This window comes from Pygocentrus nattereri, chromosome 16 (assembly GCF_015220715.1).
Source record: "Pygocentrus nattereri isolate fPygNat1 chromosome 16, fPygNat1.pri, whole genome shotgun sequence".
Lineage (NCBI taxonomy): Eukaryota > Metazoa > Chordata > Actinopteri > Characiformes > Serrasalmidae > Pygocentrus > Pygocentrus nattereri.
In genome coordinates, this window is record NC_051226.1 from 4,929,910 (window position 1) to 5,001,998 (window position 72,089).

A 72,089-nucleotide genomic window follows, 5' to 3' on the forward strand; every position below is an offset into this window, starting at 1 on the left:
AACTCAGATGGCATGTCTAGGTCACTGGCTGAGTCCTGGTTCCCATCACTACAAATGTGTCTGTTCGTTTCTGTACAATTAGCCATTTCACACCAAGCTACTCTGAATGGGCCTCGTTCACCAACCGTTCTTAAAAAGAAAGTTCTTTTAAAACCCATCCGTGCAGTTTTCATGAAGAGTCTGACTTTCACTGACTTTTTTTATTATTCGTGACTTATTCTTTTGTTGGGGTGACCCGGCCGGGCGGCCAAGGTCCTCTCTGTGTGGAGTTTGCATGTTCTCCCCGTGTCTGTGTGGGTTTCCTCCGGGTTCTCCGGTTTCCTCCCACAGTCCAAAGACATGCAGTCAGACCAATTGGACTGGCGACCTGTCCAGGGTGTATCCTGCCTTCCGCTCGATGACCGCTGGGATAGGCTCCAGCATCCCCCCGCGACCCTGACGGAGAAGCGGCTTAGAAAATGGATGGATGGGTGGATGGATGTTCTTTTGTTTTAACAAACAGATCTGTGGTTTAAGAGCACGTCATGAATCTGACGTAGACTTCTTCTTAGGACCTTTCTCGGGAAAATGTTTATCCTTAAACATTGTGATGTTGGTGAATGAGGCGCAGTAACTTTCCATTCTTAACTACTGAATCAAACAAAGTCAATGGAATTCCCATTTAATAGGTCTCCTGTGAGAAGATTCTCTTTTGGTACTTGTTAGCTACACTGGCCTCGTAGTTCAAGTGTAAACCTAAGCGATCAAACTTCAAACGCCAAACATGTCTTGGCTGATGGACCATATTTGGTGTCAGATGAAATTTAATGTGAATTTGATGTGATTTTCATATCGTATCAATTGCTTTAATGCTACAGTGTTTTTGGGGAAATGTGACCCAAGTCGGTTTAGTACTGTTTGAGGTTTATTTGTAGATGGACGGAGGGCAGTTGAAGAAGTCGATGCCGATGTAGCGTGGGTATCCCTCCAGAGCCCTCACTTCCACCGGGTCAAACTTCCAGTACTGATTCCCTTTCAGGAAGTGGGCAAAGCCTGCAAACCAACCAAACAATAGTGAATGCATGATCCAAAGCTTTTATCTGCATTTCATCTGATGCTCTTCATTTTGTAGAAGCTGGATGCTGATCTTGCCATTTCTGGTAATCATACTATCTAACGAGAAAATCTTCAAACTCCAGTAAGTCACTAAATTGTGTCATTAAGATCCCAACTAAGTGTCCTCAGTGTTTACAGTCTAGATGATCGAGATGAGACAAGTAACTCGCAAGACGCATGCCATAAGGAAACTGACTCAGCACTGAAAGCGAAATAGCACCTCTGCCTTCTCACCATAGCGATCCTGGAAGGCAGCATCAATGTCATTGGGAATCCCCCTCCAGTCGGCCATGCCGCGAGAGTGAGCATAGTCCACGCGGTTCTCCTTTGGGTTGAAACGCCAGTAGCTTCCTCGTTTGAAGAAGTAGACCTTCTGGGCCTTGTCCTCGCCCCACATCAGGGCCGCCTGGATGTGTGAGATGGGAAGGCCCAGTCGCTGCACCGAGTCAGGCCCTGTGATCTGCCTCTCCGCATCAAAAACCCAGTACCTCTCACCTGCAGAACCACAGTAGAGGGACAGACCACATCTACGTTACACATCTGACAGATCAGGGTCAGACTTCTTCAGAGCCGCAGTTCAGCTGTGGGAGTGTGCGCTTGTAGTATAGTAGCCGCCTCTAAATGTGTTCTGACGTTTGGTTACATCACCAGAGATGGATTATATCAACCAATGATGTCACAATTTCAATAACGGTGTATATTTTATCCTCTTGGAGAAGAACGTATTGCCACCAATAAGAAAATCATCCTGTGGTTTTATAAGAACTGCAGCTTACTCTGCTTAAACTAGCAGAGACAGTTTGTTAAAAGTGCAGATTTCTTGAACACAGATGTGTAAGATGAATAGTTCTAAGTTTTAAGCTATTGCTAAAGATGCACACTTACATCGTGTATTATGGCAAAAAGTTGTTACGTACACCAATCAGGCGTAACATCATGACCACCTCCTTGTTTCTACGCTCACTGTCCACTTTATCAGCTCCACTTACTGTATAGCAGCACTTTGTAGTTCTACAGTTACAGACTGTAGTCCATCTGCAGTGACACTGATGTGGTGGTGGTGTGTTAGTGTGTGTTGTGCTGGTCTGAGTGGATCAGACACAGCAGTGCTGCTGGAGTTTTTAAACACCTCAGTGTCTCTGCTGGACTGAGAATAGCCCACCAACCAAAAATTACCAGCCAACAGCGTCCTGTGGGCAGCATCCTGTGACCACTGATGAAGAGGATGACCAACACAAACTGCAGCAGCAGATGAGCTGTCGTCTCTGACTTTACATCTACAAGGTGGACCGACAAGGTAGGAGTGTCTAATAGAGTGGACAGTGAGTGGACACAGTGTTTAAAAACTCCAGCAGCACTGCTGTGTCTGATCCACTTGTACCAGCACAACACACACTAACACACCACCACCACGTCAGTGTTACTCCAGTGCTGAGAATGATCCACCACCCAAATAGTACCTGCTCTGTGAGGGTCCATGGGGGTCCTGACCACTGAAGAACAGGGTAACAGAGTATCAGAGAAACAGATGGACTACAGTCTGTAACTGTAGAACTACAAAGTGCAGCTATACAGTAAGTGGAGCTGATAAAGTGGACAGTGAGTGTAGAAATAAGGAGGTGGTCATCATGTTATGCTATATAGATGATTCTATATAACACTAAAGGGGTTTCTTCTATTGTTACCATGTCAAGCTTGTTACAGCAGAAGAACCCTTTTTGATGCTAGATAGAACCTTTTTCAAAAAGGTTTTCAATAGAACCATCTACAGCACATTCTCCATCGGTCTGAAGAACCCTTTCAGAATGCGAAGGGCCCTCTAATCATGCGATGCAGTGTTCATGGTTCTATACTGAACCATTTTCTTTACTAAAGAACCTTTGAAGACGCATCACTTTTAAGTAAGTCCTCACATTTAAGTGGTGTAAGCAAAACAGCTGGACCTTTTGGGTTAAAAAGAGAAAGTTCAGAATACAGAGCGTAGTAAACAGATTACATCTTGACAAATAACACAACTTTTTATGCTTTTTAGGCTGTAAACATGCGATGTTGTTGCTTATTGTTTATATGGACAGCCAAACAAGGATGACCTCTTGTCCCCACTAGGTATTAAGTCACGCTCCGACGGTCAGTTTATTAGGCGGATTGAGCGATAGATGGGCTAATTAGGCCACCCAGAAACAACACAAGTGGGAGGTTTAGTGGACAAATCAGCTCGTAAACACAACCTAGATATTCAAACCATCCCTCAGCCTGTTATGAGACACTGACATGTTTGTCCACTTGCATATATATCTAACGATGCTGTTCCAATGATCTAATGATCCTTTGCTATACATTTAAATTTCATTGCATAATTGTTTATAATTCAACAATGAACTGTTTAGGCACTTAATGAATTATATTTCTATGGACGAGTTCAAGTTCACTTCCAAATATTTAGTTTCGGTGTGATAAAATGATAGAAGTACATAACATAATGAAATAAAAAGCAATGCAATATGCTTACCATACATTTACTGTCGTTCTCTTCACATATCACTTATGAGTGACCCCCCGATCTAATCTAAACAGCTGCCATTTGGTTGTAGTCCTCTCTCCTTGCACTACCATAGTAAAATTAACTCCAGTCCTATACACTCATGCATATTTATTCATATTACATAACATTTGTACTGAAACTGCGCATACATTTATTAATGCTGGTGTGAGCTGTGATTGAAAGGCCTTTAATGATAATATAAAATTAAGAGACGTCGGGTCGGGATAATGTAAGAGTTTTTCAAATCACATCTTACGTCTTTTATGTATTATTAAGTGCGCTTACATGCCAGAAATCAGGCAAAGAGCTGGATTTGAGCTCGGTAATCAGATTTCTCAGTGCACGTGAACTCTTACTCTGATTTCTTTCGGATTTCTCAGATTGCGCATGTGGGAAAACGGGTGGCGGTACTGGAAATAAGTGAGCGGCATTGCCGTGATTTTGGAGCGATGCTGAAACCAAGCTCATGCTTGATGAAATGAAGGATTGAAATTTTCCTCATCTTCTAGATGAAATATATTCGTATTTTCAGGTAAAGGGACATGATGGTTTTAAAAAAAATGCAAGTTTGAGTTTTAAGTAATGTTTATGTCACGTCTTCCTCTGAGTTTATTGGCTGGTTGCAAAGCAGAAGTCTGATGACTGTCTGGCTCATGTAAACCCAGAGTTTCCCATTATCTCATTACTCAAGTGCATATAAACCCATTGATTGGATTACTGACAAAATCTGATCTTCTGCAGTTATCAGATTATTAAGTGCATGTAAACACAATGTCACACACAAAAAGAAGGTCTGGATCAGTGTTTAGATTTCAAATGCAAAATCAACATTATACTGATGAAGATGTGGTGATAATAGTAGATAATTCATTCACATTCTTGAAGGATGCATCTCTCACCAAGTTTTTTATCTGTGTTCTCTTCGAATACTCTTTTAACAAACTCACAATCATCAGATTTTGGGCATCTAAAGCACAAATGACTACGAAATGTTCTGCCGCATGTTGCATGCAACTACGCGTTTCCACCAGAGAGGTCTCCAAATCCCCAAAACATACATAGTGTAGCTTTAACCAGACATTTAGTATATTTTTTAGTATATTCTCTGTACGTTGTTGTCTTCTACCTGTATATATAGTGTTGTGCAGCTGTGGAGAATATTGTGCATGTGCTAAAAACTAAAAACTTTAACATTGTTTTTGCCTTAAGCTCTTCAAAGTCCCAGCGCTGGCTTTGCACTAAAGTTAATCACTATCTGTAATGCACTGTAACTCACCTTGGAAGAACCAGATGTTTCCAGCCCTGTCCTCAAAGGCAGCGTCGATGTTATCAGGGATTCCCCTCCAGTGTCTAGAGGCTAGAGCAGGATACCCAGCTTGGAGCTTCCCGTTGCGTATCCGCCACACATAGCCCGACTTGAAGAAAAACAGCTCACCGCGGATCATAGACACCGCGTCGAAATCTGTGAGGCAAACGTTAGGCTGAGGGAGAGAGAAGATATTTCATTAGGATCTGAATTTGATTGGAAAGCTACTGTGTGTACAGTCTTGTCTTGTTTTGTGGAAAGAAAAAAAAATCCTTTACATTTTGCCATGTTTTTGTCGTTCTGACATAAAATGCTGGCTTAAAATCTGATGTGTATGTTGTGTTTCGCTGCACAGATGCGTTAAATGCGGAGGTGAAATTTCCCTGTTGTGGGACTAAAAAGGGTCTCATTCGATTTACATCCTGTCAATACAGGAGAGGGGACTAATAAGTTAAGCAAATTAAAATTGAGTTGCTTATTAGTCCCAGAACAGGGAAATCTCACCTCCGCATTTAACCCGTCTGTTCAGTGAAACACTGCACACACTAGTGAGCACACACACACTAGGGGGCAGTGAGCACACTTGCCCGGAGCGGTGGGCAGCCCTATCCGAGGGTTAGATGTCTTGCTCAAGGACACCTCAGTCATGTACTGTCGGCTCTGGGGATCGAACCAGCGGCCTTCTGGTCACAGGGCCGGTTCCCTAACCTCCAGTCCACAACTGCCCCAGTGTGTAACAATAACACTGAGATTGATTTATTAATAACTTTGACAACTTTAGGCTTAAGTGACAGTATCAGAATTGCATGGCTCACCACTGGGGTAAAAATGTCATTGGTCTCTCTCTCTGGCTGTCTCTCTGGCGGTCTCTCTGGCTGTCTCTCTGGGTGTCTCTCTGGGTGTCTCTCTGGATGTCTCTCTGGATGTCTCTCTGGCTGTCTCTCTGGGTGTCTCTCTGGGTGTCTCTCTGGATGTCTCTCTGGATGTCTCTCTGGATGTCTTTCTGGCTGTCTCTCTGGATGTCTCTCTGGATGTCTCTCTGGCGGTCTGTCCGGCTGTCTCTCTGGCTCTTTCTCTGGGTGTCTCTCTGGGTGTCTCTCTGGCTCTTTCTCTGGGTGTCTCTCTGGCTGTCTCTCTGGCTCTCTCTCTGGGTGTCTCTCTGGCTGTCTCTCTGGCTCTCTCTCTGGCTGTCTCTCTGGCTCTCTCTCTGGCTGTCTCTCTGGCTCTCTCTCTGGCTGTCTCTCTGGCTCTCTCTCTGGCTCTCTCTCTGGCTGTCTCTCTGGCGGTCTCTCTGGTTCTCTCTCTGGCTCTCTGTCTGGCTTCAACTCTGGATCCCACTCTGGCTCCCACTCTGTGTCTGTCCCTGGACGCCTGGGACCATACAGGTACTGGATGCCATTCTTATCATCCTCACTGAGCTGCAAGGGGTAGGAGAAGCTGTAGAAGGGGGACATGATCGCCCCGGGCTCCAGAGAGTGCTGAAGGCCCAGAACGTGGCCAAACTCGTGAGCGGCCACCTGGAGCAGGTCTGTGCCTGTGGGAGCCAAACAGGGACATGAAATTGACAAAAGAACAGGTGTGAGTGTCGATTACAGTATGATTACAGTTATTCCAGGAAATGATGAATTAAATCTCAGATTTCACTTCTATTTGATTGTGTCTATATAAATATTTTGGTATGTTATAAGAATTTTATATTTTACAGTAGCCCAAGATTTTTAATTTGCCTTATAAAATTAGCACATACTTTTTACCAATTGTAATCAGTTACTGTTGTCAGGCAGTTCTAATATATGAGATGACACCTAAAAACAAGGGGTAGGGTTAAAAATAAGGATTGTGACTGGGCCCTAATATTACAAAATAGAGGGGGTTGAATCAGAATGGTCAGTCTGCGGCATTTCTACAGAAAAGTGCAACAAAGGCAATGCATGCACTTAATGTAAGAATTGTACAGCTGTTGTTTGCATTCTCACTTACCCATATTATTTCCCAATGTCCACGCCTCGTCATAGTCAAAGTGGATGTCTCCCTCGCGGTAGGTTTTTGGGAAGAAGGCATGGGCCAGGATTCCTCCTGGACCGTCGAATGGCAGGTTGTCTCCGTGCCAGTACCTAAAATATCACAGACGGTGGCTCAGACAACAACACAATGAAAGGCATTATCTCCTCCTTATGGCCAGCTTTGGATTATCATCATCCTTAGTGTTCTTGATGAGCTCATCGCTGAAAGATCTTTAATGAACACGCTTTCACCTGTAATCACTGAATGAAAGTGACAGCAGATCTGGGCAGGGGTGCAGCTGTGACCCACCAATGTCCGCCTTGTTTGCAAACTATTCGCTCCTACATTATTTCAGTAGTCCTCTATATGCGATGCTCAAATCAGTAACAGGGAGGGTTAAGTTAAGGGCCCAGGGAAAAGTCAAGGTGACATTAAAAGAGACTTCCACCTATTTTTTTCATTTTTCATAATACAGTCAATAAGATGTAAACAAAGTCTGTGCGAGTGGTTTCAATTGAAATTTCCCTGTCACGCTTGACTCCTCCCACTCCCCCCATGTGCTTTTTGTTTACCTTTTGATCTTCCATGTGTGTTTTGTTTTGGTGTTTAGTCCGGCCCCTTGTTTTGTGACTCCGCCCCTGATTGTTCCCACATGTTTTCCACCTGCGTCCGGTTATCCCTCGTTATCCCTGTTTGTATTTAAGCCCTGTGTTTTCCTGAGTGTCTTCGTTTGATATGTTTGTTGTTTGAGCGTGTTTGATATGTGTGAGGCTTGATGTGTTGTATGTTGTTTGATCTTCCGGCCCTGTTGTTTGTTTAACCTGCTTATTTTCATTATGTCCATTCCACCTTATCTTCGTGTTGGCTGTCTGACCATGGACCGTCTAGACCCTGATTTTGGATTTGCCCATAATAAATCACGCTGGTCCCGCCAAAGGTCACCTCCTGGTTTTGTTGATTTTCAAAGTGAAAATAAGTTAACACATCCTCTATAGGTAAAAGGTTAAAATGTAGCTATTTTCATATTTATTTGCGGAGTTTAACATTGTCTTTATATGTTTTTTTTCCCCAATACGCCATATATTTGGCCATTGCTACATTAAATTACATCGAAAGTTAAAGTGTAGTGACACTTTCGAAGATGTTATGTACTTCAGGATTATCCTGCAAGGGAAATTTGCCATTGCCAGCAGAGCAGCGCCGCTTGGGTAGTTGGGGGTTGGGTGCCTTGCCTTCTGGTTGATGGCTCACTTCCCTACCTCTAGGCTACCAGCCACCCCCATGCGAGGTTTTGCTCTGACAGCAATGATCTGTAGAATATTACGTACTATATTGTAGTCAATGCAGTTGGACATGGGCTAAAAGTCTGACGCTCTTGCTGCTCATATGAGGGGCTTCACTGGTTTACACGAGAGGTAGGAACATGTAACATCTTTTAACCACCTTAATCAGTGGGCCCAACGTTTTATTACACACTTCTATAACCTAAGAATAACTGGTTTGCATTGGTGTCCCTGTAGTTACAGAATAAGAAGCCTTAGTATGTAATAAGCCTGGGATTTTAAGGGCTTAAACTTTTGCCTTCAAGATTACACCACAAATCTAGTCACCTTGATTTACTATAAATAATCCAATCTTTTGCCTTTTGAACTTTCACAGACGTTCATCTGGCAGCTTTCCTAAAACTAAAAGCACGAAGACCATTGTAAGCTGGCAGAGTGAGATTGAACATTCCCACTAACATGGACGATAATCTTCTCACTACAGTGCTTTTGGATAGCTGGGTTAAGGTCACTAAGGGTATCTGGGCTGGTGTGAAGAAGCTGACTTGCAAAATGTCACACATATTCATATCCATAGTACTACTGCAGATCTGGACACATGCCAGGTCTATTTCTGTCATATAAATGCAGTTTGACTGATTCAGCTTTACAGGCCCAGGCATGATAAAGGCTCAGATCCAGGCACCTCTATACATGCTTTACATTAAGGCTTATCCTCTATGACAGAAAGTCTTCTATCACAGCTGAAAGCAAGCGAGTGTGTAAAATGCAATAACTCATGTGCATCAGCCTTTCAACAGGAGGGTTTATGCCAGGAACAAAGGGCTTATATTACAACAGTGAAACTGCATGGGGGGGAAAGCCTCTGGGCTTCAGAATGCACTTATTAAAGATAAGTCTCTTCAGAGGGAAACAGAATCCCCTGTGAAAAGAGACATAAAACTACTTATACAGGTTTGGCGTGTAGGTGGGTGCTGTAAAACAGGCCGTTTTAAAAGTAGGGTGAATCTGAAGCGCTTGTCTGTGCGCCAAACCTGTGCATATTTGGAGCAGAGAGGAAGAAAAAAAACATCCCTCAAAGGCACCCAGTGCTAATAAAGTACAGCAAAACAAGTCCTGCTTTGCAACAATCACGTCAGCTTTTCAAAGAGAGAGAAAGGATAAAAGAGCGGGATTCTGAGCGTGTGTGTGTGTGTGTGTGTGTGTGTGTGTGTGTGTGTTGGGTCTCCGTGTGCAGGGCATAACACAGCAGTCTGAGGGAAAACACCTGACAGGTGTGTGCAGGCATGACCTTCCTCTTCACCCACTCTCATTTAACCAAGAAAACGGCAAACTCTCTGTGTGTACACTGAGAGTTTACATATATATATATATATATATATATATATATATATATATATATATATATATATGTATATATATATATATATATATATATACACACACACACACACACACACACACACACGGGTCATGTTGTTATTATTACCTATGCATACTTATCTCTCTCTCATATACATATGTACATACATACATATATGTGTATGTGTATATATATATATATATATATATATATATATATATATATATGGGTTATATTTTTATTACATATAGGTACTTGCATATCACTGCAGTCGGGACAAAACCATGTTTCTCCGTTTTTTCTCATTTTTCAATTGTTAAGATAATTTAAGGTAAGATAATTTTGCAAGTGCCTGTCGTTCTTTACATTGTGTGTAAGTTTCATGCCGGCTAGACTAAAAAAAAATGACCCAAAATGACCCAAAATTCTGGTTCCGTTGACTTACATTAAGAGTAAAGTACTTTTTTTCCGTCTCCTGTAAAGTTACCATTTTGGGGATACAAGGTTTCGTCTGACCACAGTGAGATGTATAACACATATGGGTCATGTTGCTATTACATCTAGATACTTACATATACTACATACTTACATATAGTATGCAAAGTATACATGTAGTATGAAAAGGTCTATACACCCCTAGTCAAACTCCATGTTGCTGTTGATTTTTCTAAGTGATAAAAAGCACATCCTCTACAGAGAAAACACACTGATTATATGCTGATGAAAACATATGGGGGTAAAAATAAAACATAAAATGTGACCTGTGCCAAAGATATGGCATTTTTTATGAATAATGTTGTTGTCCCTACATGCAAAAGCCAGTAAATAAATCGAAATAGTGCATTAAAATTTACTACAGATAATTTGGTACGTTATTATCACATGTATGTTCTTACTTATCTAAATAATACATATGGGACGTGTTTGTATGACCTCATGTCCCAACAAGGTATAAAAACAAGCTTGTGTGTGTGCTAGAGATACAGTGCAGATTATCTCCTATCTTCTGATCTCTCGTCTTCCCAGTCACAGAGGCCTCTGTGTTTGTGCACTGGTACGAATACCCTCTCCCTCCTGTATGCACAGCTGGACAGAGATACAACCCTGTGATTTAGGAGTTAAACAATGGCTTATGATTCATGAAAGGAAAGCAATGGTAACAATGCACTCTAACCATAAGCTAACCCTCCACCTACATTCCTGATCCACTGTATGGGTGTTTATGTATGGACTGTAGCCCGTCTGTTTGGTTCACAATTCATCAGCCCCCCTCCACATCATCACTGGTCAGTTTCTGATCAGGACAGCTGTTGTCCATATATTTTTGGGTGGATGTCCACTTGACTGGAGTTTGTAAACACATTAGTGTCACTGCTAGGCTGAGAGTGGACCTCCACCCAAAAAATATCCAGACAGGAGCGACTCTATGGTCAGATGAGCTGCTGTCTCAAACTCTGAAAGACCCCTCTTTTGGTCCAGACCATCATTCTGCCCTCTCATAATTAACATTGTTTTTTTTTGTAGCTACAGGATAATAAATAATAATAGTTACTGGTCATTATATAACACTTAATTCTGATTGGTTGGAAAGTGTCCTGCTTGTAGGGCTGTGTCATGATTAACCACCCTACTATGTTTAGTTAATCACGATTGATTGCATCCGTCTCGTTTGCTCAAATTAGACTGAAGAGTAGGTCTACCATGAGCACGGTCCAGCATAATCTCACAAATGACTTATATTGTTGGCATTGCTGGCATTAGCGATGTGTTTTGCCATAAGAGAAGCTATTAATGACTTTTGAAGTGAGAGCCATCAGTGGAACCTGCCATTTGAAAGCTATATTTGAACTACAGGGCTACAGTCATCTGAACAGCTGGGCTTCAGCCTTCACCACTGTGGCTGGTTTAAAGGGTCAAACTAGGCAAATGCATTCAAGGCATTAAATAATGTCTCTGACGGTATTCATTTTAATCAATATTGGGGGCTTCTTGAATGTTTTCTTTACAATAACACTTTCTGTCTCATGATCTGTTGCTCAATGCATCGTTGAGATCAATAGCTGGATAATAAAACTGGAGTGTGCAGCATTAACACATTAGTGAACGAATGGAGCTGCAATTCCGTGAGAATGCGCTCCAAGGTGTTTTGGAAACTCTAAAACCACAGAGGCACCTCTGAGATCACTGTGGAAAACCCGAGCACCTGTTATCTACGGGCTGTCGGAAAGTGCGCGTGAATCAGAGGAGCGGGGATTCACCTGGTGAAGTCGATGATGATATCAGCTGTGCCGCTGGTGACCTCAGTGAAGGTCAGGGGGGTGACCTCACTCCAAATCCGTAAGGCCTCCTGAAAGACTTGCCGCACTTTCTCCAAAGTCATCTGCCACGGTGTCCGTATGATCCTAAAACACACACAGTCGCACATTATAGACCACACTTTTCCAGACCTCATGAAAAGGTACATCTGTATACATTACCCCCCAAAAATGACTGTACCAAAACTCATTGAAGGTGCACAGACTTTAAACACCATGGTATGCCTTTGAGGGTAAACTCACATTTTGCTCTACCTTAAAATAGTCCCCAGTGCTTTTGGCAGTATACATATACAGTATATAATACTGTGAAAAAGTTTGGTCACCCCAAACAGAATTACTGATTTTACTGTAACTTTAATCTAGCAAATTTATACCTGCACATATAGATTCAAATCTTGTACTTTGTCTACATATATATATATATACACACACACACACTCCCCAGCCACTTTATTAGGTACCCCTTGCTAGTAAAAGGCTGGACCCCCTTTTGCCTTCAGAACTGCCTTAATTCTTCATGTCAAACTTTCATCAAGGTGTTGGAAACGTTCCTCAGAGATTCTGGTTGGTTATTTGAGTTCCTGTTGCCTTTCTATCATCTGGAACCAGTCTGCCCATTCTCCTCTGACCTCTCACATCAACAAGGCATTTTCGTCCACACAACTGACCGCTCACTGGATATTTCCTCTTTTTCGGACCGTTCTCTGTAAACCCTAGAGATGGTTGTGCGTGAAAATCCCAGCAGATCAGCAGTTTCTGAAATACTCAGACCAGCCCGTCTGGCACCAACAACCACGCCATGTTCAAAGTCCCTTAAATCCCCTTTCTTCCCCGTTCTGATGCTCGGTCTGCACTTCAGCAGGTTGTCTTGACCACCTCTACATGCCTAAATGCACTGAGTTGCTGCTGTGTGATTGGCTGATCAGCTATTTGTGTTAACAAGCAACTGAACAGGTACCTAATAAAGTGGCCAGTGAGTGTGTGTGTGTATATGTATGTGTGTGTATATATATATATATGTGTGTATGTATATATTATACACATAAATTTAACTAATATTGATACATTTAGCATTTTTGCAGTTGGCTTTTAACATGATTTTATATTATGAATAGCAACAGTAAAATCCCCGAGCACATTTGAAGAAACATTATGAAGGGCACAAAAAGGTCAACAGCATTAAAGACCACCCACACAATCTTGGTTTAATCCTTGCTGTATTTCCCCGGTAATAATCCCAGCGTATGGAGCGTCTGCCAGCATGCAGGCAAGACTGTGACTCATGAACCACGACGCTCTGCTTTTTTGGCACTGGCTAACCTGCAGCCTGCATCACAGACAGCACCAACAGCAGCCTGGACATCTGATACATCTGAGAGAGCGAGTGGGACGTGTGAGGGTTACTGAGTGCTCAGGGTTTATCCTCACGGCTGTGAATGGGAAAATCAGTCACCAGAAACGTCTCCCTCTGCAAATCAGGCTCAGCAATGAAAACACACTGTCATGTCACTTAGTAAATCCCTGTGCTGTATTTTCCGGCTATGAGCTATTATAATGTCGCAGCTTGTTGGCTGTTTGTAAGGTTAATCCTCCAATACATTGTCACTGTCATATCAAATATCTCGTTTTTTTGTTGTTTTCATTTTAAATATTACACCTCTTGATGATACCAGCTGCTCTTTACCTTTACTCTTTGCTCTTTACATTAACGTTCATTAATGCTAGAAACACATTTTTACTCCTCCTGTAAGATCAGTATTTTGGACAAATGAGGTTTTGTGACAGACAGCTGTAATATAACAATATAAACATTCCTCTAGCTCCTGATTCATCCTTATCAGTTGTTATTGATCAGAGGCACGACATTTTTTCTATTTGTAAGCATGACCACTCTATGCGCTGACCCGCTATGCCAAACTCCAGTCCTAGTTTTACTTTATTTACACACCAAGGACTTCAAGCTCGACAAGATACATTCAGGACAATATTTACCATATATGAACAAAAGTATTGGGACACCCCTTCTGTTTACTGAGTTCAGGTGTTTTAGCCACACCCATTGCTAAAAGGTGGATCAGATTAAGCACATAGCCATGTAGTCTCGACAGACAAGCACTGGCAGTAGAATGGGTTATACTGCTGAGCTCAATGACCTTAAACATGGCATAGGATGCCACCTCTGGCACATGTCCCTCTGTGAAATTTCTATCCTGCTAGATCTGCCCCTGTCAACTGAAAGTGCTATAATTGTGAAATGGAAGCACCTTGGAACAACAGCAGCTCAGCCACGAAGCGGTTGAACCACACAAACTCACAGAGGGGGGCCAGTGAGTGCTAAAGCACGCAGTCACTATCTGTTCAAAAACTCACTAAAGAGTTCTGAATTGCCTCTGGAAGCAACATCAGCAAAGGAACTGCACATTAGTAGCTTCCCAAAATGGGTTTCTATGGTTGAGCAGCTACACACAAGCCTAGGATCAAAATGCATTTGGTGCCAAGTGGTGGTCAGAGGTGGTGGGGTTGGGGGAGTGGTGTACAGGACACCGCCTCTGGACTCTGGAGCAGTGGAACGAATCACACTTCTGTATCTGTCAGTCTGATGGATAAGTCTGGGATTAGTGAATGCCAGGAGAACATTATCTGCCTGACTGTATTGTGCCAGCTGTAAAGTTTGGTGGAGGAGGGATAATGATATGGAGTTGTTTTTCAGGGGGTGGCCTATGACCCCTAGTTCCAGTGAAGGGAAATCTTAATGCTTCAGCAGACCAAGACATTTTGGACAATTCTATACTTCCAACTCTGTGGGGACAGTTTGGGGAAGAACCTTGTCTGTTCCAGCATGACTGAGCCCTAGTGCACAAAACAAGGTCTATAAATGGCTCGCTGGGTGAGTTTGTTGTATAAGAACTTGACTGGCCTGCACAGAGCCCAGACCTTAACCCTAGCAAACACCTTTGGGATGAACTAGAGTGGAGACTGTGAGCCAGGCCCTCTCGTCCAACATCAGTGTCTAACCTCACAAATGCTCTTCTGGATGAACAGTTACAGCAATTGCAGTTATAGCTGCAAAGGGTGGACCAACACTATATTATGTCCTGTGGGTGTAACATGTAGGTGTCCTAGTACTTTTGTCCATATAGTGTATGTTGCAATCATTTAACTTGCAAAGAAAGTGTAACCCCCCCCCCAGCACTGCGTTCTCAGCAGTGATGGAGCTCCACCCAATGTCTATGGGATGAATCGGAGTGATCCAGAACTAATCATTCAACATCAGTTCTTGTGGCTGAAAGCAACCAAATCTTCACAGCTTCCAACATCAAGGTCTTCACAGAAGAGTAGAGACTGTTACTGCAGCAAAGGGGGACAAACTCACTGTTAATACCCTTCATTTCAGAAGAAACACTGGCGTCTACAAAAGTTTGGATATATAGTTCTCCATAAAGCAGAGCATTATCTCCATTCTCCATGCTCCTCAATGGTGATTACCACTCAGAGATAAGAGGAGCCGTGTTGTAAACCACGCTGAGAAACAAAGACGCCTGCCCTTATTTTCCCCCGGCAGACTCCCCAGGGAGCACAATTAAGTCAGCGGGGGCAGGCTCTGTCTCCAGCACCATATCACATTCCCCACGACATCCATGTACACGGGTAATCGTCTGAAGCAATGCGCTGCTGCTGACCTGGGCTCATCCTGCCTGATGCTGCAGTGTTGCTTTCACTCCTGGCAACCTTCATGCTCCCAGGCATAATTAGCTTTGTGGGTCGGGGCTCTAGTCAAGGCAGTGTCTGTCTCGTTGTCCTAGGGCCTCTGCGAGTCCAGACAGGAGCTGAGACAGATACACTGGGGTAGCCCATGCACCAGCTTCCTCCCTTAACCTCGTCTCACCCAATGAATCATTGGCGATCCCTTCAGAGATACTGGCTTTGTGCATTTCAAAGGGCTCATATCTCGAGTTTTCCTCACTTTTTTAAGCAAAAGTTTGATGTAATCTGCGATAACACACGGCCACGAGTGTTCTATTGATTTATACAACAGTTAAATAAATAAAGTAAGAAATAAATAAATGAGTCATTTAATCTATTTTAATGTTCGCAGTTCCTTCTGCCAAATTATAGTTCCTTAACAAGCAGCTTGTGAGCATCAAACTCCGCTCACTCATCTTCAGAGTCTGACCAAAGACTCAGAGGCTGGCTGATTCCAGGTTGTTCAGCTGTTCTTCTGTCTCAGCTGCCGACTGGAAAGCTGCTCAGCGGTGACGACGGTTTGGGAATTTAGTGTCGTCTCGTCTTCAGAGTCGGACCAAATCGGCTGTCGGTCAGATGTGATCTTAACAGCGTCCGCTTTCTGTTTGTGGCGAAGTAAGAAGTAAAGAACGTTCAAACGGCTCCTACAGCTGTCAAAGTCGTTGCTTAGCAACAGCGTCTCAGTGGGGTGATGCAGTGTTTGTGAAAAACCTGTGATGTTATGGTGAAATGACAGCACAGTTAGAATGCCTCTCGACCAATCAGCTCGCGTGGCCGGAACTAATTGTTATATTAGTACTGTTATAGTGCAAAATGTCATAAAACCGACACATTCAAGGCTAGTCTGCCCATTCAAGTTGAAGTTTTAAGAAGTGTTTCAGCTCGGACTGCTTTTTGAATTAAGCACATTACAGGGCAGCCAATCAGAAGAGAGCTCATTTACGGATATCAGTCTTAAAGGCACAGTAACAACAAAAGTAACAGCTTTTTTGATTTTACATGAGCAGAGGCTGGAATTAGGCATGCAAAACTGATTTAAGACACATTGTAAGCGGATTTCATGGGGAAAACATAAAGGACGAATAAGAAACATGTACAATATGGCTGTGACCTCCTTCATCAGAGGGTCTTCTGAGTTTTATATGGGATGTTGATGATGGTTAAATAGTGATACATCTGAAAAAATAAGTTTTCTTCACGGACTGTTTTGCCTCACAACAGCCTGCATTTACATCTCTATAACTAAAAATATTACTATTATAAACCAATATCCCAGTCATCGGGCAAAGCATTCATAATCATTTAATTTAATAACCTTCTGTGAAGGAGCTTTTAGAGGTGGACGTCTGGTTCCTATCACCATCACTGTAATTCTGACTCAAAAAACTCACTTCACTGAAGAACATGATGCTTTGAATTTACGTGATTCAGGTGTGCATGTGAATAAAATACATTACATCAACACATTTGCCAAAAGCAAGTGATATGAATGACAGTGATCATGCTGACGTAACGTGTTTCATTCATGTGGAACCAATGTACACCAATGTATGTTCTCTCGCAGGGAAGCATGTAGTAATTCTGATCCACGATGATTAACCTACGATACAGGCATGTCAGATAGAGGTACTGCAGCAGTGATAATACACTGGACTATTTCCTTAAGCTGCAGCTTAAAGTTAAGACTCTGGCATAATGACAAATCCTGGGAGCTGTCAGACTCTCATTAAAGCTGGGGCCCACCGTTCCCCACCTGGGGAGGGAGCCCTGCGCTGGGATTCATAAAACCTCTCGGACCAGGAGTGCTGATTCAGGACCTGTGACTGAGCTCATTCTACACGGAGGAGGAATCTGATCCTACATCAGCATTTCTGCTGAATACAGGCTTCAGAAAGCCCATCATTAACATGAACAGAGGACAGAGAAGGGCTGCATAAACAACCCCCGAAACAAGCTCCGGTAGACGTCAGTCATCAGGACATGACCTCAGCACTGACTCACAACCTCGAGACAGGCACCCTTCTCTTTTTTCTATTTCTACATTGAAAAGCGATGATTTCTGTTTACTTTCTTTAAGCATAATTTCCATATTAATAAAATATACTACATAACTTTGATGACTGTGTTGATAATACATTTAAAAAGTTCGTTCGTTCTCCAGCTCCTTACACTAAATTCCCAAACTGTCGCCACCACTAAGCAGCTTTTCAGTCGGCAGCTCTGACAGAAGATCAGCTGAACAACCTGGAATCAGCCAGAAATGAACCCAACACCATTCGCCAGACGTGTCGTCTGATCTTCAGAGACGGACCAAATCAGACCGAGCCATAAAACTGACCCAATATCAGGTTCAGCTCAGTTTTGTCTTTATTTCACTAGATCAATATTAATGTTGTTTTGTTCCAGCCAGTCTGTAAAGCTTCTTACAGACCCTGTCTCTTTTCTTTCTCCTCTTTTTTCTCTTCTCTCTCCATCTCTCCTCACTCTCCTTCTGTATCCCTTTTTTCTCTGTCTACCTTTTTTTTCTCTTATCTCTATATCTCTGTTCTTTCTATATTTAGTTTCATTTTTCTCCTCTTTCTATGTCTTTTCTCTCTTTTTTCTTTTTCTATCTCTTCTGCATATATCTCTCCATCTGTATCCTTTTCTCTTTCTCTTTTTTATCTCTGTCTCCTGTCTCTGTTCTCTTTCTATCTGTTTTCTCTTTTTTCTCCCTCTCTTTTTCTTCCTCTTCTCTCTCCATTTGTCTCCTTGCACTCTATCTGTATCCCTTTCTCTCTGTTTATATATCTCTTTCAATCTCTTTATCTCGTTCTATCTTTGTCCTCTTTCTGTCTCTATTTTCTAGTTCCTCTCTCTCTCTCTCTCTCTCTCTCTCTCTCTCTCTCTCTCTCCAAGAATGTGATGAGGCAGCAGATCTCTTGTCTCTTTTCCTTCAGTATTTATGGAAGAGGCTGGACAGGACAGTCTAATCTAAAGCTCTGCGCTCTTGAGCTGAATGGAGGGCAGAGATTTATGGGTCATGATTCCAGCAAGTGGGCCATAAACCAAAAGAGGAGGTGGGGGTTAATCAATGTGGCTCCATCGGACGGACAGCTTCTCCTGGATGTAACCCTTTACGCCCTAGGCTTTTTATTCAGTTATTCATCTTGAGACTGTTTTGCACTGACCTGAAGACTGTGTCAGTTTTGGAATGTTTAAATTGATTATAATCACTATAATCATATACATAATATAGACAATCTGCAATTATTGGGCCCAGACAGGTGAAAATGGGAGAGTTCATGATGTGCAGCAGAGATTCACGGCGTCAGTAACTGCTATGAAACTAGTTATGCAGTGAACAATGAAACACTGGATCCACAGCCAAAAGGGTTTAAAGGGTTAAACCTGGTCTTGGCCCCTTACCTCCCGCCAAGTGGTGGCGGGGAAACTGGAACCATGTGGGTTCTGCTGCCGTTACACGCATGATCGCGTCGCAATGCGCCGTCCGCTCCTGCCGGGGTCACGACCCCACTGCCTTCAAATTACAGGGGGAAGGTAAATGTCCGGTGGAGAACCTCCGCTGACTGAGATGGAGGAGGCAGGTCAGTCAAAACATCAGCGCTGGGCGGAGACGACCCCCAGGGAAAGGTCACTGCATCAATTGCAAAAGCTCAGTGAAAAACAATGAATGGGCACCTCTTTGAGCGCAAGCAATGACCTGAGAAACGCTGGTGACACGCAGGGCGATGCATTACTCTGAAGAGGCCAGCTCAGTGCTGCTGAGTTTGTAATGTTATGACTGATGAATATCAGTTAGAATAATAATCAAAAAGAGTTCTTTCCTTTTTGGCTGAAGTAAAATTATCAGGCTATTTTCCAAAAAGCGCATTGTATAGTTTTTATTGTTTATATTCCACAACTGCCATTTGTGTATTCCAGTGGTGGACCATGACCATTACAGCTAAGCCTTCAGCTCAGGCCATAAATATCAAAATATTGAAAAAAAAAAAAGAAGAAGAGGAGTGCTAATTTCTACTAGTGCCCCATAGGATTCTAACAGTGTGTTAACACCTGTGCACATAAACATTTTGGGCTATTCTAGATTAAATAAGGACATTTAAATCTTGGGAAAACCATCAATATAGTTTGTACAAAGTCTGGAACAGACATTGGCATTTATTTCACCTTGTGTCAGTTTTACAGTGACTCTTTCAGTAAAGAGTCCTGGCTCAGAGCTGCCGCCACCGTTTTCCTTTCCTAACAACTCACTGAAAGTTGATTAGACCTCGGCTCGCGTTCATGTACCAAGAACACCCAGAAGGGTTTCCCACAAAATTGGTCCCAAGTCAAAATGTGATTGGTTGATTTCACTGTCACCAAATATGTTCACAGCCAATCTAAAGTATAAGGCCTTCTGTCTGGCTTCAGAAGGCTCCATCTACCTACATACTACAGGAAGAAAAATCCTATTAGACAATTTTCTGTTTCTGATTGTCACCCTATGCTATCAACCAAAGCAATAATGGAATAATTGTAATATATATAATATATAACAAGGATGATGATTAAAGGGAAACTGCACTTCTGTATGAAAAAGTTGAACTTCTGCAGTTCACAATGTAAAGCCACCAGCAATCAGTCAGGCACTGGCTCAGACTTCATGGGAGCTTTTCAGGCATTGTATGTCTTCACGTATTAACATCACACACTTAGGCCTTAAAAGAAGGTCTGGTTTGATGTTTTGGTCTCAAACACACAATCAACATTATACTGATGAAGATATGACGACAGTAGGAGATAATTCACTCACATCCTCTGAAAACCCCGTCTTTGCCAATTTGGGAGCTTTTTTTTTGTACTCTTATCTGATTCATCTGATCAGTGAAGGGGTCTGAAGCAGTGTTCTTCTGCACGTTGTGTGCACTTACAAATTTCCACCAGAGAGGTCTCCAAATCCCCAAAACTTACACAGTGCCGCTTGAAATAAACATTAACTAAATGTGATGTGTTACTGATGTGTTTTTTTATTTCCCACAAATAATTAGGCCTAGACGTCCCTGAGGGTTCCCCACTGGTGTGTTAACTGTGGTTAAAAAAATTTAATCGAGTTGTGGTAAATTTGAGATTTCCATAATATAGTTGTGATGTTCAGATATTGACACTACTAGTTGGAATGGATTTGATTTTCTGCAAGTTTGTGTTTGGAATAACTGAATCAAGCGCAGACGTGGGTTTGTGACTGCGTCTTTGGAGTCGTGCTGACCTCATACCTGAACCAGCACTACAAATACATTTTCAGCTTTTAATTAAGAGGGTGTAAAAGTGGAAGGGATGAGAATGATTGCTCTTCTTGAAAACAGATAAAGACTGTGTGGAATGTTACGTCTGACTGTCTGAAAACCTCAGAGTGTGAGGGAATGTCCGGATGACACACATAAAACCCTTCAATCCTGGGTGGCCTAGAAAAGAAGGGGGATGTTTCTGATATGAAAGCGGAGGAAGAAGAGCAAAACACAGCCTACACTCTTCCCCGCATGCCGCGATCACTCGCTGTGAAATGTCACTTGCGCTGGGCTTTTCATAAACACTTCTATGTGGGCTATGATCAGCCGAGCTGTCTGTGATGAGGAGAGTTGCTAGGAAATGAGAAGTCACCTCCAGTATGGCCAGAGGGGTCTGATCTGTGTGGGGCCCACAACAGTACAGAGACAGTCTGCTCTGCTCTAGCAGGCAGCGCATCAAAGCTTTCCACTAATACACTACAGACCAAACGTAGAAGCAAGCACAGATCATTTTTTCCAAAATACTTTACGTTTAAGTCAGTAAATTTGCCAATACAACACACTTTTACTGATATCTAGCTTATTCCAGCATATTCCATCAATAGCCACGTTTACATGCAGCCTGATAATCCGTTAAGAATCTGACTAACAGCTCAATCTGAATAGTCTAGTCTGATTAAGGCCGTTCGGAATACAATCTCTATCTGATTGAACGAGGTGGGTAATCCTGTAAATAGTCCGTTAAATAGAGGAATAATATCCATGTAGACGCCTGTATCTGATTACATTCCCTATTAGAAAGTTACGACGGAGCAGAAACTGGTCTGCAGAGGAGACGAAGTTCATGCTCTGATCTTTAAAAGACGGCGGTGGGACGGACGTCCAGCTTATGCGTCTCAGAGCACGACGTCTTCCTCTCGGCCTTCTTTAATAAGGACACGCGAAGGACGTTTTCCTGAGTCTGACGTCATTTTAAAGCAGTTAAAAACACAATCACCGCTCACTGCTGCTCATCTCACCCTGACTGGACTCAAGTGGTGCTTGTTTTCATGGTAACGTCTATACTAAGTGATTCTTTACACATGCATGTCATTTTGGATAGGATTACTTGTAGTGGGCATGTAACCAGAGACTTTCCGTCACATTGTTGAGTAGAGTGAGCATAAACATCTCAATCTTAATCTAGAATCGTAATATATTTAATCGGATTGGCAAAAATCTTTGCATGTAAACACGGACTCAGTTCCATATTCTCACTCTAGCATATCCTGAAGGAAAGGCCTTCACAGCCTTTGCTTATAAGTCCCTATTCACAAGCACTCTGTGATATCCAGACAAAACAAATGTAGCTGGATGTCTATGTGAGTATCTTGGCTAGCTTGTTGCGATTTATTCTTAAAACAAGTAAATCCAACTTTTTAACAGGTAGGCTTACTTTTATAAACAATTCTTTTCAAACTCAAAACTGCATCATACAGAGAGGATGCAGTCATAGTAGAAAGCTGTAGTGGTGTAATTAAACTAGCTGTGAGCTCTCTGTAGAGATCTTTAGAGACGGATTGTACAGCATCATCCTGCTCAACATCAACACGACTCCCCAGCATCAAAGCCCCTCCCCAGACCGTCTGCTATTGGCGGATGCCTGTTCATGTCAGAAGATCCACTCTTGTGAGCCTTCAGTCGATAACAGTATCATTTTTGCACTTTTCTACATCAGTGTCTATTTTTGCCAATGCACTGTTCACTGAAATGTTTTCAAGACATGTTTCTGATGGATATCAGAATGTCAATAATAAGGGCTGCATTCACGGGGAGACTTTGGTCTCCACATAAAAACAAAGCTTTGACAAACAGCAGGCATCAACATATGAAAATTACACTTGAAAACGAGTTCAGCAGTTCAACAACGTTGACAAAGTGTGGTCTGACATGCTCAGCCAATAGGAAACGATGTGGGGCGGGGCTTCAGTCAATCACGACTACATTGGAGGAGCAGCGCTTCCTAGGCCGCAGTCACAAGGTTTCAATATCTGTGGAAAGAAGTGCAGTAAAACATGCTGCTGGTGAGTTGAGACATCTTACTTGTAGGTGAGGTCAGTCTTGTCCCAGCGTCCCCCATACAGAACAAAGCGTTTGCGTCGGTGCCGTCCCCCATACTGGCTTCCTCTCTGGTTCCGGTAATGGTGGCTGAAGTCTCGCTTCTTTGATGGAAAGTCTGGAACTCCACATCGTGGCCTGTTCCAGTCAGCCGTGCTTTTGTCGGGCAGGTCTGCGTGGGGCTGCTCCCTCTTCAGGTCCAAGTCTTTCTTCAGAGTGTCTTGAACATACGGCAGTCCTCCTCTCTTCTTCAGATTATAATGGCGAGTCTTCTCTGGCCATGCCTAGCAACATGGGCAAGAGCAGTCAACCACTTGTCCTATCACTTGTTTCAATGCAGACAGGTTCTAACATAATGAGTTATGTTGAATGTGGTTAAGCAAAGAGAACTGAAGCAGAGTGGATAGACTTCTATTCCCATTTGGAAGCCCTAGACTGGGGTCGGTAACATGTGGCTCCACAGCTGAATCAGATTTGAAGGTAATAATAAAATCTTCCTCCTTTGCAGTAAAATAAAGCTCTGCTGATCCTTCAACACAGTTTAACAGTAAATGGTCTTAAACACTGGAGGTCGTGTAGAACTGCTAGTTCGCCTTTCTACTGGGTCGGATTTGGATGTTTAAAATGGACAATATGCACAATAGGAGACTAAGTTGGGCTAGTAGCAGTGGTCAAAAACGCATTAATACATCTGGACAGGACTAAAATAATCTGACCAGCGCTGAGTTGGGGAAGAACAGCAGGTAATTCATCCTGACATTTTCTCAGGGGAGGACAGAAAAAAACACAGACACTGACCAAAGAGTTTTAAACTCTTAGAAATCAAAGTTTTGGCCTGCAAAACAAAAGCACAGTGCTATTATTTCAGAATTCTGAGCGGAGAAATCGTCAGAACAGCAGATTGTACGCTTTTGTGTTTGTAAATATAACAGAGATATTTCGTTTTTTTAATTTGTTTTAAAATCGTTTTTAAAGCTGTTGTTGTGCTCATAGCCTGGTTTTGCAGAAAGACATAACATCCTTTACATCGTCGCTGTGGTTTTGCTTGTTTTCTGAACACCTGCAGATTTATAAATATAGATTATTAAGGCAAATTCATTGCACAGCTGAATTATTTAAGTAGTTACAGTTGAGTACTACAGCAAAATAATACTAACAGCTCACAAGTTCTGAGGGTCAGTCAACTGAGATTTGGGGAGGGGTTGGCGAAGTGCGAAAGTGAGGAAAATCCATGAGAAATCTGCTCCACCGCTGAAAACTGGAGCGCAGCGGTCACTGAGGACAGGGAGGAGGTGGGGAGAACCAAATCTCATCAGGGAGAATGTTAATGGTGAGTAGGGAGCATATTAAGTTGATGGAAAAGTTTCAGTTGTCTTTATCCCAGGCTATTGCGTAACACTGTTTTAGACCTAGATTTCGTCCAATTGGAATTCTCATCTACACAGTGGGCTTTTATCTTGGCAGGCATTATCACAGTCAATTTCCCCTTCCGAATTTAAAGGAAATGGCTATGTTAATTGGCTGGGAGGAGAGGTGACTGGAGGGAAGGTATGATTACCCCCCTCCTCCCCTCCATTCCCCCTCGTCTTTTCCCTGCCCCACTGCCGCTCTGTAAAGTTGGTTTATTGCAGTTTGCTGAGTTCACGGCTGCAGCTGCGATGGGTCTGAAACCCCTTCTTGTTCTTGTTGTCTTTCTCACTTTATAGATCTATTTATTCTCTCTCTCTCTGTACCTCTCTCTCCCTCTCTCTCTCTCTCCCTCTCCCTCTCTCTGTCTCTCTCTCTCTCCCTCTCTCCGTCCCTCTCTCTCTCTCTTTCTCTCTCTCTCTCTGTCTCTCCCTCTCCCTCTCTCTCTCCCTCTCTCTCCGTCCCTCTCTCTCTCTTTCTCTCTCTCCCTCTCTCTCTCCCTCTCCCTCTCTCTCTCTCTCCCTCTCTCTCCGTCCCTCTCTCTCTCTTTCTCTCTCTCTCCCTCTCTCTGTCCCTCTCCCTCTCTCCCTCTCTCTCCATCCCCCTCTCTCTCTCTCTCTCTCCCCCTCTCTCTGTCCCCCTCCCTCTCACTCCCTCTCTTTCTCTCTCTCTATGTCCTTCTCCCTCTCTTTGTCCCTCACCCTCCCTCCCTCCCTCCCTCTCCCTCTCTCTCTCTCTCCCTCTCTCTCCGTTCCTCTCTCTCTCTCTCTCTCTCTCTTTGTCCCTCTCTCTCTCTTTCTCTCTCTCCCTCTCTCTCTCCCTCTCCCTCTCTCTCTCTCTCCCTCTCTCTCCGTTCCTCTCTCTCTCTCTTTCTCTCTCTCTCCCTCTCTCTGTCCCTCTCCCTCTCTCCCTCTCTCTCCATCCCCCTCTCTCTCTCTCTCTCCCCCTCTCTCTGTCCCCCTCCCTCTCACTCCCTCTCTTTCTCTCTCTCTCTGTCCCTCTCCCTCTCTTTGTCCCTCTCCCTCCCTCCCTCCCTCCCTCTCCCTCTCTCTCTCTCTCTCTCTCTCTCTCTCTCTCTCTCTCTCTTTGTCCCTCTCCCTCCCTCCCTCTCTCTCTCCCTCTCTCTGTACCTCTCTCTCTCTCTCTCTCTCTCTCTCTCTTTCCTTAGGCCAAGGGGTATCTAGGGTCAACCGACCTTTTTGGTGTAGTGTGTTTTTTTTTTATTTTTTATTCTTCCACTTCCATCAATGCTAGAGGGGCTTCAGCTGTCTGTTTCACCTGTCTAAACTCCGAGGGTCTTCCTATGGGGTCTTCAGTAACAGTGTTACAGAATGCACTCATTCAGTTCTTGCATCCCTATGTCTTTTTCATCCTCAATCCATAAGATTGACAAAGCTCTCCGTGTGGCTGAAAGATGAATCATTTTTAAATCAAATCGCAGTTTAAAATAGTGCATATTGCAAGATCTGCCATTTTAATTATAGCCCACACTTTTAACGTGGGAGCTTGTGAACAGCCTGAAGAGGAGCTAGACCAATCAGAAGAAACTAAACATCCATGTGCAGTGACATCACAACCACAACCAACTGGCTGTCTGGCAGAGAAAGTGGATATTCTTGGCCAAAACAACAGAAATGCACCTTCACTTATGGAAAATAGTCACAATTTAAATAGCAGTCACAATATAAATCAGGAAAATCACAATTAGACATGTGCCCCACAACATTCAGCCCTAGCTCTCCATAGGCCATGACCAATTTTGGGGGTTGTGTACACAGATACATGCCACCAGTGTTTTTATCCCAGTTCTGGAATCAACCTGGGAATAACATTAGCCTGCGCTCACCATTGACCCCTGTAAAGGCTGTAAAAGTTAAGCCTGTGATTAATTAGCCATTACCTTTCATGGTTTGCGTCAGTAAGCCATTTAAACGTGAGGTCAGCATGTGTTGTCCTTAAAATGGACATTTTTATCACTCCGGTTAGGAAAATTTAAGATAAGACACAACCAGAGAGATGGTTCCTCACTATAGCGACGTGTCTGGGGCATAATGCCTCCAGCCTCCAGCAAGGCCTCTCCTAAAATGAAATTCTGGCTGTGCTGCGGATCGGCTGGCATGTCGAGGCAGATGTGCTGAGCATTAATGCATCCCCCCCGGCCATGAGCAGCCACATTTATTCTGCAGGATAACTACTACCACTGAACCACCAAAGCACCATATTTCAAGGCTTTATACGCGTCTCACAGTTGCTGACTTAGCTGGCACTCTCTGCACGCTTTACCATCATTAAGTATGTGTGCAAAACAATGCTATAATCAGCACTGCATCTAAATGACTAGTTTGCTGCTCTGTGCTGTCTCTCTCCGGCCGGGAGAGGTCTTTTACGAGTGTTTACTGTAGGACCCTTGTGACTTCCCTCGCGGCACGCTGGCCTCAAGGCCACTTAGGGAGCGGCAGAGAGGTGGAACAAAAGCACGGGGGTGTCTCCAGTTCAGCACGGGTCAACTGGCACAGGTCACGGCCTAAATCAACACTGCAGGTCAGAGCAAACACAGATTAAGTGACCAAACTCAGTAGTAACAGAAAACGGATAGCATCTCAATACTTTCATGAAACAGCAAACATTTTAAGAGTAAGTTATGGCTGACTTTGTACTTTTCACTAGGGGTTAGTTTGGAAAACCTGTGCCAGAACTAAAATGCTGACTGAAGGACGGCTCTGATTAAAAAACGTAGTAGCATATCTAAGTTATGAGCTACCGTATAACTTTCTAATGTAAGTACTACGTAATATTTGTAGCATTACATGCACTTTTTATCCAATAACGTCCAATAATGTCATTATACTGTTTCCTTTAACGCTTTGGTGTGTTTGACTTGTTTTCTCATGCAAAGCACTTCGAGATTGTGTAACTAAAATGATAACATGCATCTTTTATATTACACCCAACTATTTTATTCTTCTTCTTCTTCTTCTTCTTTCGGCTGCTCCCTTTAGGGGTCGCCACAGTAGATCATCTGCCTCCATCTTGCCCTATCCACTGCCTCCTCTACTTTCACACCAACCATCTCCATGTCCACCTTCACTACATCCATAAACCTTCTCTGAGGTCTACCTCTTCTCCTTCTACCCGGCAGCTCCATCTCCAACATTCTTTGCCCAATATATCCACTATTCCTCCTCAACACATGTCCAAACCATCTCAACCTGGCCTCTCTGGCTTTATCTCCAAACTGCTCCACCTTCACCGTCCCTCTGATCTGCTCATTTCTAATCCTGTCCATCCTGGTCACTCCCAACGAAAATCTCAGCATCTTCATCTCCGCCACCTCCAGCTCAGCCTCCTGTCTTTTAGACAGAGCCACAGTCTCCAAACCAGACATCATAGCAGGACGCACTGCTGTCTTGTAGACCTTCCCTTTCACTCTTGCTGCTGTCCTTCTGTCACACATCAGCCCTGACACCCGTCTCCACCCACTCCATCCTGCCTGCACCCTCTTCTTCACCTCTTTTCTACACCACACCCAACTATTTTATACATGTCTCATTTCTTAAGAGGCTGGTTGGTTTTGAGGTGATTCAGGTATCAGAAAAATAAGCTGTTTCAGGGCCTTCTTGAGCCACAGGATTACCTGCTGTAATGACAGAAACACAAGTACATGTTAGCAGAGCCAGAAATAACTAGACACAGAGCTCAGCGTTGTAAACAATCCCTCAGCATGCTGTCAGAAACTCATCATTACTAACATCTTATAATTATCATGATCACCACGGTACGAAAAGTAATGTTTTACAATGTATTATGATCAGCAAGTCCGTTGTAAACAGCAGCGTCTGTTATAAACTAAGATTGGAGGGACTGCACTGGGCCTTTACTGCTCTGTATTCTTGACCTGTGCCAAGAACATGAATTCAGACTCAAGGAACCACTCAACTCTTGAGTCAGTATGTACTGGTATACTCTTAAAGGAATACTCTACTGGTTTTCAACCTAATCTCTCTGCTGCATGTGCAGTATACAGAGAATAATTTTGATGTTTTGCTTTACTCTGTAAAAAAACGAGACTTAGTATAATGTATATTTATAATATTTATAATATTTATCATTTAAAAGGGGTTGCCAAAAAAGTAGGGTATAAAAGAGGGCATTTTGAGTATTTGGTATTCATGTGCAGGCAAATTTTACAGCGCCCACCTGCACACAGTAAGACAGGTGTGGCAACGAATGTCTGGCAACACACCTGTAGGCCTTTCTCTGGACTGGCCTTGCTGCTTCACACAATGTGCATTTCTGGCACTGCTCTATAAAACAGGGCGCCTCTTGCCAAGTTCGAAGCGTGGAAGTGTTTGACACGTTTATGTGCTCATACTGAAGGATTTATAACCTGATAGATATACACATCACCAGCTGAGGGGGCTCAGGGGAACTGAGAGCAGGTTCAAGGCACTCGTGTTTTCTCTAAATTGCACATCTAGCACATGCAGCTCAGGTCATCTGGTTGTAAAGCAGGTTAACTGTAGGGTTGGCATTATGACAGATGTCGCATCATACATATATATATATATATATTTGAAGACATTTACATGGTACAAATACTGATATTTATTTTTGAGAGGTTTAATAACAGGCAAAACAGCACAAGCACACAAAAGATAAAGGCCACTTAAGTCTATGAGTACCAGGGATTTTTTTAATTTAGCATGTCCATTTGACTTCTGGCACTGACAACCACCTGGGATTCCATAGCAATGGCCTCATACCACCTTATTAACCATCTGGGACAACACAGCCATGCCCTAGCCACACCTTAGCAACCACCTGCAACAGCATAACCACAGCCTAGCAACACTTTAGCAACCACTTGGGATACTATTGCAAGTCTTTGTAAAACCTTAGCAACCACCTGTGACACCATATCAACAGCCTAGCAACACTTTAGCAACCACCTGGGATTCCATAGCAATGCCCTCATATCACCTTATCAACCCTCTTGGATAACAGCAGTGGCCTAGCATCACCTTAGCAACCACCAGGGATACCATAGCAATGGATTTAGCAACACTTTAGCAACACCTGGGATACTACAGCAACAGCTTTATCAAGCCAACTTAAAGTTCATTCACAGACGTTCCCCATCTAGTTTTTCTTAATACCATCATATCATCAAAGCCTTTTGGTCCTTTATAGAACCATTTTTAAAAGGGCTCTTTAAAGAACCAACTGGTTTTCAGTCATAAAGAAGAACCATTTGGCCATGCAAAGAATCATTTTAACGCATTCACATGGTTCTTTAAGTGTTCGTGGTTCCACACAGAACCATTCCCGTTACTAAGAAACATTGAAGAAGCATTTTAAGGCCTATTTTAAAAAGAAAGATCTGACACAGCTGGAAATTTGTAGATTGATGTCAAAATATTGACCAAACAAACTTTCATGCAACTATAGTTGCTTGGAACTTACATGAAAGTAGATTTCATAATGTAAAATGTCTTGCAACTCACCTGAAACTCAGTCGCCACAGTTGTTGGAAGCGTCTCAACCTCACGAAACAAGTTTCATGAAACGAAATGAAAACGCAAATCACACGACATGGTCACCTCGAACGACACAGTTTAAGATGATCGAATTCTGGGACGGGGGTGGGGGTCTCCGCTACAACCACCTAATAACCATCTTTTGTGTGGCTTTCTTGTCCTGATACAGTAATAAATCCATAAAGTTCAGTATGTCATTTGAGGTGATCATGTGATGAATTACTGCTGTTTTCATTGGCTGTTTTAGGTTGGCACGCTTGCAACTGTGTAGCTAACAGCTGTTTCAACAGCTTCTTGTACCACCGTTTGTTCCTCTATTATCCTGCTGTTATTGTGATTCATGCATCTAGATTGTTTTTCTCCTCTTGACGCCCCCTAATTTTACCCCAAGCTCAGATTCATCTGTTATGCAAATGGTAAAAAATGAACTGTAATGGCTAATTATAACTATAATGGTCAGTATGGGGGAGTCATGGGCTGGAGGTTAGGGAACTGGCCCTGTGACCGGACAGTCCATGACTGAGGTGTCCTTGAGCAAGACACCTAACCCCCAATTGCTCCCCGGGCGCCATGGATTGGGCTGCCCACCGCTGCGGGCAAGTGTGCTCACAGCCCCCCTAGTGTGTGTGCTCACTAGTGTGTTTGTGGTGTTTCACCTCAATGGATGGTTTAAATGCGGGGGTGAAATTTCCCCGTTTGTGGGATTAAAAAGTGTCAATTAATTAATGAAACACTAATGTTCACAGACTTAACATACACACAACGGATACAAAGTCAAATATATGGTGAATGACCCTAGACAAGTAGTCCATGATCTTAAAGCGAGAGCAACATGGTGTATCAAAAAATACAAGCTGCTTATGTGGATATCTAGTCGTGTAAATGAAGATGTTGCATGACATTGATTTTTCTCGAATTGCTTCATGTTACTGTTACGTTCCACAGATATGATGTTGCAGGCAACTGACAATGTGCAACTAGTTGCATGAAAGTTTCATAGTGTAAAGTAAGCCCAAAACCATTTGCGTCCCAACTGATAGATTTAATTTAGTAAAGATTTTCTCTTGCCATCTACACCACTAGGGGGCCTACGTGAAGAGGCTCTGCTTGTCGTTTTAATCTGAGCTCAAGGTTTGTAGATTGATTACAGATGAGTCATGAATTTTGAACTGCTTCAGCTCCTGTGAGATGACAGTACAGATGAAAAGAGCTGGCATGTCACAACAAGCGAGACGGGCGAGGGAGAAACATGACTCTCCTTCTCTGAGACATAAAGAAGCATTGTGCCTTACATTTGGCCTTGTTCCCATTCTATGGGTCTCCTGAGGATAACCACCACAGCAATGGCATCCCATCAGCCAGCGCTGTCCAGGGGGCATTCATCAGGTGATGTCATCCATTCCTTATTCCTCCATAAAATGCAAACGACTGCACCAGGTGTGGGGAAATACCTCTACTTCACTTCACATCTGGACGGCTGCTTAACCACTTACTCAGCACGGTCTTGAAGCCCGGCTTATCGTCCCATCGCCATGGGCTTTTTATTGCCTGTTACAGCTTTGATCCAAGTGCCTTCATCATGGCTTTGGCTGCCACTTTCCCTCTCAGTCTTTCCCCATAGCATGCCATTGTCCTGTGAATGCACAGCGAAGGCAAGCGATAAGGCCTTTCCCCAGCAACTCAGGCATCCTTCAGCAGATAAAATTAGGCCACACTCGAGATAAAAATGAGCTTTGCCAGAGGGAATCAGTCTTGGGTAAATATTTACCGGCAAAAAACTTCCAGAGATCCGCGCAGCTTGGAGGTTGTATACACAAGCGAAGTGATTACACTGCCAGGGGAGATTGTTTCAGCAGGAACAGGAAAGGGATTAAGCTGATGGGAGATGATAGATACGAGATCCTTTCTGTCAATAGGACATTTAGGAAATCTAGGCCAGTGGTCTCCAGTCCTCTTCTTGGAGATGTGCGCGCCGGCAGAGTTTACTTCAAGCGCACGTATGCTGTGCACCCCTGGCCCCCCACAACCCCCATGTCTCGCTTAATGCTAATGACCTGATCCAGCCAAGCAAGCACTGAAAACATGCATTAGCTGGAGCAGGTGTGGTAGATTATGGTTGGGACTACACTTTACAGGAAGGCTGATCTTTGGGATCAGGACTGCTGGAGATGTACACTCTTAAGAATAAAGGTTTGGCTCGGCTGCATGGTTCTAGTTGGTTTAGAACTTCTGCATTAGGTTCTTTAACTTCTTATTCTCGAGGGCGTATTTTGGTTTGTCCGTCTGAATTTACACGATTAAATCGTAAGGCGAATTATTCAGTAACTGCATGAAATAAATGTAAAGTATTTATTTATTTATTGTAAATGCTCCCCTCAACTAAAAAAAAAATTAATTAACACATAGATGTGTTTTATGATCTCCACATATCACTACATGCTCACAATTTACTGCTGAAAGCCAAAAATCTCAGATGCTCTTTGTGTTATTCTCTAAAAGTGATGTTTCCAGAGCAGATCACTGAAGAGATGCCGTCTGTTTATAGTTTAGAGCCCAGATTTGGGGAAAAATGGGTCGACTTTCAGTAGAAAAACAAAGTTCAGCTTCTTTTATTATACTAAGCTGAAAACTCACTTGTTCAGTTCAGCTTTTGGTAGGTAATGTTCCCCCTTAGATAAAGGCAGCAGATCCAGGGGTCCATGGACACAGGGAATTATAGTAAACTGAGACGCTGGTGCTGTCGTCCCGCTGCTCGCACGCGGTCACTCAGGGTTGTGGACGGTGGAGAGGAGGGATGCCAGACTGTTTCAGAGTGCTGCCGTGTCTGTGTGTCCTTCTGGTTCTCTCCTGTTAGTTAAGCTGTCATAGTCAGATCTGACGGAGTCGTTAGCCACACTCTGGAAATGCTCGAATTCCCTGTTTTACATACAAACAGACAGAATAAAACTAATTCCATCTCCCTGCCTTTTTTCCGAGTATACAACCCCCCACATGTCTGGTTGGACACTGAAGGACGACTGACTGTCGAGCCCTCCTGCTACCCTCTTCAGACCAGCTGCCCATGACTTAGAGTGTTTTGGAACCACCAGCCGTTCCAAGGAGTTTAAGAGGTTAAACTCACACATATCACTTACAACAGTTATTCTGTAAAAATGCCTATTGAACAGTTAGTTATTAAACCAAATGTGGTTGCCGCGTGGCTTCATTTGAAAGAAATCGTTTTGGTTCCATTTGACAACCTTATTTTTAAGAGTGTAGGTGCAAACGGACCCCATGGGAAGGCGGCTGGAGACAGTGGTCAGTATGAATGAAGCAGTAGTGCAGATGTTCCTCACAGTCCTTAGTAGAGTTATTACACTCTAAGGCCTGTTCCTAAGTTATACAAGCAAGGAATAGAAGCCTGGTGCTGTGCGCTGGTTCTGACCATTGAAGGGCTTCAGAACCAGCAGAACATTGTCTTCCAAACAGAAACATTCTCTCTCTTTTCATGTTAAAGAGTCTGTAATTGCCTGGATTTTAACGCATCATCTCACATGTATTTTAATAACTGGAGAATTAAAATTACAAAACTGGAGAATTAAAATTACAGCAATAATCAGCAATAAGTGCTACAGATTTTCATAGATTTAGTGGCTAAGAGTTTTTTCCTAGCAAATTGGTGAGAGACAAAGGAACATTTCCTCAACTGAATGCTAATGCAGTATCACCCACAGTCCTGTACACGTGCCTGTTTGCATAAAACACTTAAGTGTTTATTAAGGTTAACTGTGCTGCATAAAAAGCCTTCAGAGGTATTTAAGGGTTTCCTTAAGTGGACTGAACATTTGTTCCTTAAGTATCACATTTCCCTTCAGTAAGTCCTAAAGCAGTGCATAATATTTCATAATTGTCAGTTCCCTTAGGATATTTTAAGGTGCCTTAAGATTATTTTCCAACCTGAGAAGCTGAAAATATGGCACAGTTTTGTAGGTGTTTGTAGAGGAGAACCTACGCAGGTTTTTCGCCCCACTAAATGTATAAACTCGCCAGCCAGTTGGAAGACGACCCTGACCATAAAGACATGACTATGATAAACCATTAGCTAGTATACACTGTTTTCCCCATGATTTCTACAACTTCAATCTGTAACCATCTTATGATTTACAGCAAGTTGCATATAAAAGTTGTAAATGCTACAAATGGTTAAGCCAGGAGGCCCAGCCCAAACGGTAAGAGGAGCTATTTTGTCTTTTTGACAAAAATCAGACCACAACATCGTATGTCCATTCTACCATACTGGCTGTAACTATGTCTCAGTATGTGCTAGTATACTATCCATCCATCCATCCATTTTCTAAGCCGCTTCTCCTTCTGGGTCGCGGGGGGGTGCTGGAGCCTATCCCAACGGTCTTCGGGCGGAAGGCAGGATACGCCCTGGACAGGTTGCCAGTCCATCACAGGCTAGTATACTAGTATAGGCTAAAAATATAATATAAACGAAAACACAGACTTACGTTGCTTTAAGCTTTACCTCAGCTGTAGCTGCTTTTCTCGCATCTCTGGCAGGAGACTTTCCCTCAAAAGCAGAACAGTTCCTTGTTAAATGCCTTTCAACGTTTGATTCGGTTTTTACGAGGCTGACTTTGCTTCTCATTCACCAGCTTCTTGTTTGAATTTTCACGTTCCACCTTAAATGCTGCCTTAGGAGCCAGCACGTAACTGCTGCACCATTTAAGGTGGAATGGGAAAGTTTAAACAAGAAGCTTGCGAGTGAGAAGCGACTTCAGCTTTGCTGATTCCTGTCTGCGTTGCTATGGTGACCAGCAGTCTGCGCGCCAACCTTCAGGGTTAAAGGTTGGTGCATTAGCAGTTCTACATTAATGCCAGCGTTTGTTAAAACTGTGCTAAAACTAACAATCAGCAGAGCTTTATTTTACTGCTACCTTTATTTACCTACTAGTCTATTTCTGCTGTGGAGCCACAACAGGGCAGTAAAAGAGCCTCATGTTGCTGACCCCTGGGTAAAGGTTGGAAGGGGGTTACATTCCATAACTCTTACATCTACATCTCTCAGGTTTAAAGACGGCATCATTTTTAAAGCCCCCTACACTCAAAAATGCCTTTTAAATGGTCAACTCCTTTTGGAAGGCTTATTATGATGATATAGATTAATACTATATAGATTATAAAGAGATTATAAAGACTGATACTAGTATTTCACAGGGTGCTACAAAGCAGAATTACCTGCAATCAATAACAATCCAATATGCTAAAATATGCTGGCCAGTGCACGAGGCCTAAGCACCAACGACATCCGCTGGACGTGGCAGGAGAGCGTGCTGCCGATATCCAGCATCAGTATAATCGTGCATGTCGAGCGATCTTTGCATTCTTAATGAGTGTTGAGGTTTAGATGCCATTTTTAGTAGTTTCTTGTAGTTTCTTGGACATAACAATAACACGTATGTATGGATTTAATAACAATTTATTATTCTACATAGATGATTCTGTGTGTTGAAATGATGGAACAATGTACTTTTAATGCCATGAAAGTTAACAGTGGGCGTACTATATTTAAAAAATATGGCCAACCATATGCCGCGGGGCGCTCCCTCTAAATCACACACTCTTAAAATGCACTACATACATCATCTGCATGAGTGCAGTCCCTGTACAGCGCCAAGCAAATCTTCAGCTGAGTAACTCTAGGTGAAACGCTCTCAGTGTAATCTCCTTAAGCTCCCTGTCTGCCAAGGCTGTTAAAGACGTGGAGCAGCAACTGAATTGAACTGGGTCTCCTGCCAAGCCCTCAGTGAACATACGATAGCATGCGAATGCAGAATTTCTCCCTGCAATATACTTCATTAAAGCCCTCTCTAAGCTGCAATTATCCAAACAGGTACATGCACGTTCCAGGGATTGTAGTGATGACCCAAAACTCTGTTTGTCTGAGGTCGTTTCCCATGGATGTTTTGCCGTGCCTGAGAAGAGATAAGGTCTTAGCCCAGACAGGACTGCATCCTCGCTTTCCCACTAGAGTGAGAGAGAGGTCAATTCAAAGACACATCGCCAAACAGAAGAGATGAATAACAATGTCCAGGGAAAAGCAGACAAAAACCTTGAGGCCATCATGGTGAAGGTGAACTTCCTAAAGTTCTCAGGGAAACATCTCGATTGGAAAAAGCTACAGAGTCATGGCAAAAGACTTCAGCGTCTATCGTTGGTTCGATGCAATTGAAACGCTTATGGACACAGAACTAGTTGTCCATGCGAGATTTCACAACACGCTCTCAGACTAATGATGAGGAAGGTGGAGAGGAGCCAGTAGTCACTCGAAAAGAGTTGCAAGATGACCTGAAAGCAGGAGGAACCACAGTTAAACAGAGAGCAACAAGCAATGAACTGCACCACAAACATATCTGCTCCTTCACCACACAGTAAACGCCTCTGCTGAAAAAGAAGCACGGAGATCCACGTCTAAAGTGTGTACACAAGTCAGAGCTGTGTTGGAACTCTCAGGTCAGTCGAAACAAAAAAAAAAACGCTCGGGCAAAAATCCAGCTCGTTTGGAGAAAGAAGACCAAGAAGACCAAAACCTCAGTGAAGCATGACGGTGGGAGCATCACGATATGGGGCTGCTTCTCTGCAAACAGGACTGAGGCATAACACGTCATCACGGGAGAGATGAATGTCATGGGCTGGAGGTCAGGGATCCAGCCTCGTGACCGGAAGGTCACCGGTTCGATCCCCAGAGCTGACAGCACATGACTGCAGTGTCCTTGAGCAAGACACCTAACCCCCAACTGCTCCCCGGGCGCTGCGGATTGGGCTGCCCACCGCTCCGGGCAAGTGTGCTCACTGTCCCCTAGTGTGTGTGTGCTCACTAGTGTGTATGTGGTGTTTCACTTCACGGAGGGGTTAAATACAGAGGTGAAATTTCCCCGTTTGTGGGATTAATAAGGGTCTCTTAATCTTAATAGAGCAATGTACTGCGGGATATTAGAGGAGAATTTCAAGAAACTTTATCTGGAGAGAAGGTGAACATTTCAACAGAACAATGACAGCAAACATACAGCCAAAATAACTCAAGGCTTGTTTCCCGAACAGGTGAAAATGTCCAGATTAATGCTGGACTGGGTCGAAATTCAGCCACTATGCTGCAGAAAGTGATGTACTTCTCAGCATAGATATTTTAACAGCTGTGCAACAAAGTACAAATGGTATTCATTTGTGATGTCCGAATACTTTTTTCCCTATCCATTTATATTTTTCACACTTATCCTGCCTCATGTTTATGACTACAGGTACAAAGTCATGTGTATACATTTTAAGTGGATATATGCACTGGAGGTATATTACATACAGAGGTGGATGAAGTACACAAATCATGTACCTGAGTTAAAGTAGAGACGCCCAAGGTAAAATATTCCTCCAGTAAAAGTAGAAGTTCCTCCCTTTAGACCTCCACTTGAGTAAAAGTACTAAAGTATTTACCTTCAAATGTACTTAAGTATAAAGTAAAAGTACTAAAAGAGTAATTCTGGCTGTGATGTCCTGTTATCATTTTTATAACCAGACTGGCTTCATGAACTCATTTCAGGTGAAAGTCCTCCAGCGTCTCTCTTGGTAAACCAGTCTTTTAATAGAACGTCATTAATTAGTGACGCTGACGTCTATTAAAATGATCAGAAGCACAAAACACTGAAGGTAAACAGTTTCCATCAGGGAGAACCGAGTGGCTCTGAAATCACTTTTTACACACAAGCAAAGTTTCAGTTTCAGATTTATTTACAACTTAGTTCCAAGTTTAAGTTGAATAAAAACTGGCTTTAAACTCAGGATCACAGATGAGCTCCTTTACTATGTTGATCTGTAGGCGTCTGTTCATAAACATAAACCAGCCCAAACTCATTTACTATAAAATGAAATGGTGTTTGTAGAAATTCAGAAAAAAGCCGCGTCAGTCTCGACTGCATATGTGGACATATTTCTATATTGAGCTCTATTTACACAAAGTTAGGTTAGTTCATCATTTATGTTGAACAGACTCTCCCAAAGTTTTACGCTGCTGCGCTGACGTTGAACCGTGTGCTGCACTGGGTCGGTATGACCAACAGGTCAAAACCAGCTCTAAACAAAGTGACCGCTGGGCCCTGATTGGTGCTCTGGCTTTGCGCTTCTTTCGTTTTGACATGTTACGTTTTTATACACACAGAAACCAAAAGGAACCACAGATTTCTCAGAATGTAGGAGGAAAAAGTCGGATATTAGACTCTGAAATGTAGTGGAGTGAAAGTAAAAAGTCCAGAACGGAGAAACTTCAGTACAGATACACCAAAAATACTAAAGTACAGAAACTAATTACATTTACTTAGTTACTGCCACCACTGATTACATATGTGACGCGGCAGCAGAATTCAGATGCGTGCAGATCATAAAAAGAGAGTTTTTATCTCAAATAAGCGGCCAGGCAAAATCATAAATGGAAACCAGTCCAAGAGTCAAAACACAGGCAATGGCACAAAGGGGCAAAGGCAAAGAGACGAGAGACGAGAGACAGGTAGTCCAAGCAAAGGTCAAACAATATGAGAAGGCAGTCATTACAAACGCTCAGTAAGATCTCAGGGATTCAACACTTCGCAAGGATCCTACTCTAAGCCCCGGCTTCTAAACTAAAGCTAATTAGTCATATGCCATACAACACAGGTGAACCAGGTTAAAATTCCGGAGATTGTGAGCGCTGATAGGAGCGCGAATATGAGTCAGAAGTCACATGATTGTCTGAAGACTCCTGGGAATTGGATGCTGGACTCTGGGAAGTCAAATGATCGCCCACGGTATGCTGGGAAATGGAGTCTTTAAGGGAGTTCGCCGAATGCATGACAACCTAACAAAAACAAGTGTCTGAATACTTGTTTGCCCTCGATATCTCAATATATACAGTCGTATGCAAACATGTGAACACCCTGTTTCATTTTTTTGTACATTTTTCTCCAAATTTTGCCAAAGTTTAGTTGTGTTAGGTGTTAGACGAAGGCTTCTTCCGAGTCACGCCTGCCTTAGCTGCGTTAAAGTGTTGAGAAGAGGCGGGCCATCCTACCCACCCAGAGACAGCAAGGCCAACTGTGCTTTCTTGGGCTCCTGATCATGGAGCACAATTTAGTGCCAGAACTTTTGCTCAGGTCACATTTGATGTTTTACTTCCCCCAATTTGTTAAATGCAGCAAATAAACAGAAACTGTGCATTAAAATGTGCAGACGTGTGTTGAGGGAGGTGTGTTAACTTACTTCCACTTAGAAAATCAACTAAACATGTCATTTGCACCCAAACGTATGACCGTGTATACGATGTGGAGACTGGTCAGTGCTCTGAACATTAATGACTGTACGCTCCATGCAATTTCCACCGGATGTTCTCTGCGTACTCTAACTATCTGTGACCATTTGCAGTAGTTAAAGATCCGGTAGGAGCTTTAAGCAACACTGACGAAGTGCTTCATCACTGAGCCATTTGTTCAGCACATTTAATCGATTACGCCGAACCCCAAGCCATCTCATTAGCCCCCATCTGTCGAACTCCCTCCTGTCTTTACTCCAGCATGTCGTGTGTGTCTCCGAGTGCATCACAGCTAGGGGTGTATATTTTCTCAGCCTGCGCTCATGCACGTCGGGATGCCCCGAGAAGGCCCTTAGGACGGGGGGAACGGGGCCACAGCAGCTATCTTGTTCTTCCCCCTTTTCCCTGTGTCAGCAAACAGACGCTTTGTTATTCTGCACTGCATGCCAAATGACTTGCCCCTGCCTGCATAATCTCTCTCTCTCTGCAGCTTTGTCAACAGTCAGGAACAAATTGAGCGCACATGCTCTGAATCACAGCAGCCTCTCCACACTCGCAAACCAGCCTGATTCTTCCGTTCCAGAAAGCGTGGGGTGAATCTGACGCGAATTTGGCTCTGGGCTTGTTTTGACATTAGGTGTTATTCATGTCCGAGAGGCAAAGCGCATGATGACAGGCTCCGAATGAAATGAAAGTGTTTATAAGCATTGATGTTTCTCTGTCTATGACGGCTGTGGTAATGTCTGATTTGGTGGCTCGGAGTCTGTGATCGCTCAGCACTTTAGAAGGCAGCACTTCTCTGCCTTGGTTTTTTTTTTTCTCGGCCTCAAATAGACACTTTTTTTTTATGCTAACATTTCCTTTTGGGAGAGTTTTGGACCTCATCCAGCTGGGTTAAAGCAGCCATCTGGGGCTGCTCTTTGTCTGCTCTCTCTAAGCCTGGACTGGGAAAGGACTTTCCACACATCTATGTCTTAGCAATCCATGGATCAGCAGGGGGGCTTAGGGAGAATTGGTGGTCAGTTTGATGCGGAGCTGCACTGTGTTTGGGAGTGATTTTAGGAGGCTTTAAATGTAAGCAACATGAGGGGCTCAGAAATGAAAAACGTTGACCTAATAAGCCCGAGCTGCACGCCAGAGGGGTTTCTGATGCCATGAAATGCTTAAATAACTTAGCTTGTGGTTAAGAATTTACTACAAGGCAAGGCAATTAATGTGAACTTAACTAAGTAACTTCCATTTGGCCATTCAGTTTTCTGAAACCTGAAAACATCCACAGGTGTTTCTGTCCATCCTTCCACTGTGAGGAGACCACTCAGCGCTGTGGGTCTGAAAGGACGTGTAGCTGATCAAGAAGAACCTCGCTGAGAAAAGGAGACGGACACATCAAACAAAGAAGCTGAGCAATGGACTGACCACCCCACAGTCCAGACCTCAACATCTGAAATTTGTTTGGGATCACTTGGGTGGTGAAAAGCGGAAAATGCCAAACCAACTTCTAAGACTGAGCTTTGGTGGTGTGGAAAAATATCCCTGCGTATTCCTTGAAAAAAAAAAAAAAACTGAAAGAAGAACGGAATGAAAAACAACAAAAAAAATGTCACCAGAATAACCAGCACATGTTTTGGATGCTGTTATGCTGGTCAACCAGCGTGACCATGCAGGGTGACCAGCTAAACCAACCCAAAATCAGCATAAACCGGCATTTGTTTTCAGCAGGGATCACCAGTTTTCATAATCCTAGTCAAAGTTTACCCACTCAGTAAAGCGAATTGGGATAAATCCTTACATACCAGTGTTAAATACATACATGGTACAAGGTTTATTTACATATATGTGCGTAATATATATATATTACGCACATATATGTAAATAAACCTTGTACCATGTATGTAGCAATACCCTTTGTCCTAGAATGCTTACACTGACCTACTGACCCATGTCTTTCATTTCCAAACACACTGCTGAGCTGAAAACACTCTAACATGCCAAAGCGCTCCCCTGGCCCTCTTCTTAAACAAATGTGAGTGCTTTCCAGCCCTTCTTACCAAATCTGACAAGTTACGGATTACAAATAAAGTTCAGTACATCTGTCAAGCACATGCACGTTTGGTAAGTGTGGTAGTAAGTGTTTTAAAACGTCTACAAACAGCCACCTAAACCGTTTTACGGGTCAGATCTCGTTACTGCATTCCTTATTACATTGCAGGGGTGTACATGTTATGCAGGTTACACAATGCTGAGAGAAGTGCGGGCAGGTGAGGAAGCTTCTTTTATGTAAATCGGTCTTGGGCAGGTCATGTTCTGCTCAACAACAGGTCTACAGCAGGCATACAGAGGTGGAGAGTAGCTGGTTCTGTATCCCACACTGTGCAAAAGGATTGTGTATTAACCTGTAAAAGTAAGTAACCTGGTGGTTTTATTGAACTTAATAGGACAATAATCTGTGTTTTACATAAAGTTAATTTATTTGAAGTTCAGTGAAGTGAATATCTCAAGGCAACCAGGTTACTTACTTTTTTAAGTTAAAACACTGGATCATATAGTTAGATATTGATGTACTTTCTGAAAGACTTACAGATATAAACAGAGAAAGATGGAGCAACAACCTTCAGTTCCTATGATGATAGGCGCTGGCTGTATTAAGATGTTCCACTGTAGCTGTATTGGGATCTCAGTACCCAAGAAAATAGGACTTTTGGTGAAGATATCACATCTCAACCTTCTCAACCTGTCTGTAAATATGTGCTTCAGCATGAATTCCATTGGCAGATCATCTGCCTGCTTCACAAAGTCATATATCTACTATATACACTCAGGAAGAATGTACTAAACTGTCACAGGGGCAGGAGCCCTCTTGACACTGGGGTGGTTCCGTCGAGGGTGCATCTTGGTACCTTTGTTCAGGGAACATAACTGAACCATGATCCACTGAAATGATCTGTTCTAAGCTGGACTGACTCCACACACCCCGCCTCGCCTCCAGGCTTTTACTCTACTGCTCTGTTTTAAAACATTGGGTTATGAAAAGGAACAAGTACCAACTTTTCACCTGGAGGAACTGATTTAAGCTCCACCATCAGACCTTAGAACCACTGCTGGAGCTCTGAGGGAACATTTACACTGTTTGTACCTTGATGAACGAAAAATGTTCTTGCACAGATCCTTTATTTCTAACAGTGTCCCATGAAGGAAACAGTGGACTCAGGTGCTGGTCACCAGGTTATATGTGCCTGGCAACAAGGTTCCCAGTGGAGAACTGTTCAGTAACCTTTGTCAGTGCAGTTAAAATCAATTATTTGTCCATTGTTTTTACATTTTTATGCGTTCTTTGCATGGCATGGACACCAGAATAACCAGCACATGTTGTGTTTGGGATGTTGAGATGTAAACCTGGACAAGATCAGCATAAGCTAGCATTTGTTCTCAGCAGGGTTCACTATTTTTGATAATCCCATATATATATATATAGATATGAGCATCATACTGCACAATTTAAAAAGGTTGTGGGTTCTTTAGTAAAGTCAATGGTTCTGTTGGTTTGAATGGTTCTTGCTTAAATAATACTTTGCATGGTGGGAATGGATCCATATAGCACCAAAAAGGGTTCTGCTATTGTTACGGTGCCAAGCTTGCATCAATAAGAGGAGCCTTTTCGGTGCCATACAGAACCACATAAACATTCTCCATCAATCTGAGGAACCATTCCACCACGCAAAGGACACCTTAAGCATGAACTGGTTCTATATGGAACTCATAGTTCTAAATACACCCACTGGCTTTACTAAAGAACCTTCACAGAACCAACTTTTTCAAGAGTGTTTCCCACAGCCAGTTTCCCACGTTTGCTCCAAACTTTGGAGAATTTACATCTGTGCGTAATTACGCAAAGATGCCAAACCAGATTCTGACCGTTCCTGGACGTTACAGGACAGAAAAGCATTAAAAGAAGCGTCTTTAGGACGAACAATGTCACTCACCCCCTGTTCTTTGGACCACTGGATGCTCCCTCTGCGCCCCACCGGCAGGGACTGGATGCGCAGCGCGCAGTGCAGCGCCGCGGCGACGAGGAGAAGGAGGAGGTTGGCGGAGCGCATGCTTTCTCCACTCTGTTTGGGGGGCCCCTGTGACCCTGGACACCAGGCTGCCCCCTTCACGAGAAGGAGGAAGGAGAGAAAGGAGGAGGAGGAGATAGAGAGGGGTCTGCTCTGCTCCAGGAGTGAAGGAGTGCGCGCTGGCGACGAGCTTTTATACTCCCCAGGTCTCCTTTGTCTCATTTTTTTGCAGGTTGCACCTTCTTTTTTTTTCTTCTTCCATGGGCTGGAGGGACGACCAGCCCACGTGATTTAAAGAAAGAGGGGAGAAGGCTGGTCTTCATCTTGAGGTCGTGCACAAGCAGCATCGATGTGGGTGTCTCCTGGCAGGGAGAGGTGAAATTATGCATTGCTGTGCACATTATAGGAGAGCACAGTTATGCATTGTTGCTGATAAAGTGGTGCATTTACTGCATTGAACTGAAGGCACAATCTCAATATTACACCAACGAAACTAGTGCAAAGCGTAATTCAGCCGAAAGACCAAGTTGTGTTGATCTCGCTTTAAGTCAGCTCAGCATGTTTTTCCGCTGTTTAGAATGTGGGTTAGTGGCACGTGTGGATAATGTTTGGAGGCTGAGCGCGCGAGTCTGATCTTGTGCGGTTTGTGATAATGACACTGCAGCTGTGCTGAGTCTGGAAGTGGTGCAGATGTTTGTGTTCTGGCGCAGCTGGATGAAGTGAAGTGGCCCAGTGCACCGAATATGACACAGTACACTCTTAAAAAGGACGGTTCTTGAAGGGCTCTTTAGTAAAGAAAATGGCTCTATATAGAACCATGAACACTCAAAGATCCCTTTGCATGATTAAAGGGTTCTTTGCATCATGAAAGGGTTTTCAGATTGACGGAGAATGTGCTACAGATGGTTCTGTATAGAACCATGAACACTCAAAGATCCCTTTGCATGATTAAAGGGTTCTTTAGAATGTGCAGTAGATGGCTCTATATAGAACATTTTTTTGAAAAGGGTTCTATATAGCACCCAAAATGGTTCTTCTATTGTTACAGTGTCATGCTTGTAACAATAGTCAAACCCTTTTCGGTGGTACATAGAACCCTTTTCAAAAAAACATCACGCTCTCCATCAGGTCTGAAGAACCCTTTCATGACGGAAAGAACCCTTTAACTATGCAACGGGTTCTCTGAGTGTTCTTGGTTTGAAACATCTACAACACATTCTCCATCAGTCAATAAGATAAGATATATAGAACCATCTACAGCACATTCTGAAGAACCCTTTCATGATGCAAAGGACCCCTTAATCATGCAAAGGGTTCTTTGAATGTTCATGGACCTATATAAAACCATCTACAGCACAATCTCCATCCATCTGATGAACCCTTTCATGATGTAAAGAACCCTTTAATTACGCAAAGGGTTCTCTGAGTGTTCTTGGTTTGAAACATCTACAGCACATTCTCCATCCATCTGAAGAACCCTTTCACGGCACAAAGAACCCTTTCGAATCGTGCAAAGCATATCGACCAACCTTAAGCACAGCTTCTGTTCTGTCGTTGAAGTGTCCTGAGTTACCACAGCCCTGAAAGTGGCATGCTTGACTGACCACCTCCCCCAGTATGACCTCAAAACACCTGACAGTAAGAAGCCACATTTCCCAAATGCCTCTGGTTAGAGGCCATGAACGGTGTCATTACTGCCTAGTTCATTGTGAAGGAAATTGTCGTCAGGAATGTGTCAGTAAATTAAAGGGCTGTCGCTGATCTCTTTTGAACAGCGTTAGTCCGGCCCGTCATTGTGGATGTTTCCTGTCTGTGGCTTTAGGCCGGGCTGCAAGGAGGTTTACCAGGAGGTTAGATCAGGTAGAAGCCACCGTGGAAGGTTAATTTGAAGGTGTGCGCTGGACTCAGGGCATGTGCGGGTCACGGCCATTGAAACCGCAGTGCAACGCTGATGTTCAGTGGACAAAGGTGTCCAAAAATGTGTAGATACCTGTTCATTCAGTATCCCCTTGGCTATAGTAACAGCCTTCTACTCTTCTGGGAAGGCTTTACACTAGATGTTGGAACGTTGCTGTGAGGATTTGATTGCATTCAGCTAGAATAGCATTAGTGAGGTCAGGTATTGAAGTTCTAGATCACTCCAGCTTATCCCAAAGGAACTGGATGTAGCGCCGTCACTCCAGAGAACACAGCCCATTGCCGTTGGCTTTATACCCCTCTAGCCGACACCTGGCATTGAGCATGGTGACCTGAGGTTCACTGGGGTTAAGTATGACGTGCGTCTTAAAACAGCTCAACCCACTCATTCGAAGAGGTGTTTGTATACATTTGTGTATTTTGGTAGTAGTGCGAACCTTCTCCAACGTTATTATTACGTTATTATCCTACTGAATCACAATAGTGAGACAAATAACAACATAAAGAAAATAATAGTCTTTTATCTCATCTGTATTTTGTATATCTGAAATATGATGGGTTCATCACAGCAGAACCCCTTGCTTGGGCTTTACCTCGCTCCTTCTTCTCCACCCAGACGTTCTCCCTTCACAGAGCAGAGCACTGCAACTCATGCCTCTGTGACTTCCTTTGGGCATCTCCGATGTGCCCCCTGTTTTACAAGTGCTTTATTATATTGGGATCATGACACCTACAAAAGCAGATCCAGTGTTTTGTGTCTGTCCACTCCCCTATGCCGGTCAGTTCCCTGCTCAGCTCTCTCCTGCCTCCTTTCCAGCTTGGTTTTGCCACTGCTCACCTCTTTCTGGCCAAAGTCACCAAAATACCATGTCTGTCTGCTTGCTGATGCCAGGAACCAATTTTTTTAGATTGTCCCTTAACATATACGCACCCCTAGGGCTCTGCAGAGTGACTGCCCCAGTAAACCCCTGCAGCCGACTTCAGCTGGGTTCAGCCCTCCATCCCCTCTGTTGGCCTTTAAGGACGAGAGGTCAATATCTGTCTTTAATCATATTGTAAAGCACTTTGTGAACTTGTGTTGATTAGGCAATATATATAAAATAAAATGTATAGTAATAATAATAATAATAATAATAATGACCATGTATTACTACTAAACAATCTGGAGTTAATCAACAGGAGAGCCAGATTTGTATGAAATCACTGAAGGAATTCTGTCTGCTGGTTTTCTTCTTCAGCCAAATGATGCAAATCCTCCTATGTTAATCAGTGGAGCCTGCACAGGGCAAAGTTTAGGCAGTTTAATTTCACTTAGATTCTTTAAGATGCTTATAAAAAAACACTAAATGACCCCCTGACGCCGGGCCTGTACTGTCTGATTTGAACTATTTATCCAAATCGTATCCCAAATAGTGCCCTGTTCCTCTCAATAGCCTTGTTAGAGCTCTGTTTTCTTACTTCTCAGGTATTTGGACAGAATCTGATGAGATCTGATGGTAAATCAGCTGGCCTTGCTGTCTTCTCCTAATCCTTTCCTGCTTCCTTCCCATATGGAAAAAAAATCTAAGCCGCTTCTCCTTCTGGGTCACGGGGGAAGCTGGAGCCTATCCCAGCTGTCATTGGGCGAAAGGCAGGACACACCCTGGACAGGTCTATTTGTAATTATTATATTTTTTAATTGTATGTAGATTTAATAAGGGTTACAAATAGAACTAAATGGTACTGACTTCTGCGTTTTGCATTGGGCTTCACATTAATCAGGTATGTAGGCAGTAAGTGTCACGATTGGCCCCTCCCAGTCCTGTCCATGTGCTCCTATTGCGTTTCAGTCTTCCATGTGCCTCTTTCCTTCCTAGTCCGGCCCCCTTGTTTTCTGACTCCACCCCTGACTGTTCCCACCTGTTTTCCACCTGTGTCTTGTGAACCCTCGTTAGCCCTTGTGTATTTAAGCCCTGTGTTTGCTGGTCTTTGCTCAATGTACGCTTGTTTGTATGTGCAGTTTGATGTAAGGCTTGTGTGTGTAGTATCTGTATTATTTGAAGAGTTTTTAAGTGTTTGGACTTAGTGTGTGTTCCTTGTCCTTCCTGTCCCTCCTGCTCTTTCTGTTGGCTACCTCAACCTGGATTGTCTTGACCCTGATTTTGGATTTGCCATTTCTCGCTTGTCCACCTCAACATCGCTCACCGCCACAGTAAGACACTCGCACACGATGTATGTGAAATAAACAAATCAGATCATAACTGCATTTATGTCTCAATACCTACAACACTTGCTGGAATACAAATTAATTTCCAAACATTAAAGCGCATTAGACGGTATTTTGGCTGTTTTCATACATTTTCAGATTTATTTTTGTATGGTACATTTCTATGTGTAATATTTCCCCCTACATTTTAAAATAAATGCATTTTAAAAAATATATTTGGTTAATATAGCAAAATATTCTAGGAAATACATTTAAGCCTTTTGAATGTATTTCGGCATGGACTGCAGTGTATTTGAAATGTATTCCAAATATATATAACCCCCTCACCCCCCCACCCCCCCACCCCCAATATACTATAGATGTATGTCACTTTGACACTCACCAGTAAAACAAAGCAAACTCCTCAGCATCTTTACCATCTTAAACTCTCCCTGACCCCTCCGTTAATACCCACCCTGGCTCTGATTCTAATTTTCTATCCAATCCTAATGTCAATTTTGGCCCGGTTTCAGCTTATTAATCGAGTTTTGCGTGATATTTGTTCATAATCTGAGCTGATCTGGAGGTAAAAACAGTTTACCCAGCAGACATCTCTCAGTCTTTTCTTGTTTACTTACTCTGACACACCCCAGTAGTAAAACAAAGCAAACGTTCTTTGAATAGGATCGAACCCTGAATATGTGCGAACCCTGCCACGTAATATCACTGAATCTCTGAATCCGCCTCGCTCTTTGAGCTCATGTAACAAACAACCCAGTATGAACGACCCGGCCGAATGCGCCTGGATTAGAGTTAAACAGCTTCCTTACGGAGGGCTGTTTTGTAGCGTTGCTTGATGGCTCAGACACGGAGGAGTAGATCGTAAGCTCACAATCCACCATGAGCCAAGATACACACCACGGATAACCAGTCTGATGTTGCTCTTGGCAGCTAGGAAGAGTAAACTCTTATAGACGCCGGGCCTGATCTGCACAGTTATAAGTAGAGCAGGGCTTAGGCCTGAAAAAAACAAAGGTAATTAAGACGAATATGCTCCGAAACTAAAGCTGCTGCCCTCCTTAGGGTTCGCAGAAGGACTATCTATCAACCTCCCTTGCCCGAGGTTCATCTGATATGGATGGGTAACAAAGGGCATTTGGACAGAATCTTGGCAGCTTCGCATCAGAACAGAGTCAGATTTGAATATAATGATTACCTACTTATGCCAAATGTTCTCTGCTGACTTCAGATAGATTAGATTAAATAACAGTGTTGACACTTGACAATGAACACCCAGACCTGGTACTACTGAACAGATTAGACGGGATTTCTTTATTCCATCTTTCGTTATAAAAGTCGATCCATGTCTGACTCCGCTTTCCATGTTAAGTTGGTGGATGACAAATGAAAGGAAAGAACAGCTTTCAGACAGACTGCATGATACAATTTGGCAACTTCCATCCGATCATGATCTGTGCGTGTATGAGAACGTTGAGCAGGCCAAATTGACCATGACTGTCAGTGTAAATGACTTTTAAAGAGGGCTCATTATTGAGGCACAGAGCTTCACAAAGATTGCTCAGCTGGTCGGTGTTTTAATAGATCTGTGGAAAAAACAAGAAATTGGTTGGCCACTCAGAAGAGTTTCAATATGTGCTTTTCACAATAGGAATGTAATCATCATTTAGCCGAAACCTGCTCTTTATACACCGAGCAGGCCTAACAGTATGAGTGCCTCCTTGTTTCTACGCTCACTGTCCACCTTATCAGCTCCACTTACTGTATAGCTGGTCTCTGTAGTTCTACAGTTACAGACTGTAGTCCATCTGTTTCTCTGATACTCTAGTACCCTGTTCTTCAGTGGTCAGGACCCCCATGGACCCTCACAGAGCAGGTACTGTTTGAGTGGTGGATCATTCTCAGCACTGCAGTGACACTGACGTGGTGGTGGTGTGTTAGTGTGTGTTGTGCTGGTCTGAGTGGATCAGACAGCAGCGCTGCTGGAGTTTTTAAACACCTCAGTATTGCTGCTGGACTGAGAACGGTCCACCAACCAGAAATATCCAGCCAACAGCATCCTGTGACCACTGATGAAGGACTAGAGGATGACCAACACAAACTGTGCAGCAGCAGATGAGCTGTCGTCTCTGACTTTACATCTACAAGGTGGACTGACAAGGTAGGAGTGTCTAATAGAGTGGACAGTGAGTGGACACAGTGTTTAAAAACTCCAGCAGCACTGTGTCTGATGCACTCATATCAGCGACATCATTACATGTAAAATCACAGTTGACACGGGTAGGTTCACCAAAGTGTCCAAAGTGTTTCTGGATAGTGAGTAAAATGGCTAAATTGTAAACATCACAACTCCTGGTTGCTATTAACACCATTATAAAGAGATCAGAATCAGTGTCAGTTCCTCTGCAATGATATCATTTCTTATTAAAACACCCGGAATGACCCAAAGCTCTTCATATTGGGTTTATATCCTGTGAATTACAAAATCAGACAAAGACATCAACAGTTTTTAGAAAGTGGTGTATTATTAGTTAAAAGTTATTGCTCCATCATGGAAAAGAACAAGTGCACCAGGTATGGTTAGTTGGTTGGTTAGTGTAGTGGGTAACACCTCTGCCTTCTTCACTGTAGACTGGGGTTCAGTCCCCCACCAGGGCAGCACCCTACACTATACCAATAAGAGTCCTTGGGCAAGACTCCCAACACCACCTTGGCCTACCTGTGTAAAATGACCAACTTGTAAGTCGCTCTGGGTAAGAGTGTCAGCCAAATGCCATAAATATATGGATAAATAGTTAGGTGAATTATCTACAACTTCGCCCTTAGAAAAAATTACTTAAATATTCATCCTTTTATAGTATTTGGGGTCCATTCATCGACTGTCTAGAGAATACAGATTTAATTTAAATGTTGCAAGATCCTAAGACCACATAAGTAACCCTCTGCAGTTTAAAATCTTTACAGCTGTTTGTTTTCCCCACCCGATGCTCAGAAGGAATGCAAGTAAACAATGATTTGATAACTGTAATACTCTTACAAGATCCCCAACTTACTTACATTTTTAAAATCATATTAATAAATTTTTTTCTTTTTCTCATTTTTGGTTTGGTTTTTTTTGTGTTTGGATATGTTTATAATATTGTTGTCAACATTACAATTAGTTAAAACCAGTAAAGCCAATATTGGCAAAACCACCCGGAATGACTTTGTTTACATCTCAGTGACTGAATTTTACAGAGAAATCGGTGGAATTCCCCTTTAATTCTCATACAGTCATTCTAGCTATTATTAAGGGAGGGCTTCTCTGTGGTCGTGGTACCATAAATTTACCTTGACACAAGTTTTAATTACAATATGCAGCATTTGAAAAGACGTCGCAGTCTGGCTGGGGGAAATTCTGGCACCACCCAGTGGTTAAAGGAAAGGTGCATGTCATTGAATCCATATGTTGCAGGCCTGTCTTTCCTCAGGTACATATTTCAGTGCTGCCATTCTTACCTTGACTCGAGAAGTCCTGTCCAATTATTAGCGGGTGCTGATTTCAGCTTGATCAGCAGGCCTGTGGGTCACTCCTTTGATCACTTTGACCCAAGCCTAAGACAGCCTCTCTGACCCGGCCTCCAGGCCAATGCTGCTCGGCCCTGGGAAGGCACCGGCGGTGCCAGCCACAACAAAGGCAGCCAGCGAGTGGGGACTTTCCCCCACGGACTCACTTATGATCCATTACAGCTCCACATGGCTGCTGAAGCTAAAACGCAGGCTGTCGGCTTTAATTACTGACAGACTCGCCTTAGAAGCAGCCAAGCCTTCACCCGTTCACTTTAGCAGGACCGCAATGAGTTTGACTCATCTCAAATTACCGGACGACTGGCAAAGCCGCTTAAGGAGAAGAGGGAAAAGAAAGAAAACAATAACTCTTTTTTTCTGTTTCTTCCTCTACTTTTCTTCTAGGAGAACCAGGTGTGGAGTATGAGTGAGGGGACGTAGTTTAACACTTTTTAAATTGTGAAGTTAATAAAAAGATAAATTAATTGTGAATTACATAGAATAACAAGTATTCAAAAAAATGAATTAATTCAGAAATGAACCAATGAAAATGGCTATTGAACTAAATAATGAACAGATCTAATATTAAAGCCCAATCCCATTTCCTCTTTTTACCCCTACCCCTTGTTTTCAAGTGTCACCCTAACCCCTTGGAACTGAGTTACAAGGGGTAATGGTTGAAACCGTCCCTATGAAATGGGACAAACTTCAAATAATAATAAAAAAAAACCCTTGATTCATTAACAGTTACTAGTGGTGCCTTGTAGGCGACTCGGCCCGTCTTCAGTGATAGGAGAGAATTTTAGCAGCGCCACTGCTGGGCTTTAGTTGCATTTAGGGTAACGTGCTTTCAAAGAGGGGGCAATTATTTATCACCACTAATTCTTTGGCGATATGAAGTTGAAGTCAGGTGTCTTGTTCTAATTTTCCCGTTCCACCTTAAATGGTGCAGCAGTTACATTCTGGTGCTTACGGCGTTAGCTCTGCTTGACTACTTAAGGTGGAACGGGAAAGTTAGCTAGTTAGCTACCGAGACGTTAACATATTTGTACCGATTTTTATGCTTGTTACAAAGAAAATAACCGCAATACATTGAAACAACATTAAACTAAGATAATGGTTATTGTAGTTTTATAACAGGTTGCTTTGGTCTCTTGCTCATCTTGCCAGCTTTTTTTCCCCCCATAACACTCTGTTTGGAGTGAGTCTCTGAAAGTGAGTCTCTGAGTCAGTTTGGAGGGCCATGTAGCCCCAACGCTTTGCCCTACCCCTCTATCTCAACAAACATTGGGACACCCTACCCCTAGACATGAATGCACAAAACAGAGAGCTAGGTGGTAGGGGCAGCTGCGGGCTGGAGGTTAGGGAACCAGCCCTGTGACTGGAAGGTTGCCGGTTCGATCCCCTCGGCTCACGGTCCATGCCTTAAGTGCCCTTGAGCAAGACACCTAACCCCCAATTGCTCCCTGGGTGCCATGGATAGGGCTGCCCTCTGCTCCGGGCAATGTGCTCACTGCCCCCTAGTGTGTGTGTTCACTAGTGTGCATGTATGTGGGTGTTTCACTGCATGGATGGGTTAAATGCAGAGGTCTAATTTCACAGTGTGCAGACACAGTGACAAACAGTTCTTAATTCTAATTCAAGAGGTGAAATGGAATTGGGCCTAACATGTCAAGAACATGGTTAGAGTGAGGGTCAGGGTTAGGTTTCGGGTTAAGGTCAGGGGTGGGAGTAGGGCCAGGGTTAGGGTTAGGTTTTGGGTTGAGGCTAAGGTCAGGGTTAGGAGTAGGGCCAGTGTGAGGGTCAGGGTTAGGTTTCAGGTTGAGGTTAAGGTCAAGGTTAGGAGTAGGGCCAGTGTGAGGGTTAGGGCTAGTTTCAGGTAAGGCTGGGTAAGGTTAGGTTTTGTGTAATGGAAGCGTCGGGTCCAGCCAGGCACATCTACAGTGATGCCATTTTGGGGCGGTCAACATCTCTGCTGGACTGCGTTAAGTACCTTTACACAGTGGCAGTTTCTGAAAGATACTGTCCAAAATGATTCTATTTCACGAACATTGCACTCAGCATAGGATCATATAACAGGGGGAACTCAGTGATCCACACTCATGTCTGTGTGATGTTATGTGTAGATATGACCGTGTGGTCAATGAGGCCCAGAGAACCTGGTGATGTGATTGTTGTTCCTCCGGTTTTATATGAAGCTTATTTCTTTAAATAGTCTATTCAGGGGATCTTAACCTGATGTAGTAGCTACTTATTTACAGTGATGGTTGAAGCTTTGTAGCACAGTTGGTTATAAAATTCCATAATCCGTGTAGATATTCATAACAGATTAACGTTAGCACCTTCTTACACAAAGCTGAAGACAGCTTCTTGTTCGAATTTTCTCATTCCACCTTAAATGGTGCATCAACCAGCATCACAAGAAACTGGCGAACAGGCAGCCAACTTTAGCTTTATCCTTCTTACTGGGGGTTTATTTTATTATAATGTTTACAAAGATTAGAGGTGATTCACACGTTGATGGACTTGCTGGCGTGTGATTGTGCTTCTTGCGCTAAACTCTTTTTAACGTGAGCTGCAGACTGAATACTTTCCTGCTGGTCCAGACGGCTAATTAGCACGATAAGAGCTACCGAGAGCAGTCAGTGCAGACTAGATGAATCTGTATCTGAGGATTGTAACGAAACAAATTTGGTGGAAATGGGTTGAGTAGCCATGAAGTTGCAGCTGATTCAGTCTGGAGACTCATCGTCTCTCAATACAAGTGAATCTGTTCCCAAGCGGATCTTGACCTCTCCAATATGGCGGACGCGCAGACCTATCACTTCAGATAGACGTGACTTGCTTACTGACTTTGCACACTTTGTCTTGTTTTTAATGTCTTTTGTCTTTGCACTGTTTGCTATTTATCTCTTAGTACTGCACTGGAAAAGTAGCCTGATAGTGTTTCGTTATACTGTACTACCCTGATTTGTATAATGACAATAAAGTTGAATTGAATTGAATTGAATAGAGAACAACAGGCAACGCAACATCTAGGTATGTATAATCTATGAATGGAAGTAACAGATGAACAATACATCTACTTGATGTAAGTAATGTATCGACAGAATATCTACAAAATATTTACTTCAGTGTGTTCAGATACGTCAGTTATGTTGTTGCTGTGTTACTGATAATCTGATTTTTAATCATCTACCGAGGACCACTCAAAATAAAGTGTTACCAAAAAAGAGACACTGCATGTTGAAAACATCCATTGTGAAAGGGCACTACTGTCCTTGATGAGGGCTTCTTGCTGGATCCTCACATTCTGCTGTGCTTCCAGATCTGAAGCCCTTGTTCAAGTGAAGGCAGTAAAGCAGAGCAGCTCAAACACCCCAGAGACACATTAACATCTCTACGGAGATTCACATCCAGAGAAAAGTTTGCTTTGTTTAACTGTTTTATTGTAGGGGAGCATCAAACTGAGTAAACAGAGTGAGATTCAAGGATACGGTCGTATGCAAAAGTTTAAACACCCCAGTCAAATGAAATGTTCTGTTGATTTTCTAAGTGAAAATAAGCTTACACTTCCTCTCTCTCTCTCTCTCTCTCTCTCTGTATATATATATATATATATATATATATATATATATATATATTTACATTTACGGCATTTGGCTGACGCTCTTATCCAGAGCGACTTACAGTTTGATCATTTTACACAGGTAGGCGAAGGTGGTGTTAGGAGTCTTGCCCAAGGACTCTTATTGGTATAGGGTAGGGTGCTGACCCAGGTGGGGGATTGAACCCCAGTCTACAGCGTAGAAGGCAGAGGTGTTACCCACTACACTAACCAACCACACATATACATATATCGCTGTTGCCAGAACGAAACCTCAGAAATGGTAACTTTACAGGAGATAGAAAAAACGGTAACACTTTATTTGAAGGCTACCTACATAAGGGCTTCATAACACATTCATAAGCACTGAATAATGTGTTTATGAAGCACTACTTCAACATTTATTAAGTGCTTATGTCGGTTCTCGCAACCTGACATAAGATGTTTTATGAAATAAATGACATTGTACTGACATAATATGAATAAACCTTGAACATATTTACAGCACTAAACATATTTAAACCCTATACACAATTGCATCAATCATCTTTTCCATGCCATGGAGGGAAGAGGGTGTGGTTTGACATAAATAGTTATGTATAGTGTTTTAAATATCTTTAGTGCTGTAAATATGTTCAAGGTTTATTCATATTATGTCAGTACAATGTCATTTATTTCATAAAACATGTTATGTCAGGTTGCGAGAACTGACATAAGCACTTAATAAATGTTCAAGGAGTGCTTCATAAATGCATTATTCAGCTCTTATGAATGCGTCATGAAGCCCTTATGTAGGTAGCCTTCAAATAAAGTGTTACCGAAAAAACCTACTTTACTTGTCTAATGAGTAGTGATTCACTCTTTCCACCAATCTCGTGAGAAATAGATGAGTTTTCAGATTTATAAACATGTTACAGTGTATTGTAAAGTTTTTCAGAGGAATCCTGGGCAGAGTGACAGTTGCTAGGTTATGAAGGACCAACTGGGTAAACCAGTCTGCTACAGCACCACCCTGAGGCAGACCGGTACTGCATCACTAGTTAGTCAAGCATACCAAACACAGAAGCTCGCTGACTGTGGGTGAACGATGGCTAAATGGTGGCTAAACAATGACCGTTGCCAGATGTTGTATTTCAGTGTCAGTATTTCCCTCATTTAGATTAAGAGACCCTTATTAGTCCCTCAACGGGGAAATTTCACCTCCACATATTAAACCGTCCATGCAGTGAAACACCACATACACACTAGTGAAGACACACACACGGGGGCAGTGAGCACACTTGCCCAGAGTGGTGGGCAGCCCTATCTGCAGCGCGCGGGGAGCAGTTGGGGGTTGGGTGCCTTGCACAAGGGCACTTCAGTCACGTACTGTCAGCTCTGGGGATTGAGCTGGTGACCTTCTGGTCACAGGGCTGGTTCCCTAACCTCCAGCCCACGACTGACCCCAATGTAGAGCATAACATCATAATTTCTTATTTTCAGGGACGTCCCCATAATTTTGGTTTTGGGACATGTAAGGGGTTTATTAGGGGATTCCCAGACCCCCAAGGTCCCCCTGTATTTCACACCTTGGTTGCAGGTTAGTTTCCTCAGATTTTTAGTAGGTCTAGATATTCTTGTCTACACACAGACCTTTCATTGTCTGAAGCTTCTTAAATTCTTAAAGGCTTAAAAATCACTGATTCTGCTTGCAGACGTTTACCACAGTCGCTACAGTGATGTACAGCATTGTCAGATCTTGTGCAGAAGGATGCTGCCTCGAGGCATTTCATGTCAGCACCTCCGTCTGCTTATAAGTTGCTCCATTCTTATTAGGGAACAGAGTCAGTCTACAGTGCAGTCTACAGTCTTCTCTGGTGAACAGTGTGGAAAATGATGTCAGACAAGATGAAGACACCGAAGAAAGGGTTTGTCAAAAGCTGAAATTCACACATTTACCACTAACCTCACATGTAGTCAATCAGCTAAGAGACGTTTGGTGTCTGCTGCTTTAGTTTTGAACTGGGGCAGGGGTCGGCGGCATGGAGCAGGGGTCAGCAGCATGCATGTGGCTCTTTTACTGCCCTGTTGCAGCTCCACAGCAGAATTAGATCAGTAGGTAATAATAAAATCATCCTCCTTTACAGTAAAATAAAGCTCAGCTGATCGTTCAACACAGTTTAACAGTAAATCGCCTGATATTCTGGAGTTAATAGCAGTGCAGACAACAATCCCGCCCAGCTAGTAGCTACGAAACGGCAAAGAGAGAGATTTAAGATGAACGTCGATAATTTGGAGATGAAAGGGCTGATTTGTGTTTATAATCACTCCGGCTGGTTTCCTGATACGTTTAATCTGCAACAAGAAACTGAAACATTACAAAGTTGCAAAGCTGTCAGTCAGTTTCTTGTTCCCCAGTTTCCTGTTCCAATTGTTCTGTTCCACCTTAAATGGTGCATTCTGGCAGGTAAGGCACCATTTAAGGTGGAACAGGAAAATTTGAGCAAGTAGCTGGCGAATAAGAAGATGAGAAGAATGAGAGGGCTGGTCTAGGGCTGAATTTAGTTCCCAGTCTAGTCCTGCTTTATAGGTCTATTTACAGAGCTTAGTTCTCCTCTCACTGTTACAAATTTCTCCCAGAGCTTCTCTGCATCTGCTTTCAGTAGCTTAGTAGCCAACAGTAATGGAGTTGCAAAGGACATGCCACTTTTAAGTCTTCTCAAGGGTGCAATGCTGTAACTTGGCTGCAGTGTACTTGTTTTTTTATGGATTAAGAATGAGATGTCACTCAAGTTCATGTGTGTGTGAAGGCAGACGAGCGCATATATATATATCCCATGTTGTACAAGTACACAGTGAGACAAAACAAAATTTTCCAGGTGCAACACAGGAACACAAGTGCGAGACAATACAGTAGAATGAATGAATAAAGCAGGCTGTAACAAACTATGACATATTAGCAGCTTAGTAGATAGCCTAGGATATATGAGCATAGCAGTCACTGAGGTAGCAGCGTGAACAGCAATGGTATACAGTATTTGGTTGATACAGTAATTCTTGCAGCCAGTAACCTGGTTTTGGCTTTGGCTTCATATACAAGACGGATCAAGAACATGCCTAGATTTACTCTGCCGTTTCACGCTAAATGTAGCCTAATTGTAAGCAAGAAGCTATAGGGGCAGTCCTGGGCTGGAGGTTAGGGAAACAGCCCTGTGCCCAGAAGGTTTCCGGTTCAATCCCCTCGGCTGATGGTCCATGACTGAAGTGTCCTTGAGCAAGACACCTAACCCCCAATTGCTCCCTGGGTGCCGTGGGTAGGGCTGCCCACTGCTCCAGGCAAGTGTGCTCACTGCCCCCTAGTGTGTGTGTTCACTAGTGTGCATGTATGGGTGTTTCACTGCACGGATGGGTTAAATGCAGAGGTCTAATTCCACAGTGACAAATAGTTCTAATTTCTGTTCCATATCATTAAGAAGTATTTCCTATTTGTATAAGCCGACATTCCTCTTAGCATTCCTTTTTGATGGGAATAAAATGAAACCGAATCTTTTGAGACATTCAGCTCCCTGCGGTCGAGGAGGAAGCCTGCAGAACATTGCGTCTATTCTTAGCAAAGGCTGAAGATTCACCAGGAAGTCAACACCCAAACAGATATATCTCCTGTGGTAATTCTAGTGTAGCTGTGCACAGTTTGTTGTTTGGTTGATCACATAAACAGGTAACAAGCATTATCATCTTTTCAGGAGATGTTTTGTTTGTTTTGCACAGCAAGACATTTAGCAGGCTTTTCCCACACAAGGCCTAACTGAACATACTGGGTGATCTCCTACAGTAAAACCACATTCATTAAGTATGTTCAAGTGTTTCTTGCACGAGGCTCAATTATCAAAATTTTACCCAAATGTCAGAGATCGCTGTGATAGATGTGATGCTACCCCGTGTGATCTAAGTCATATGTAGTGTATTCTAGTGTATTCTAGAGTATTTCCAGATAATGACAAAGGTTTTAGGTTTTAAAGTTAGTATGAATCGCTCTGTTGCAATAGCTTTCCCACTGATCTGCCGTCACCCACTGGTGTTCAGTCGGATATCCTTGCATTCACACCCTTATTAGCGAGGCGTCGTATCTTACTGTTGTGTAAGTCCTCAAAACCACCTTCAGTTGCATCATGGCTCTGTGATGTTCTACATTTTCTAAAATTGGAGAAGATTAGATTCACGATAAAAGGTAACACTGCTGCTTTTTATGCTGAATGCAATTCTTTTCTTTTGTATTTGATGCACTCCAGGTTAGGCAGATGAATTATTTATTTATTTGTTTATTTTAAAAATGTTTTTGTAAAATTTATGTATTATTTATTTATTTTTATTTTTTTTCTTTCTTTCTTTCCCTTTTTCCTCTTTCTAAGACAAGGTGCTTTTTGTCACTGTATCGTTTGGAAAGTCTTGTTGCTGTCAGAGTCCAGAACGGTAACGGACTACATTTCCCAGAATACTTTGGGAGAACATGTGACCTCTCAGCTTCCTCTGGATTCGGACTCTGAGACTGACTACACTACCCAGAATACTACAGGGGATCATGTGACTTCTGACCCTCGGTTTAAAGCCTATCAGCGTTCACAATCCCCTGATTATTGAGAGGGATCACCTGTGTTCATATGTCACATGTCTTGTGCTAGATAGGATATAAGCCCGGGCTTTAGTTGCCGTCAGTGTGAGGTATTGTTTCTTTCTGGACTTGCTGAGTGTTGATTCTGACTGCTATTCCTGATTATCTGACCTTTGCCTGTTTCTCGCTTTTCATTTTTGCCCTTTTGTGCTGTCGCCTTGGACTTTTGGCCCGTGTTTTGGGCCCTGTGCCTGTCTTTTGACCACGTCTTCTGCCTAGCCCTTTTGCTTTGTCTGCTGATGGTTATGATCACTAGTGTGATCTACTTCCGCCTCCTGGTTTTGACCCATGCCTGATATTTGGCTACGCTGAAGATGTACGACAATAAAACCAGTCTTTTCTCTTTTATCTGCACACGTCTCGATTCTGGTGATTGGTTACAGTTGCATTGGTGGGTGTGTGGTGTAATTTTTAAAGTTTGCCAGTGCATTGAGCTTTTGGAGGCTATTTGTTTATTGTTCATCAAGCTGTTTTTTTCTCCACTTAAAAAAACACATTTATTGGAGTTTGCATAAATGCTGGCTCAAATTCTTTTTCTATTTATCCTGCGGAGTTGAGATCCATCAGGCATCTTTTGTTGACGACTCAAGACTTTTTGTTTTTTCCCTTTTGTGCTTGTTCTCAATTTTAGTCAGAGACGCCCAATAGCATCACACATGATACTACTAAGCTAGGAGGGTGAAGGCTAGCAGATACACTCACCGGTTCAGTTGTTCAGTTGCCCGTTAATACAAATAGCTAATCAGCCAATCACACGGCCGCAACTCAATGCATTTAGGCATGTAGAGGTGGTCAAGACAACTTGCTGAAGTGCAGACCGAGCATCAGAACAGGGAAGAAAGGGGATTTAAGGGGCTTTGAACGTGGTGTGGTTGTTGGTGCCAGACGGGCTGGTCTGAGTATTTCAGAAACTGCTGATCTGCTGGGATTTTCACACACAACCATCTCTAGGGTTTACAGAGAACGGTCCGAAAAAGAGGAAATATCCAGTGAGCGGTCAGTTGTGTGGATGAAAATGCCTTGTTGATGTGAGAGGTCAGAGGAGAATGGGCAGACTGGTTCCAGATGATAGAAAGACAGCAGGAACTCAAATAACCAACCAAAATCTCTGAGGAACGTTTCCAACACCTTGTTAAAAGTGTGACACGAAGAATTAAAGCAGTTCTGAAGGCAAAAGGGGGTCCCTAATAAAGTGGCCGGTGAGTGTAGGGTTGCCTCCTTAGGCCTGTAAAATTCCTGGACACTTAATACATTAGATGTCCTTCTATGCTTACAAATCAAGGTAGATGTCAATAGCTACAGAGCCAAATCTCATTTATCAGGTCACAGAGCCTAAACATGTGCATAGACCAGTTGTCTGTACTTCTAGGCTAGTCTAAACTAATCAAAACCCCCTGTACACGAATGTTGAAGCTGTCTGAAATGCTAATGTATGTAAACCCTTGAATTCTGAGATGCTTTGCATCCAGGAATGCAATTAATTTTTATCTTGGACAGACAACCAGAATCCAGGATGATGCAGGACAATTCTGGACAGGTGACAAGTCTTCTAGCACATAGTACCTCAGTGTCACATGAAGTGCCACTACTTTTCTAACTGCTGCTAATGCAACGTCATTGGACAGCTCAACATGCTTGGAGGAGAGCACTAAGCCTGTCCCAAATGCTCTCATGGCCTCTTGGACTTTAGTGGCTGTTAATTTCTAGGGGGGGCAGGGGGGGCAGGGGGGGCGGTGGGGGTGGGGTCCAACCTGCGTTCTTTTGAAAAAAGGACTGCTGCTTAGATAATTGCCCCACTTTGAAGCCCTTCTATAGTCTTTTTATGACACACATTAGGCAGCATTTCAGAATATTGTGGTAGGTCACCAGGGACCAGCTGACCTTTGAAGGGGATATCTATTGACCCACTACTGGCCGGCGATGGCTCCAAGAGACTCTTGATTGCACTATTCATTTGTTTATTTTTGGTTTCATTACCTAATTTACTAATGCACATCTAATAACACACTATTTCTTGTATATTCCTTAGTTATTTAGGTATATCTAGTTAAGTTTGGATACCTCCTACAGACTGGAGAGTCTTTTGCTTCCCAGCATTCTTAGCAGTTTCTGTTATTCAGCTCTTTATTTTTCTCATCAACTCTTTTGCAGGATCTAATTATATTAGACCATATTCTCACGTTAAACGTGAAGTTTGGATGCATTTATATGTTGTTGTTATTCTAACCACGATGGTGCTGGGACTGTGGTCCAGCTCAGCCTGGAGCCATGAATGTTAACAGAACGGGCATTAAGCTATTCGAGTCCTCAGAAATGAGTGATTCTAGTCTGATCAAAGCCATTTATTCACAACTGGACGAAACAGTTCACTTACTGTAATACACACACACACACACACACACACACACACTTTCTAAGCCGCTTCTCCTCTTGGGTCGCAGGGGGTGCTGAAGCCTATCCCAGCTGTCATCAGCCGGAAGGTCAAGATACACCCTGGACAGGTCGCCAGTCCATTGCAGGGCAGACAGACAGACACATTCAAGTTAATCAAACTAATTTAAGGGTTGGCAGAACTTCAAATAGGAGAGCACTGCCAGTTCAATGGAAACCATTTATAATGATTGGGGTTTTTTTGTGTTAACTTTAGTTGCTACAGAAATTTGGAAGTAACTAAAACTTATATATAGACTTGTTTGAGCTCAAACCTGTTAGGTAACTTTACTTTTTTATTTAAGGTTTTTTTTTTGAGGCAATAATGTTTGCATGTTTTTTCGAGTCAAATAATTAAATTTCACAGTGCGCTAACACACTCAGAAAAACCTTTTTAGTTTGCTTCACTGCTGATGGTTTGCACTCCTTTAAAGCCAAGAAAACATCAGAACATAACCAGAATATGACCCCACTGTGTCTCCAGCTCAGTGGGGTCATATTCACTTCTATTTTTAAGCTTCAGAAGAAGTCAACATTTGCCATGGGCAGAGTTTTGCTGCTGTGCAAACATAATTAAATCATCGCAGACAAGTAAACATATTTCATCACAATATTTTTTGCTACTGAGACGATCTCCACTGATAAAATCTTTTTTGCCTGCAGAGAGAGAGCTTGTTGAATTGTAGGTATGTCTGTGGTCTGTGACTATTTGGCAGTGGTGGACAGTAACTAAGTAAATGTAATTAGTTTCTGTATTTAAGTATTTTTTCATTTATCAGTACTGAAGTTTTTCCATTTTGGGCGATTTTTTTTTTTAGAGTCTAATATCCGACTTTTCCCTCCTACATTCTGAGAAATCTGTCGTTCCTTTTGGTTTCTGTGTGTATAAAAACGTAACATGTCAAAACGAAAGAAGCGCAAAGCCAGAGCACCAATCAGGGCCCAGCGGTCACTTTGTTTAGAGCTGGTTTTGACCTGTCGGTCATACCGACCCAGTGCAGCACGCGGTTCAACGTCAGCGCAGCAGCGTAAAACTTTGGGAGAGTCTGTTCAACATAAATGATGAACTAACCTAACTTTGTGTAAATAGAGCTCAATATAGAAATATGTCCACATATGCAGTCGAGACTGACGCGGCTTTTTTCTGAATTTCTACAAACACCATTTCATTTTATAGTAAATGAGTTTGGGCTGGTTTATGTTTATGAACAGACGCCTACAGATCAACATAGTAAAGGAGCTCATCTGTGATCCTGAGTTTAAAGCCAGTTTTTATTCAACTTAAACTTGGAACTAAGTTGTAAATAAATCTGAAACTGAAACTTTGCTTGTGTGTAAAAAGTGATTTCAGAGCCACTCGGTTCTCCCTGATGGAAACTGTTTACCTTCAGTGTTTTGTGCTTCTGATCATTTTAATAGACGTCAGCGTCACTAATTAATGACGTTCTATTAAAAGACTGGTTTACCAAGAGAGACGCTGGAGGACTTTCACCTGAAATGAGTTCATGAAGCCAGTCTGGTTATAAAAATGATAACAGGACCAGATCAGAGCCAGAATTACTCTTTTAGTACTTTTACTTTATACTTAAGTACATTTGAAGGTAAATACTTTAGTACTTTTACTCAAGTGGAGGTCTAAAGGGAGGAACTCCTACTTTTACTGGAGGAATATTTTATCTTGGGTGTCTCTACTTTAACTCAGGTACATGATTTGTTTACTTCGTCCACCTTTGCTATTTGGTCATTTGATTGTTATTTCAAAAATGAATGTTGAAAAATAAAAATTTTCACTTATATTTTTAATTAGTCTACAAAGCAATAAACTGTAGCTACAGAAACCAACTTTGTGAACTAAGAGATCCACAAGCATCCAAATTCCAGGTTAATCCCTAAAACGAATAAAAAGTTGGATTACATGAGCAACTGGCTCGGTAGGTATTTATCAGGTCAAGCAGTTTTAAGCAATAATGACTCTAATGGAAGGCACATGTTGTAACACAATTGTCTTTGTATCTCTACACACTGAGATCAAATCTGTTTTCCACTGACAGTAATTATCTGTAATGTTAGATGAGTACAATAAGAAAGTCTTCAGTCTTGCGTGGGCGATGCAACAGGTGGATCTCGCTAATGACGGAGGGGGAACAGAGCTGTTTATAGTGGAAAAAGCACTGCAGGGTTGCCAGTATTGCTACCTGAAGCCATCCTAACTCCTTCAAAGGCCCATAAATAAAGGAATTACAGCGCTGTAGCATGCACCACCATGAAGCTTTGGGATAAATACGGCTCAGAAGCAACTCTGGCAATTAGAATTGTCCTACTTTCTCTGTAGAATGCTTGTTAGCACATATCCAAACACATCAGTACATAGAACATGTATGTCAATATTTATGTTACAATTTCTCGATTCATTTTACTAGAGCAACTATTCATTTTGCTGCATGACCATGGCCATGGATCCATGGTTTGGGAGCAGCACAGCCTCACCAGTAGAGCCACCTGGTTAAGTGACTCGATCAAGGGCACAACCAGGCGATGTTTGCAAGAGTACTCTGAGATTTGAACCTAAAAGCTTCCAGTTGATGGCTCAGCTCTCTGGAGTATCCATCTATACCTTCATGTTCATCAAGGTGTCTTCACGGGCTGGCTCCCAAATGACCAGTATCAGGAGCTTAGAGACCAGGGTACCCAAAATGTGAAGCTCCCAAATTGGGTTTCGAACCCATAACAGCTCAGCTATCTTGCCACCCAATTTGTTTAAGCAGTCAAATCATGTGCATGGGACCATCTGTACCTTCATGTTCATCATGCTGTCTTCCTTGGTTGGCTCCCAAATGAGCAGTACCAGGAACTTGCAGTTGATAGCTCAATTCTCAGAGACCAGAGTACCCAAGCTGTGCTGCTCCCAAACTGGGATTCAAACCCACAACAGCTCAGGTATCTTACCACCCAATTTGTTTGAGCAATCAAATCATGTGCATGGCACCATCTACACCTACATGTTCATCAAGGTGTCTTCTTTGAGATGAAGGGTAGCGTACCAGAATACATCTGCACATTTATATACCTTATTGACCTATTAAGGATGTAAATACCTGTAAATACCCCAGAGGACCAGCATCACTTGGGAATGGTGTCAGATGAAGTGCTTTGCTCATGATATAGCCAGGAATATCCAGTCAGTACTGGGATTTGAACCCCACACCTTCTGGTTATGGCTCAACTCATCTGAAATGCGAGTACTCTGCCAGTCCTGGCGTTTGAACCTGCAATCTGGTTAACAGCTTTACCCTTACCACTGGGAAACCAACTACCCTATTTTTTGTTATCATGTGCATGGAACCTTCTGCAGCTTCACGTACATCATTGGTTTGAAGAGCAGATTTTGCCTAACGGTTCTTTTTCCAAACTCTTGTTAAAAGCAAGAGGTTTTTGGCTCAAAGAGGGTTTAAGCTTAAGTTTAAGAAAGAAGGTTTGAGTGCTGACATCACAACAATAGTGCCACAATAGGGCTTCTCCCGGTTGGTTTTTCATTTTTTGCAGCTTTTGCAAAGAAACAAAATGGCTAGATCTCATCAGCCTGGGTTCTGACAGTGGAGGATGAAGACACTTTATATGAAGAACCCATAACTCTGTCTCTGCTACATTTTGTGCTGCAGTCAGCCTTTTTTTGAGGTGGTGGAAGGCCCCTCCAGCTGATAAAAATGCAAGCCAGACTCCACCAGCAGTCTCACCACCATCAGAGCTCTAGCCGAAGCCCAGAGACATGGGTAAACACGCTCAGGCTGCGGCATGAAAGAGTGCCCCAGGGAAATGAGTCACTCACTCGCCCCTTCTCTCCATTGTCCCACCATGCATCACTGACCACAAGAAAGAGGGAGGAAGAAGGGGGTCGTTTTGGAAGGGTCTGGGGTACAGCTGACTCTGTAACAAAGCTGCGTGAGATGGGGTTGCGTGTTTTTCAGTGCTGTCGTTCATATACTAAAACCTAATTCAGTGTATAGTAAACACTAATTCTAAGAGTTTTTAGAGTATGTAAAGTGCTATGCAATTATCAATACTGATAAGTACAAACAAAGTTTATTACTTTATTCAGTACATCCCAGAAAACGATGAACTGGGGAGAAATTAATTCTACAGCATGATACAACCTCAGACACACCACTGAAATTATGTACAACCCCAATTCCAATGAAGTTGGGACGTGGTGTAAAACATAAATAAAAACAGAATATGATGATTTCGAAATCCTTTTCAACCTATATTCAGTTGAATACACTACAAAGACAAGATATTTAATGTTCATACAGATAAACTTTATCATTTTTTGCAAATATTCACTCATTTTGAATTTGATGCCTGTAACACGTTCCAAAGAAGTTGGGACAGGGGCATGTTTACCACTGTGTTACATCACCTTTCCTTTTAACACTCAATAAGCTTTTGGGAACTGAGGACACTGATTGTTGAAGCTTTGTAGGTGAAATTCTTTCCCATTTTGCTTGATGTACAACTTCAGTTGCTCCACAGTCCGGGATCTCTGTTGTCGTATTTTGCACTTCATAATGCTCCACACCTCTCCATGGATCATGGAGGGGTTTGCATGCTTGAATGATTCTAGGAGCTATGCTGTCTGGAGCAAAAGCTTCTGGTAGGGTCTCCCATGGCAAACTGGTCCTAGGTGACAGGTCAGACAAAGTGTGATCCATAATTTCCCCTATGAAAATAAGAAGAAAGCAGGACTTGTGTACCCTGCCAGGATCAGGGTTACCGGGGCCCCACCCTGGAGCCAGGCCTGGGGGAGGGGCATTTACTCATGGTGCCCGGCCAGGCCCAGCCCGAAGGGGTTACATGAGTCCCCCCTCCCATCGACCCACCACCGATGGGAGGGGCAGTAGTAAGGGTTCGGTGCTTTGTGGATTGTGCAGTGTCCGAAGGCGTGGGCCTTGGCGTTCTGATCCTCGTTTGCTGAAACTGGCTTTTGAAACTTGGAATGTTACCTCACTGGCAGGGAAGATATTTATGGATAGAATTTCTAGGCGCAGTCAGGGGATGGAGTGTGTCCGGTTTGGTGACCTCAAGGTCACATTGCTGCTGTTTGCAGATGATGTGGTCCTATTGGGGACATCAGGCCGTGAACTTCAGCTCTCGCTGGATCAGTTTGCAGCCGAGTGTGAAGCGGCCGGGATGAGAATCAGTACCTCCAAATCTGAGGCCATGGTTCTCAGGCAGTAAAGGGTGGAGAGCCCTCTCTGGGTTGGGGATAAGCACTTGCCTCAAGTGGAGGAGTTTAAGTATCTCAGGGTCTTGTTCACGAGTGATGATAAAAGGGAGCGGGAGATTGACAGGCGGACTGGTGCTGGGTCAGCAGTGATGCGGGCTCTTTACCGCTCTGTTGTGGTAAAGAAAGAGCTGAGCCATAAGGCAAGGCTCTCGATTTACCAGTCGATCTATGTTCCCACCCTCACTTATAGTCATGAGCTTTGGGTAATGACCGAAAGAATGAGATCACGAATACAAGAGGCTGAGTTTCCTCTGCATTGTGTCTGGACTCTCCCTTAGAGATAGGGTGAGAAGTTTGGTCATCCAGGATGGACTCAGAATAGAGCCGCTGCTTCTTCACGTCGATAGGAGCCAGCTGAGGTGATTCGGGCATCTGGTTAGGATGCCTCCTGGACGCCTCGGGAATCCCCCCGGGGAGCCAGTGGGGAAAGGGAGGTCTGGGCCTCATTGCTTAGGATGCTGCCCCCATGACCCGAACCCCGGAGAAGCGGAAGATAATGGATGGATGGAAGGATGGATGGATGGATAATGCTCCACACATTTTCAATGGGAGACAGGTCTGGACAGCAGGCAGGCCAGTCTAGTTCCCGCACTCTTTTACAACGAAGCCACGTTGTTCTAACACGTGCAGAATGTGGCTTGGCATTGTCTTGCTGAAATAAGCAGGGATGTCCCTGAAAAAGACACTGCTTGGATTGCAGCAGATGTTGCTCCAAAACCTGTATGTACCTTTCAGCATTAATGGTGCCTTCACAGATGTGCAAGTTTCCCATGCCCCGGGCACTAACACACCCCCACACCACCAGGGATGCTGGCTTTTGAACGTTTCCTCTTTGGCCCGGAAGACATGACGTCCATGCTTTCCAAAAACAGTGTGAAATGTGGACTCGTCAGACCATAGGACACTTTTCCACTTTGCGTCAGTCCATCTCAGATGAGCTCGGGCCCAGAGAAGCCTGCAGCGTTTCTCGGTGTTGTTGATATATGGCTTTCACTTTGCTTGGCAGAGTTTTAACTTGCACTTGTAGATGGAGAGACGAACTGCGTTCACTGACAGTGGTTTTCTGAAGTGTTCCTGAGCCCATGTGGGAATATCCATTACAGAATGATGTCGGTTTTTAATGCAGCGCCACCTGAGGGATCGAAGGTCACAGGCATTCAATGTTGGATTCTCCAGATTCTCTGAATCTTTTAATGATATTATGGACTGTAGATGATGAAATCCCTAAATTCCTTGCAGTTGCACGTTGAGAAACATTGTTCTTAAACTGTTGGACTATTTGCTCACACAGTTGTTCACAAAGTGGTGAACCTCGCCCGTCCTTGCTTGTGAACGACAGAGCCTTTCAGGGATGCTCCCTTAATACCCAATCATGACACTCACCTGTTTCCAATTAACCTGTTCATCTGTGAATGTTCCAAACAGATGTTTTTTGAGCATTCCTCAACTTTCCCAGTCTTTTGCCCCTGTCCCAACTTCTTTGGAACGTGTTGCAGGCATCAAATTCAAAATGAGTGAATCTTTGCAAAAAAACAATAAAGTTTATCCATTTGAACATTAAATATCTTGTCTTTATAGTGTATTCAGTTGAATATAGGTTGAAAAGGATTTGCAAGTCATCATATTCTGTTTTTATTTATGTTTTACACAACGTCCAAACTTCATTGGAATTGGGGTTGTGTGTACTGGGACACACTTTTCAAACAAAGAAGCTGCTGGTGTTCTCAGAGCAATGGACTGTCCACTCCAGAGTCCAGGCCCCAGTATCATTGTATGTGTTTGTGATTGCTGGGACTTTAAGAAGCAGAAAATCCAACCAACCTTTAAGACTGAACTTTGGAGGTGTGGCTGCAGATTTCTTTGCAAAACTTGAAAGTGAGTCTCCTAAAAAGAGGCTTCTGGGTATTTTTGGTATGTACATGATTGATGCTTTTTGACTGCCTAGCTATGTCTTAGCAACCAATATCGATACTAAAGCAAAGGCCTAACAACACAAACTAACTGGGATACTAAAGCAAAGGCCTAACAACACCTTAGCAGCCACTTAGGATAGCATAAAAATGGCCTAGCAACACCTTATCAACCACCTGGGATAGCCCAGCAACTGCTTAGCTATGTTTAGTAACCACCTGCAATACTAAAGCAAAGGCCTAACAACACCAACTACCTAGGATACTATAGCAACAGCCTAGCAACACCTTAGAAATGACTTGGGATAGCATAACAATGGCCTAGCAACACCTTAGCAATCACCTGGGATAGCCCAGCAAATGCTTAGCAATGTCTAGGCAACCTAAACAATGGCTTAACAACACCACAACAACTACCTATAGGATGCTATAGCCACAGCCTAGCAACACCTTAGTATCCACCTATCAACCACCAACCAATGCCCAAGCAACAAGAATACTACAGCAGCCTTATAGCAACACCACAGCGACTACATGGAATAAAATTATCCAAAAAAAGTTTGACAGTGTTCTTTGTCAAGCCAACTTAATGTTTGTTCACAAAAGTTTCCTTTATGGTTTTATAGTATGGTCAGTACACTGCATATGCCTGGGGCAGTCGTGGGCTGGAGGTTAGGGAGCTGGCCCTGTGACCGGAAGGTTGCCGGTTTGAGCCCCAGGGCCGACAGTCCATGACGGAGGTATCCTTGAGCAAAACACCTAACCCCCAACTGCTCCCTGGGCGCCGTGGATAGGGCTGCCCACCGCTCCGGGCAAGTGTGCTCACTGCCCCCTAGTGTGTGTGTTCACTAGTGTGTATGTGGTGTTTCACTTCACGGATGGGTTAAATGCGGAGGTGGAATTTCCCTGGTTGTGGGATCAAAAAAAAAAAAAAAGTATCACTTATAAACTGGACCAATGCCCTATTAGCGTCCCAATTACAGTTGTGTGCTTTGTTTTACTGTGGTCATGCTTCTTTGGTCTAATGACCTCTTAGACAGGCCCACATCCATGCGGAACAAAGGAAGGCTGTTGATTTAAAACTCGGCACCACATTCATTACCCTGTCCACAGAGTGGTAATTATGAGCATAAGAGCAGTGGTGAGTCAGGGCGAGTGACCTGCAGCTGCATCCTCCCTCCACAAGTTCTCAGGTGCTTCCTGGGTCTCAGGTTTATGCTGCACTTCAGCTTTTTATGAGTAGGGTTGGAATTTACTGCATGTCAGAAGGAACCACGGAGGCGTCCACCCACCTGGAGGAGCTCAATATTGTGCATATCGGTTCTGTGTGATAGATCCTAATGTGAAACTACTGCTTAGAACCAGGAGGACTGTGGAGACCAAGTGTGTATCATGACACATCATCTGGATCCAACATTTAGCTTATTTAGTTATTTAAAGCGCCGGTCAGAATGCAGTGCAGTATCTCCAGGACTGACTTTCTAAGAAATTCTATGAAAGAGCTAGACATGTAAAATATAAGTTTTAGTAGTAGCTGTCTTGTAGTACTTTGGGTTGTACTGTAGTGCCATTAGCTGCAGAGATGTTCATGGCTTTCCAAGGCTGTTGGAAAAGCATCTCAATGGCTCCTCATGAAGCTGCTTGAGAGAATGCTGAGAGTGTCCAATGTCACCTAACAGCCTATACATTGGTTCTGTGTGAAATTTACTAATGCAAAACTAGCCTTTAGAACCTAGAAGACAGTGGAGATCAGGTGTACATCATCACACACCATCTAGATCATGCATTTAGCTTGAGCAAAAGCACGTCCAACTATTAATTATTTGCAGCACCTGTCAGAAATGGCTAAACAGTGCAGTTATTTGCCTATATTAGCAAGGCCCTGTGTTCCGAGGATCCTGTGTTCCCAGATTCCTAAGTTCCCAATGCCCTATATTACCAATGTCCCTATATTACTAAGGCCCCTTTGTTCCTGTGGTCCTATATTACCAATTCCCTATTTTCCCATGGTCTTTTGTTTGCAGGGTCCTGTATTACCGAGGCCCCTATATTTTTATGGTCCTATATCACCAGGGCTTTATGTTCCCGAGACACTATATCACTTAAGCCCCTATATTCCTGTGCTCCTAGCTTACCAAAGCCCTATCTTCCCATGGTCCTATATTACTAAGGCCCTATGTTCACAGTGTCCTGTATTACCAAGGCCCTAAGATCTTGAGGTCTTATATTAACAAGGACCTATGTTCTAAGGGCCCTGTCTTCTCAGGTCCCTATGTTCCCAAGGTCCTATATCTCCAAGGCCCTATGTTCCCAAGGCCCTATATTCCCAGGGTCTTACATTCCCAAGGCCCTATGTTCCCAGGGAACACTCAGAGGCAGACCCGTGCTGCATTACTAGCTAAGTTAAGAATATCACAGACAGAAAGTCACTGATTGTAGGTGAAGCACCTAAACAATGACCTTTCCCTGAATTTGTGTTTGAGTGTCCGTTTTGCCCTAATAGACCACATAATGTCACAATATGTTTCTTTTCAGGGATCCCCTCAGAATTTTGGTTTTGAGACATTGAGGAGGTCCAAGAGGTTAATTAGGGGGTCATGGACCCCCAGGACCCCCTGTGTTTTGCACCCTGATCATACCTCAATAGTATACATTAAGGAAACCTTAAAAGGGGTTCAAAGATTAGGATCTTGGGGTCGTGAAATTTGATACGGTGAACAACAAGGATCGGATATTTCAATCGGAACGTCCCCTCGGTCAGTCTAGCCTCAGTGAGTTAATTAGCCAGCTAAGTGACTTTGTAATGCAGACCGTTTCTTGAGGAGTCAGAGAGTAGAATAGCAGAACGTTTATTCTGAGTTATTCAGTTGCTCTCTGCATTTGTTCTAACAAAGACTCTTATTCTGAAGGGCTGGGTTAGTCTGCTCACTGTATTCATACCTGTACAACAGGAAGATCTCATTAATCTGAGCTCCGAAGCGAGAGAGTGAAGACCTGAGCTAATACTGGAGCTAACTGTTGGCCTAAAGCCTTGCTTAGTGGATGGGCATGGCTGGGACCAACTACAGCCTTTAATAAAGCTAATAAGTTGTCTGTGTCTTTTAATGGCAGTAAATGCTACTGTATATACTTTTTGGGATATTGCTTGCTTTGCCTGGTTTAGGTGTGATGCACTGAGCTTCCAGTTTTGCTGTTGATGGTTGAATAGCT

The 72,089-nt window shown here is 43.1% G+C and overlaps 1 protein-coding gene across 1 annotated transcript; it reads right to left on the reverse strand.

The window, feature by feature from the left end:
- Positions 1 to 382: 382 nt before the first annotated feature.
- Positions 383 to 43,486, reverse strand: mmp11b (matrix metallopeptidase 11b). The gene is made up of 9 exons (XM_037545794.1): positions 43,260 to 43,486; positions 23,005 to 23,303; positions 11,852 to 11,995; positions 6,924 to 7,057; positions 6,313 to 6,477; positions 5,759 to 5,814; positions 4,914 to 5,118; positions 1,330 to 1,590; positions 383 to 1,032 (listed from the first exon to the last, which is right to left on the reverse strand). Exons 1-9 carry the CDS (start codon positions 43,374 to 43,376, stop codon positions 905 to 907), a joined length of 1,509 nt encoding a protein of 502 aa, XP_037401691.1. The 5' UTR covers positions 43,377 to 43,486; the 3' UTR covers positions 383 to 904.
- Positions 43,487 to 72,089: the final 28,603 nt, after the last annotated feature.

What these genes read in the sequence shown, in the direction of transcription:
- mmp11b (XM_037545794.1), bottom strand. Translation starts at nt 43,376, where the DNA reads ATGCGCTCCGCCAACCTCCTCCTTCTCCTCGTCGCCGCGGCGCTGCAC. An exon ending in AAACATCTGGTTCTTCCAAG is followed by an intron (nt 1,591 to 4,913) that starts GTGAGTTACAGT and finishes GTGGTTCTGCAG; the next exon opens with GTGAGAGGTACTGGGTTTTT. An exon ending in TGCCTTCCAGGATCGCTATG is followed by an intron (nt 1,033 to 1,329) that starts GTGAGAAGGCAG and finishes GTTGGTTTGCAG; the next exon opens with GCTTTGCCCACTTCCTGAAA.